Source organism: Beta vulgaris, chromosome 7 (genome assembly GCF_026745355.1).
Source record: "Beta vulgaris subsp. vulgaris cultivar EL10 chromosome 7, EL10.2, whole genome shotgun sequence".
Classification (NCBI taxonomy): domain Eukaryota; kingdom Viridiplantae; phylum Streptophyta; class Magnoliopsida; order Caryophyllales; family Amaranthaceae; genus Beta; species Beta vulgaris.
In genome coordinates this window covers 15,413,065-15,485,153 of record NC_079208.1, presented here as the reverse complement: position 1 = coordinate 15,485,153, position 72,089 = coordinate 15,413,065, and the positions used below count along the sequence as shown (strand labels likewise).

The window sequence follows — 72,089 nt, the reverse complement described above, 5'->3', positions numbered from 1 at the left end:
CTCGTGTTCGAATGAACCGAATTGCAGATAATATAAACTTTTGTTGTAATTTCACGGCAAGTTGTTTGAAACTATTTCCAAATAATGATCTGATTGTGTAAGTTTATGAGTATTTCTACCATGAGCTTGAAACTTATGCTTTAATTTGAAAAATGTTTTTACTAATTATTGAACCAATAAGACCATAAATTATGTTTGATTTATGTAATATGAGCAATTATCTACAATAAGTATATATTGCTTTAGAGTATTAGCTTTATAATGTCTTGCGAATTCCTAAGTATGCTTTTGTTTTATATGTATTTGAGTCTTGTGTACTATACTTAAAACAAGTTTTCTGATCTAAGTACTCTATATAAGAAAATATTGTACTCATATTGTGTAAATCATAACAATTAACGAGTATGAACTGTTACATTTCGACACATGTCGAACCTTATGAATTATGATGACTCAATGCCAATATTGTTGGAACATTTATAGGGTAATGGGTTTGAAACTCATAAGGATATGTACTAGAAGAGGAGGAGGTCTAGTATGCAAAAGGCTAGAGTGCATCAAGTGGCAAAACGCATTGATAAACCAAGGGAGACAGAAGACTGGCCGCGAGTCGCGACAACCGTCGCGAGTCGCGACCAGTGGCCCGTCGCGAGTCGCGACAGGCGTCGCGGGTCGCGACCAGCGCCTCGCGACTCGCGAGCTTCTTCGCGAGTCGCGACGTGTCTTCTGCCTTGGAATGCGTAAAGTTGCCTCGACGGTTTTATATCCGTTGTGATGCTTTGTTGATCATTTTAATGACTTTTAAGGTCCTTTAATCAGTAGATTAAAGACCTTTGAGGAGTGATTAAGATGGGGGTTATGTGATTAACCTCTTTAGTCAATGTGATTAAGATGGGGGTTATGTGAGTAACCTCCCTAGTCAATGAAAGGTTTATTCTTCCTATATAAACCTTGGGATTCCTATGAGTGAAAGGTTAGAAGAAAAATCAGATTTTCTATACTCTCAAAACCTTCTTGCTTTGCTTAAGAGAAACCTTGCAATCTTCTCTTGAGTGTTCTTCACAAACACAAAACACAATTCTTTGTTGATTCACTTAGAAGATCATCTAAGTGGATTGTTTCTCTCCATTGTATCTCATTAGTTATTTCGTGTTAACCCGGTGATCCTAGAGGGGCGAAATTAAACTAATAGGAAAGCGTAGTTTCCGTGCCTTGGAGTGGATATCCGGTTTCTCTCATTGATCAATTCTAACAATCTATTAGTTTAATTTTCTCTTTTTCGGATATGGCTCAATCACTCAAGGACATGACTATGAACTTCCAAAAGTTGGATAAGTTTGAGGGGGTGGGCTATCGGAGGTGGCAAAAGAAGATGCACTTCTTGTTGACCGCCTTGAATGTGGTGTATGTGTTATCAACTCCTATGCCACCACTCCCGGAAGATGGAGAGGAAGAGCCTCTTGAGACTACTAGGAAGAGGATCAAGTGGGAGAATGATGACTACATTTGTCGTGGTCATATTCTCAACTCTCTCACCGACCCGTTGTTTGATCTCTACCAAAATGTGGAGAGTGCAAAGGAACTTTGGGTGCTCTTGAGGCCAAGTACATTTCGGAAGATGCTTCAAGTAAGAAATTCCTTGTTAGTAATTTTAATTCTTTTAAAATGACTAATGATCGGCCTATTATGGAGCAATTCCATGAGGTTCATCATATTTTGAACCAAATAAGATCACATGGTATGGTGATGGATGAGGCAATTGCGGTTGCCTCAATCATTGACAAATTACCAAATTCTTGGAAAGATACAAAACATCTTTTAAAACATAAAAAGGAAGACATGTCCATGGAGCAATTAGGAACTCATCTTCGTATTGAAGAGGGGATCCGGGCTCAAGATGGGGTTAAGGATACTACTCCTAGTATTCCTAAATCTACCGTTAATTTGGTAGAGGTTGGTGGGTCTAGTAAGACCAAGAAATCAACAACAACAACAACAACAACAATAACAAAACCAATGTTGCAAACAAGAAGAGGAAGACCCTCTCTTGTTGGATATGCAATGGTCCTCATCTTAAGAGGGATTGTCCTTCTAACAACAAGAAGAAGACAAAGAACACACAACCTAGTGTTGTTCAAAACCAAGGTAACAATGCACATGTTAATGTAATTGAAGAAATGCATTTTGTTGCTATGATTTCTGAAATTATGTGTGTGCAGGTTGATGATTCTTGGTGGATAGATTCGGGAGCCTCTAGACATGTGTGCAATAACAAGGATTTCTTCAAGTCTTTGAAAGATTTGGATGATGGTCCAATCTTGTATATGGGGAATGATTCTACGGTAAAGGCTAGAGGCATAGGCCAAGTAGAATTGTTGTTAACCTCGGGAAAGACTTTAACTCTCCGGGATGTTGTGTATGTACCGGAAGTTAGGAAGAATCTTGTGTCAGGAGGTCTCTTGAATAAGTATGGTTTTAAAGTTGTTTTTGAGTCGGATAAATTTGTACTTTCCAAGGGTGGTATTTTTGTTGGACAAGGTTTCTTTTGTAATGGAATGTTTAAATTTAGTATTGATAATAAAATTGGTACTAGTTCTATTTACATGCTTGATGTTTCTTCTCTATGGCACAATCGTTTATGTCATGTGAATTATCGTAGATTATATGACATGTCTAAAATGGGGTTATACCTCCTTTCGATTTAAAGTTAGAGAAGTGTCACACTTGCGTGCTAAATAAAATTACAAAAAATCCTTATCCTAGTGTGACTAGACAAACGGTATTGCTTGAATTGGTGCATAGTGACTTGTGTGACTTTCATAGTTCACCTTCTTTAGGAAATAAAAATATTTGTAACTTTTATTGATGATTTTTCAAGGTTTTGTTACATATATTTATTATTTACTAAAGATGAAGCACTAGAAAAGTTTAAGACCTTTAAAATCGAAGTGGAACTCCAACTTAATCAAAAGATTAAAAGACTTCGAACGGATAGGGGTGGTGAATATTATAATCCAAGTTATTTTAGTTCCATTGGTGTAATTCATGAAACAACCGCCCCATACTCACCTCAAAGTAATGGTATAGCGGAAAGGAAAAATAGGGTCCTAAAAGAAATGGTTAATACCATGCTTTCTAATTCGGGTCTTAATGACGGTTTTTGGGGTGATGCAATTTTAACTGCATGTTACATTTTAAATCGAGTTCCTAATAAAAGGAATAAGACTACCCCTTATGAACTTTGGTGTAATAAAAAGCCTAATCTCAATTACCTTAAGGTATGGGGTTGTAGGGCAATTGTCAAATTGACGGAACCTAAAAGGAAAACTTTAGGTGAAAAAGGAATTGATTGCATTTTTATAGGCTATGCGGTACATAGCAAAGCCTATAGGTTTTATGTCATTGAGCCCAATGACTTTGTCTCTATTCACTCCGTAATAGAGTCAAGGGATGCAATATTTGATGAGACTAGATTCTCATCGATTCAAGACCAAAGGACATGATACCTAGTACTAGTTCCAATGTTGTAGATGACATTCAAATGATCATGATACTACAACACCGGAAATTAGGAAAAGTAAACGAATTAGAAAAGAGAAATCTTTTGGACCGGATTTTCAACTATATTTAGTTGAAGGGTCAAGGGAGTCAATTTCGACTCAAATTTCATATTGTTACAATATGGAGGAGGATCCTAGGTCCTTTGATGAGGCTATGAAGTCTCATGATTCTGCTTTCTGGAAAGAGGCAGTGAATGATGAAATGGATTCTATAATGGGTAATCACACTTGGATTTTAGCTAATTTACCTCCCGGTTGCAAACCCCTAGGTTGTAAATGGATTTTTGTAAGGAAAAAGAAAATCGATGGAACCATACTAAAACATAAGGCCCGGTTAGTGGTCCAAGGTTTTAGGCAAAGATATGGTATCGATTACTTTGATACTTATGCTCCAGTAGCTAGAATAGCTACTATTAGACTATTGATAGCATTAGCTGCGATTCATGGTCTAGTAATTCACCAAATGGATGTAAAAACTGCTTTCTTAATGGTGAATTGGAGGAGGAAGTGTACATGAATCAACCTGAAGGGTTTGTGGTTAAAGGTCAAGAAACTAAAGTTTGCAATTAGTTAGATCTTTGTATGGTCTTAAACAAGCACCTAAGCAATGGCATCAAAAATTTGATGAAGTTGTGTTGTCTAGTGGGTTCAAAATAAATCAGTCCGATAAGTGTGTATATAGCAAATTTGATAATAACGGTAAAGGAGTTATAATTTGCTTATATGTTGATGATATGCTTATTTTTGGGACTGATTTGGAACAAGTGGAAAAGACCAAAGTCTTCCTTTCCTCTAGCTTCTCCATGAAAGATTTGGGTGAAGCGGATGTTATTCTAGGTATTAGAATAATAAGAGGGAAAGGGTCGTTTTCTTTATCACAATCTCATTATATTGAGAAAGTGGTCAAGAGGTATAATGAGTCAAATTCGACTCATTTTGCTACTCCTATGGATCCTAGTATTCACTTGGTTCCGAGTAGTGGTACTCCAATTTCACAATTGGAGTATGCAAGCTTAATTGGAAGCTTGATGTATGCTATGACTAGCACTCGGCCGGATATAGCCTTTGCTATTGGCAAGCTCAGTAGGTATACTAGTAATCCTAGTATGTTGCATTGGCAAGCATTGAGAAGAGTGTTAAGGTACTTGAATAAGACCTTGGATTATGTCATAACATATAAAAGAGAACCTTCTATCTTAGAAGGTTACTCGGATGCTAGTTGGATTTCGAATAAGGAAGATTATTCATCCACTAGTGGTTGGGTGTTTTTCTTGGAGGAGGTGCCATTTCATGGGCTTCCAAGAAGCAAACATGTATAACGGATTCCACTATGGCATCGGAATTCATTGCTTTGGCTTCTTGTTGCCAAGAAGCGGAATGGCTAAGGAATGTGTTGAGTGAGGTGGACTTATGGGTGAAACCAATGTCACCTCTTGCTATCCATTGTGATAGTGCATCAACCATAGCTAAAGCATATAGTGAAGTCTACAATGGCAAGTCAAGGCACATTGGAGTTAGACATAGCTATGTGCGGGAAATGATAAGGAATAGTTGTATAACTATTAATTTTGTTCGGTCTAGTTTGAACTTGGCGGATACGTTTACAAAACCGTTGTCAAGGGAACTAGTGAACAAAATGAACAAAGGGATGGGTCTTAAGCCTATTGATCAACCTATGGTGAAGGAAAACTCTATTTGATGTCTAATACAACGTTAGATCTCAAATTCAAGGAGGATAGTACTTCTCTAAGAGGTTGGGAGCACTTGTTTAATACATCCCGAGGTTAGTGCTTGTTGCTACAATGATAAAGAGGTTGAATTTTATTCTTAATAAATCTTTGATAAGGTGCTCAATTGTAGGAGCATGTCCGGAAAGATTTACCTATGTAAGCTAGAAGTTTGGCCGCTTCATCAAGTCTTAGGCTTGACTTGGAATGCTTATGAATGGATATGGACACCAAGGCTTCATAGGTGTCGGAGGTTTTAAGAACCTAGTTTATGTTTGTGTGTATTAGTAACTTCAATAATTTGTAATGGTTATATGATTCAAAGCTTTGTCTATCATTATGATCTAAATTATTGTAAAGATTACTTTTACTAAATGGAAATTCAATCGTTAGATATTTCCATGATGCATGAACATGTGTGTTTGCGATTTATAGCAAGTTGAAAAACTTTTCAACATTACCCTATAAATGGGAGGAGGATTGTTGGAACATTTATAGGGTAATGGGTTTGAAACTCATAAGGTATGTACTAGAAGAGGAGGAGGTCTAGTATGCAAAAGGCTAGAGTGCATCAAGTGGCAAAACGCATTGATAAACCAAGGGAGACAGAAGACTGGCCGCGAGTCGCGACAACCGTCGCGAGTCGCGACCAGTGGCCCGTCGCGAGTCGCGACAGGCTCGCGGGTCGCGACCAGCGCCTCGCGACTCGCGAGCTTCTTCGCGAGTCGCGACGTGTCTTCTGCCTTGGAATGCGAAAGGTTGCCTCGACGGTTTTATATCCGTTGTGATGCTTTGTTGATCATTTTAATGACTTTTAAGGTCCTTTAATCAGTAGATTAAAGACCTTTGAGAGTGATTAAGATGGGGGTTATGTGATTAACCTCTTAGTCAATGATGATTAAGATGGGGGTTATGTGATAACCTCCCTAGTCAATGAAAGGTTTATTCTTCCTATATAAACCTTGGGATTCCTATGAGTGAAGGGTTAGAAGAAAAATCAGATTTTCTATACTCTCAAAACCTTCTTGCTTTGCTTAAGAGAAACCTTGCAATCTTCTCTTGAGTGTTCTTCACAAACACAAAACACAAGTTCTTGTTGATTCACTTAGAAGATCATCTAAGTGGATTGTTTCTCTCCATTGTATCTCATTAGTTATTTCGTGTTAACCCGGTGATCCTAGAGGGGCGAAATTAAACTAATAGGAAAGCGTAGTTTCCGTGCCTTGGAGTGGATATCCGGTTCTCTCATTGATCACAAGTTATAACAAATATTAATAGAAATATATTTAAAAAGTAGAAAAGAAATACAAAAATAGAGAAGAACATAAGAGAATTCCATTAAGACCGAATTTAGAGGAGAGAAAGAATGAGAATCAAGAGAGAGAGCATGAGATTATTTTCATTACGATACAACATTATTTAAGATCAAAGAAGGCAATCTTAGATCGATAAATCACCCTAAGAGAGCTAAATATGTTAACGCAATAAGTACAGAATAAGAATAGAAGATTTTGTATATTAGCTTGTATTTTACAAAGAATGACCTACCCATTATATACTGTGCTAGGAAATAAAATATATGTTTCCTAATAGGACAATGAAAGCTAATAATAAGACGATAACAAAGATATGTTTCAACTAAATCATATCCCACGAAATCAAATCTCTTGTACTCTCCCTCAAGATGGAGCGTGAGGATCACAAACACCCAACTTGAACAAAAGATATAAAATGAAAATGATCAATTCCTAAGGCCTTTGTGAAAATGTCAAGACCTAGAGACCCGTACAAACATGTGAGGTGACAATGACACCAACAAGTAGGAGTTCTCGAACAAAATGATGATCAATATTAATATGCTTGGTACTAGCAATATTAAGTGTCGCTTGGTCATCGTTGTAAGCACGCTGGTTGACAATGAAAAATACTAAAGTGGCAAGAAAATACTGAAGTCATTTAACCTCAGTGTATACTAATGCCATGCATCGATATTCCGCCTCGACGGAAGATCGAGAGACATAGGTTGCTTTCGAGTCTTCCAAACGATAGGTGAAGAACCAAGCATTACAAAGTATCCTATAATAGATGTGCGAGTAATGGGACATGCAAGTTGCCCAAGCGACGTCACAATAAGAATATAGTTGCAAATCATTGTGTGCACGAAGGAATAGGCCTTGACACGGATGAGCTATTAAATACCGCAAAACACGAACATCGGCATCAAAATGAGCTTGATGAGGGGCCTCCATAAACTGAGACAAATCGTGCATAGGATAAGAAATGTCAGAACGAGTAATAGTTAGATAAATTAGTCGTCCAACAATGACTCAGTATTGTGCGGCATCCGAGTAAAGGGGACCATTATCACTGGCAAGCTCGTGATATTGTGGCAAGGGTGTATCAGCAGGCTTAGAAGTACGAAGGTCGACTTTCAAGAGTATATAAAGTGTGCATTTCTGCTAAGATAAAAACATGTTGTCGGGAGAATGGGCGCATTCAATGTGTAATAAATACTTAAGAGGACCCATATTCTTAAGGTGGCTAAAAACATTTGTCCAAGTATTTCTTAAAGGATGCACAATATAATTATTCCGACAACTAGAATGCCATCAACATACAAAAAAATAGTGAAAATAGTACTCCCTTTGCAGAGTGTAAACAATGTATGATCGACGTGTGAGTGAGAAACAAATCTTCAAAGAGAAAAAGATAACTTAGAAAACCTATTGCGAGGAGATTGAAGCAAAACATTAAGAGGCTTGCATACGTAAACAACACACCTAATTGGAAGAAGAAGTAGAAAATTCAAGAGGTGATTTCATGTAGACCTCTTCTTGAAGATCACCATGGAGAAAGGCATTATTGACATTCAATTAATGATTACCCAATTTTAGCCACAACAACAGCTAAGAAAGTGTGGACACTCACCATCAATGCAACAGAAGCATAAGTGTCCGTAAAATCCTCTCCATTGGTCTGGTGATTCCCTAAAACATCAAGGCGAGCTTTGTGACGCTCAATAGTGCCGTCAGACTGATATTTGGTCTTAAAGACCAACTTGTAACCTATGGGTTTCTTTATAGGAGGAAGATTACTTTCAGCACGCATTATTGTACGCCATTGTTTATGTTTCTCTGCTTCTTGATAAGACCTAGGTTCCACATTAGAAGTAATAGCAGCAAGAAGACCTCTATGAACCATTGAAAAACATTTATACTAAAAAGAATTGGCAATATAAAAACACATACCTGAAGAATCCGAAGAAGTAGGTTTGTTTGAAATGGGGGTGAAGATCGGGTTAAGTGACAAATATAATTCGTCAAATTTGCAAGAGGATTACGCACATGGTCACCAAGATCAAACCCTTTAGAATCTTCATTAAAAGTAGGGACACAAGAAACTTCAAGTATATTATGTGTTGTAGTACGAGCCGAAGGCTAAGCTGCTGACACAGAGGGGGGGTACAGGTTGTAAGAGTGGTACATAGTTTGTTGTGGCGAGGCTGCTTGTGTGGGTAACGGGATGTGTATGGTGAAGTAGGGTGGGAATATATGTTGCAATGACCAAAGGGTCCAAGCACCCCTATCAACTATATGTCCAACAACAATGTTTAATTTCCATTCAATAAGGATATCTCCCGAACTTTCAGAATTGGTATGGAAGGAAGCATTTTGTGAAGTAGAAAATGGAAAAATATCCTCATGAAGCCGAACATCTCTAGAGAAAAACACATCATTAGTGGTAATATCAAATACCTTTTAATCCTTTTGTCCAACATAATACCCCAATAATACACACTTTAGACTTCTAGGAACAAACTTATCTTTATGCCTTGGCTTATTACAAACATAACACAAACTACCTAAAACATACAAATGAGTATGAATAGGTGTTACCTCATATGGAGACTTGCCATATAAAAGCATGGTGGGAGTTTGGTTCATGAGAAACACCATGGCTTGTACACAATCACCCCAAAATTCAATTGGAAGGCTAGCCTGAAAACGGAGAGCACAATCTACCTCCAAAATGTGGCGATGTTTTCTCTCCACGCGCCCATTTGTTGAGTACTCTCACAAGGCTGCCTATTGTCCTCTATTTTTGGGCCAGCTTAATGTCAAAATGCGTTATTTGATTGTCAAAACGACGCCATTTTGACATTAAGGTGACCAAGAAGATTTTAACATTGTGGACCTGACCATTAGGCTTCACCTCACGGCTAGTCGAAAAACTAATCGTCCTAACATTTAGTTCTCCCCATTCAACCCACAATCTATGCTTTAGCCACCATTGAGGGTCAAAATTATAAGATTGTGTTAACAATCTTTATTTTTGTTCACCATTAAGCATGCTTTTAGGAGGGCAACTTACAAATTGCCTTTTTTCATTTAATCAAAGAAGACAATTCATATTGCCCTTTTTGACAATTATTCTTGTACTATTGATTTGTTTGATGAATATGACACATTACTACTACAAGTATTTATAGAAGTTAACAAAACTTAGTAAAACAAACTAACAACCTTAACTAACTATTCTAATAAACTTTTTAACCTCCTAAACCTCATGTAACAACTTATATCATGCTTTTAGGAGATGAAATAAATAAAGAGCTTTTATGACTTTTTAAGAGTATAACTTGTTAGTCAGCTCGGGCAATGCCTTGGGTAATTAAATAAGAGAAAATAAAGGATGTATCGTAAAGTGTGCGATTGACATTTTTTCACAAGCATAAGTCATTGTTTCACTAGTAGAAGAAACTTTAAATGACACTACACAACCGGTTCAGTGTGTCCTAATATTGATCAATTAATGTCACCTGATCTATTGGATCACTTGAAGCAGATCAGTAAACTTAAATGATCCAATGAGCTAAGCTGATCCGATTAGTTAAGTCATTGGGCCTTTAAAGCGCAAACTCTTCTCTTTTTCCTCTCTTACATGAGCCCATGCGTTTTTAGGGTTCGTTGATCACCTGGCCCCTCCTCTCATCCTCTATCCGTACCCCTTCTCTTTGCCTCTCATCCTCCTCTGCTCACTCCTTCTCTCATCCTCTTTTCATCTTCTCCTCTTAGAGCATCTACAGTGGGGTGAGTTGGTCTTACTTGGTTTTTATGTTTTGTCATTCTCTCTCCTTCCCTCCTTCTTACACCTCACATCCCACTAAAACTCCCACCAACTCATCTTTTTTTTGTCACAATGGCTTGGTTGGTCTTACTTGGTTTTCTATTTCTCTTTCTTACTTTTACCAAACCCCACCCTATACTCTCTCTCCTACCTTTACCAAACCCACCATATTCAATGTTTAATTTTTTTATATGAAATAGATGATTTAAATTAATAAAAGCTAATTAGATTACATTAAATTAATTACGAGTTAATTAGCTTACGTTAAATTAATTACGATAAATTAAATTTCGTTACAAGCGAATTAGCTAATTAGCTTACGTTAAATTAAATTAGCGTTAATTTGAGATTATAGTAAATATGTGTTAATTAGCTTACATTAAATTAAATTACGTTAACTTGACATTATAAATTAAAAAAAAACGAACACATTACATAATATAGATAATTAAAAAAACACACATACATGAAATTTTGGGAGTAATTAGGATTATTTGAATCCATAATATTGACTTACTCTAAGTAATATTAGGTAGAGAGCTAATTAGATAAAAAATATATATTAGGAAGAGGTGTCGTAAAATATATGAAATTTGGCTCAATTTATAGATAAAAATATTTTATAGCCGTTATTGTAATTTTTTTTTTTAATTTTAACGTCATTTTTTTTTACCGTTACAATATTTGTAACGTTACAAATTAGTGTTTTATGGGCTAAGCAAAAAAGGCTGGCAGAATACGACACTTGGCAGCAACAGATTTGCTGCTCAGTGGCATCTGACGCGCGTCAGAGCCACTGACAGCTCATCTGTTGCTTTGGCCCACACGCAAGATGAAACGCTACACCTATCCTGCTTTCTTCCGCCTTTTTCACCCTAAACCCAGCGTTTAACCCATTTTTTCGCCAGTTTTTTCCGCCACGTGGCTGCTCTTTATTAGGTGTGTGCACGCCATCCGAGGGGCTGTTGGTCTGGAATTCTTGACCAACCAACTCCAAGGACCAAGTGTCCCAATGGTTAGACCAATTAAAACTAGTTTTACTTTTTGTTAGACCAAGTAAAACTACCCCATTGTAGATGCTCTTATCCTCTCCTCACTCCTCTCCACTTACCCCAACCACCATTATAAACCATCAACGACACTAACAAACACCAATTCTCGCATCCTCATCTGCTCACTTCTTTCATCCACATTATCTGGTGGGTCTCGTTGCTCGTTAGTTGGTCTTGTCACTCTCCTTTGTTAGTGCTTGTCGCTCGGTCGTCGTCATTGCTCACCATTGAACTAGGGTTCGAGGTCTTTTTTCTATTTTTGTTTTCATCAATTTCGAAATAAATATTGCGGGTTGCGATTATAGAAGGTTAAATTAGACTGATTTTTTTTCGTTTTTTTTTTTTGTCGTTACAGATTTAGGTGTTTTTTCCATTTTTACATTGAATTGCTGATTTTTGTTTTTGATTAACTGTAAGAATAAAGTATAGCACAACTAACAGATACTGGTCGAACCCACAAGATATTGATATCGAGTTGTATTACCCACTTAATTATATAAACTTAAGCCAATTATAGTCAAAAACTTACTATTTGCAATTTAACAATGAAATAAGAGTGGAAAACGAAATTACGTTGATTTAACTAAAGAAAACTAACTGAACTAAGAACAATTTTACACGAAAACAAAGCTAACTCTATGCCTAAATATACTGCCATCCCAATTATAAAAAAAACGATTAACTAAAATCATTAAAACATAAAACACAAAATCTTTATAACCATCATATAGAACTAGGCAGCAATCATCAAAGAATTGGAAACTAAAAAAGCCCACTACTATATGCGTATAATTGATTAAAATCACTAAGATTCAGAAGTAATAAATTAAGAATACCACTAAACTTATCTGCGAGAATTCTGATATTTCCCTAGGAACACTACAAGAGGGGGGGTGAATTGTAGGTGTAGAAATAAACGTAACTTTTTGCGGAAATTAAAACTTAAACGAATAAACAAGCTAAAGGAACACAAGGGATTTTTACAAGGAAAAACTTCTTGGGCCCAACAAGAAGAAACAACCTCGACCACTAGGGATTTTAAACTCAACACTTTCACTAATTAGGCCAAACAACTCTGTTACAACCTAATTCTAACTCGAGCCCTACCTTGAGTTCCTAAACTCAAGTTCCTGAACCACTGTTCCCTTAACAGCAGTTCCTCTCAACTTCACTCGAAGTTTCTCAACATACAAGCTTCACTCAAAGCCTTTCTCTTACAGAACTTCACTCAAAGTTCCCTTACCCCAAAAACCAAAATACAATTGATCGAAATAAGCTTAGTGGAATTAGAGTAAGAAGGCAAAGAACAAATGGCTATTATGAGAGAATGAAGGCACTGACACTTAATAAGTTAAACTCACTTAATTACTTAGTCAGACACACTTTGGAACTTATCTAGACTTCTATATTTATAGTGGTAATCATGAAGAACGTGGGAGTAATGTTAGAGTACACGTTTTAATCCATTTACCCATGATGTTCCTTCCCCTAAGGAACACGTATTACATCATGTCCCATGATCCCATGAACTATAAATGAACGTGGATAAAATGCAGCCATTACTCCTAAATAATAGGAGTTCCTTCAACATTATCCGAAAATCAGTTTTTATAAACTCTTTTTATCTTTAAATCTGAATTTCATAATCTTTAAGAAAATAATATCTTTGAAATAAAATCTTTCTAACAACCGGATATTTATTTTCTTATTTTCCGAAAAATAATATCTTTTCAAAACAGATTTTCTTTTTATAAAACTGATTTGATCATTTGAAATTAGAAATAACTAATTTCCTATAATCTAGGCATGACTTACTCCATTATCTTTTAACCGTTACACTAAGTACACGCCTAAGTCTAGTTCCTTATATTAGTTCAGTTCCTTTAACATATTTACTAAGTGCCACTGAGTTTGTTCCTTACAGAGGAACAAACGCTTCATTCTCAAATATTCTGCCACAGTTCCTTACCATTCTTTCTTTGTTCCTTTACATTGGAACTAGAAAATAAAACGCCTAGCTTCTATTATTCTTGATCCAATGCTTGCTCCAGTATCAACATAGAAACTTCTTTACTTAGCCTTTGAAATCCTCTCTTGACTTCTTCATTGACTTTGTATTCTCTCAGTTCCTTGCATTGATACCTTAGACACCATACACTTAAATAATTCATTAGTTCACTACTTAGTTTGTTCCTTTGTTTCTTTGTCATTATCAAAACTAGGGTTCAACAAATTCAAAGAGCAGTTCTAACAATATAAAGAGTGAAAATTCATGAAATAAAACACACAATAAGATTATTTAACTACTATTAGATTAGATCAAGCAATGGAAATATGGACTTAGCAGAATAATTGAATATGAAATCAAGGAAAAGGAACGAAAATAACAGAGATCTTGCAATTAAATTGGATAACAAAGAACTACAAAGAACTAGACCAATTATATTTCCACCACTGTCACCGACAAATAGAAAAAAAAAAACCAGACTCATTTAAATTTAAACCTAAATCTACAGGGTCGGCCAATCGCCTGTGCAAACAGACCATTAGCACAGGACCCCAAATATTTGAGGGCCCAATTCTCAAATATTGCAGCCCAGCTTAAAAAAAAAAAAAAAAAAAAAAAAAAAAAAAACTTCCAGTTCTCTGTCTTCCTTCTTCAATCTCGGCGTGTAAACTGCAAACATGAAATAAACCACGTTCTTCTCTAACTTCCCTTAATTTCTCTTTCCAATTTTCAGAGATTGGTTATCTTTTAAAAATCTTCTAAATTCTTAATTTCTCAATTTCTCTTAACAACTTCCCAAAATTCCCTAACTCATTCCTTATTAACCGTTACCTATGAAAATATCAATTCTGATTTATCCATTTAATCTTCAATTAACAACTTTTTTTTTTACTCTTTATATATTTATAACTCATTTATATTTTTTCATTAATTATCAATTAGTTTTGAGACAAAAGAAATTGAAATTCATACCTTCAATATTTTGTTATTTTTTGATTTCTGAAAATTTGGGAGGAAGAAGAAACCAGATTCGTGAAGTCGTAATTCGTGAAGAACTGAATACCTTATGTTTCTAAATATTCGTGAAAGTTGAGGTCGAACTGAAGAACTGAAGATTCGTGAAATTTGCGGTCGACCGTCGAACTTCGAAGAAATTAAAGCAGAGACATAAAAGTATGAGACAGGTAAATCCTAAATTTTAAATATCTACACTAATTATCATTCACTAGGTATTCGATTGTTTTTATCAATAATCAATTTTTTGTGTTTAATTTTTGGTTTGAAATGGTTAGAATTTTCTTACAGTAACTCATGGACATTTGCTTCATATGAACTTGTTGAAGGAAGAAGACGATTAGTACTATTACTACTGTACAGATGTACTAGTCTACTAGATGTGGCTCCCCTCAAAAATAAAAATAAAAAAGTCTACTAGATGTGGCATGCGGCACAGTGGCAGCACCGTAGCAGGTATGACCATATAATTCTATTACTCACATAGTGTCTTAGTGGCTTAGTTTTATATTTTCAGTATATGTTATTTGTACTATAAGAGTACAAGTAGTATTATAATTTGCTTCAAAAAGCATTAGAATAATAGCTTGTTTTCTGTAGGAGGTTAATAATAGCTCTAAGTTGTATTGAGATTTTATTTACCAGTTTAATAAAGTAGTTTAAATTTTCGTGGATTCAATTTTTAAGAATATAATTGTATTTTGATAATTTTTTTAATATAGATTTTTTTATTAAGAAAATGAAAATTTTCTAAATATAAGGTGCCCAATTTTTGAGATTAGAGCAGGGCCTCTAAAATATTTAAGACGGCCCTGTAAATCTATTGCTTGTGTGAATGTGTTTCTCGTTCGATACTCCTTTCTTTAGAGTGGAATTGAGGAGATTTTATCCTAACTAATGATAGGATATCAAAGGAAATAAATTTGAACTCCGAGTATTGCTTTATTTCTCTTATCTTTTAGATGATACTAATTTCAAAAGTTATAACCCTTTAGTGCTATCTTGTAGCTTACTTGGTATATTTGACTTGTGTTATTAAATGGGCTTGAGCTCTTATTTCTTTGTATCTTTGACTTGGGTTGTTTATTTGGGACCATACTTTCTTATTTCATGAACTAATTACCTATTATCATAACATAAAAACTAATACAGCTCAATAGGTGAAAATAATTAATAACTAAAAGAAATAAATACGTAATAATAAAAGTCACCCGAAAAACCCGTATTTAGATAAAAATATATATATTCGGATAACTAACATATAGGGGTAAAATATATGCAATATGATGAGCTAATTAAACTACTCCACATTTAGTGTTTGGCCGACCTCGAGCAAAATAACATTATTAAACCAAGTGTATCATAAAACAAGATATTAGTTACTAACCAAACCTCAAAAGAGATGAAATTAAGAAGCATGATAGTAGACTAAAATATTTTTTTTTTAAAAAAAAAAATATTAACTTGTAAGTCCTGAAAAGCATTATAATGTTAGGTTAGCATGCTAGGAACACAATAGAACATTTATAACAATAGAACATTCATACTCCAACAATCTTGAGAATTAAATAGTTTAATCTCATAAGTAATCTAGGTGCTCAAGTGCAAGTGCATTGACATTTGAATACGAGGTACTTTAGTCCAACTTGATTACTGTTCTAATTGATTCACCCTTTCTTTCCTGTACATTAGCACTTAGACCCGTACAAGGATCGTTCCTTTTCATATGACATAACACTTGCCACTCATTGTTCTCAAAGGAGTAATCGATACTTTGCTTTCAGGCTTTTTAATTTGCTTTTCCAAGATCTTTTATTTGAACAATTGATCAATATCACTCTGTTTTTTACAATGGCTCGACATCTCACCTTTTGGGATTACTAATCCGCTTTTGAATTATTGTTTTTAAACCATTTTTCTCTTATTTCTTTACCAAACCCAAGTAATTCTCCAGTAATCAAGAGCAATGAAAAAGTCATGAAGTGCAAGTGACACTCAAGAGGGGGGGGGGGAACTGAGTGTTTGTCCGAATGTTGTAGATTTTTCGATTATAGTAAGAACAGTAAAGGAACAATTCTCTAGCAGCGGAAATAAAAGCGATGAATAAACAACACCAGGATTTAACGAGGTTCGACTTCTAATAAGTCTACGTCCTCCACTCACTCACTCACTCTTTTATTAATCAACTCAGAATAACAAAAGAATTACACTCAATCACTTATGCACCTATGCACAAGATGATTCCCTAACTTCCACCTATATAAGTTCGACCCAACCACTAACTATGATGGGTCAAATGAAGTTGATCCCCGATCAACTTCCCCAGCAAACTGAACTCACAGAATGCTCAAATACAACCAGTTTTTCTCTCAGAAACAAACAGCCTAAATACGCTTAGAATGAGAGTACTTTAAGATCTATGTAATATTAGGGTTTATGCTAGGTTTGAGAGCTTGAGAGAGAGATAATGCTTTTGCTTAGAGTATTCTGAAAATATACGTGCAAAAGCCCCCCCGTTTGTGTGCTAGCAGAACTCCTTAAATAAGCCTTTGGTAAGTAAATGTTACATGATATTATGAGAGTATATTTTCCTCGGAAGTATGGAAATTATTCCAAGGAAAATATACTCACTGATTTTATTTGATATCAAATAAAATCAGTATAATATCATATAACACACTTACCATACTAAAGAAATATTGCTCACACAACAAACCATGCATCCGTGTATTTTGAAAATCAATTTTGCGCGGAAAGAAAACTTTCCTAAAATACGAATGCATGAAATAAACCCTAGAGGACTGGTTCAGATCTATTCCCAGACTGTTCCAATCAACCAAGTTTACTTGTAGTTGTGTATGACAAGTAACCGAGGTTTCTTGTCATCCACAACTAACTCATCTCTCTAGTTTCAAACCTTCATTGTGCATCAACACCTTTATACCACTTACATTGCATCTAAGACCTAAATGCTACAACATGATCTTGGTCTTCATGCAATTCTTCAAGACTTGGCTTCACAAGCTTCATCTTTCTATCCATTGAACTCGTACTTTGGCACCTACACATGTAAACAGAAACATGCATGCAATATAATAGTTCAATGTGGTTTGTCATCACTCAAAACTCAAAACAGGGAACTCAACAAATTCCCCCTTTTTGATGATGACAAATCCTGAAGTGCCCCCTACAAATAATATCATTAGTTTTGAGAACTTTTTCAAACAATTTGAATTCTTACGATAAGAACTCAAGGCACTGGTCTCGTACTGTTCCTGCAGATTAAGCATCATTTACAAGTACACCAGTTCACAACTAACTAACAGCAGTTTAAGAAAGAGTTTCTAAGTACCATAGGAAAATACTAATTAGACTCAGAGCTCTTAGACTTAAACATGCATTCGCAAGAAGAACATCAGTAGTTGTTCAAACTTATTTCTAAGCCATTAGGGTGAAAAGAAGTAAAGTGCTTTGAATACACTCACTTCCAGACCACTTCTGGTCTGTCACCTCTAACAAGGCACTCAGCCTTGCTCTAGTTGCTGCAACACACACAGGTTGTAACACCAGACCTGCTTCCCCCTAAGATTAGGTGGAAAAGATCACAGAAGTTCACACCTGCTTCCCCCTTTTGGCATCATCAAAATAGATCAAGGAAACAAACAAATTAACAAATAGCAACACACAACCAGTAGTTAAACTAACAATTATATGAAGTTCATGCTAAATAGGCAGCTCAAACAGCATACTAGGGATGCTGATGCTACCATTGTTCCTACAAAGCACCAAAAGCGACAAGTCCTAAATAATAGTTATTACAGACCAGTAGTAGACCAAACAACATAAGAGCAAATATTGTTGTAATTTGGGAAGAGGGGTAACCAGATATAAAGTTCAATAAAAGAGAGGGGTTAGCAGCAAAAAAGAATAAGAAGAAAAAGAGAAGAAATCAATCAGCTCCAGAGTCGTTTTCAGTCCCATCATCTTCTTCCTCCTCAAGATTCTCTGAAACATCTTCTTCATTTTCTTCCTCCTCCTATTCTTCTTTCTCCTCAGAAACCAGTTCATCATCATCTTCATCACCAGCCGCATGGGATGACTCTTCCTTTTCTTCAGAATCCTTTCTTGACTGAATGTCAGCTCTGTCAAGGCGAACCTCAACCCTCTTGTACGATTCCTGCAAAACACAACTCAGTAACAATGTTCATCATGTTCTGCATCATCTGATTCTGCTCGCTCAACTGCTTGACCAAAGCATGAGTGGCCTGAACTGATTTCGTACTGGTCCCTGCACCAGCTGCATCACCCTTTGCTTCATTCTTCATTTTCAGAACACCACCTGCATATGTCATGCCCTTTTAACCTATAAACTGTGGGCCAGTTCTCCCTTGAGGACACATCAAGTCCATTGTTTGGGACTTTGAGAATTTCAGCCAAAATCTTCTCAGATAAATTAATGGGAGTGCCGTTAACAAAAGCAAAGTAGGACCCATCGTCCTTAGTATGCAGGTGTTCATAAAATTCCTCAACAAAGGGCATAAACACATCAAGTTGTTTTGCAAACGAAATAGACCATTTCTGAAATTCTAAAGCTTCCTTAACCTTATGCAAGAATTTCTGATCAACCCAACTCTTTGCAACAGAAAAACCAACCAGAATAGACATATCCCTCAAATTATACAAAGGCTCGGGAGTAGGATTGGCAACAAGTCGGACTTGGACCGGATTATGCATAATCCGACTCCGACCCTACAGAAAGTCGGATTTTAAATCTGAGTCCGACTCCGACTCCGACACCCGACTTTGAAAATCCAAACATCCGACTCCGAGATCCGACCCGACTTAAAATCCGGACATCCGACTTAAAATCCGAACATCCGACTTAAAATCCGAACATCCGACTTAAAATCCGAACATCCGACTCCGAACCTGATCCGACTTATTTTTCTTCCAATTTTTTACAATAGAATAGTCTTCTATAATACAATAATTTGATCATTACAATTTATTCTAATCATCATATGAAAATCTTTATGGTACAAATAATCTAATTATTACTATTATTTTTAACAATTATTTTTTCTATGGGAAAATCCTATATAATACAATTGGCTTAAAAATCGAAGTCAGATTATACATAAATAATACATTACATAAATAAGAAAAAAGGACTGATTGACTCAAAGTCGGAGGATTATTTTATGAGATCCTACTTCGACCCTCCTCCGACTCGGAGTCGGATTTTTTAAACGGCGTCGGAGTCGGATTACTTTTTTTTCAGAGTCAACTCGGATTTTTTCCTTCAGATTGGAGCGGACTAGGGTCGGATTCGGACTGGATTGTCATCCCTACTCGGGAGTGATAAACTTACTTTTCTTGAGTTTAGAACCCTCTGCAGCAACAATAGCAGGCAGCTTCCTCTTTTTGTCAGCTGGGAACTGGTTTGGTTTTGGTTCCTGCTCAATCCCCTGGCCTTTGGAAGTTTCAGCACCCTTCCTAGCAACCATCTTTACCCTTGTGCCCTTGCTAGCAACAGCCTAAACACTCTCCTTCTTAGTAACTTCCCCCTCAACATCAGCACCTTCCTTCTTCTTTAATTTCTCCACTAGTTTAGCCACTTCCTTTGTTTTCTTAGTTTCAATTTCTGGAGATTCTTCAACCTCCTTTTCTACCAACCTAGTACTCCTCCTTTTTGACATGATGTGACTGAATTCACTCTGTTTTGAGCACTTAAGAACAAGAAAAGAAAACTTGAACAATTTGTGTTTCAAGAATTCGAGAAAGAAGGAAGTAGAAAAGGAATTAGGGTTAGATCGAGAGAATATAAGCAAAGAAAGGAAAAGAATATCAGGAAAATATGTGATCAAAGAGAGTAAGAAAGAAATAAGGAAAGTATGATCACATGCAAGAATATATATAAGATGACAAGAAAATAATCAACCCCGCAAACTGCAGTTGCCTTAATTACAACCATCACATCATTTATTTTCCAAATTTGAAATTTGAAAATATTCAGAGAATAACCACCTCAAGAATCTGGTTCACAAGTGGTCTGCAACTGGTCTGTGCCAACTTACCTTTTTTGAGACTTATGCTTAAGTACCCAAGTACTAAGATGATCAATTCAGCATCGCATAAGAACTTTGTAAGCCCTGAAAAGCAAAAGAAAAATGTACAAAAGAAAAAGAGATATATACACAAATTAACATCATTTGACTAGCCAAAGGGACAAGTCAAGACCTAAGAGCTCATTGTCTAATCTTAATCATACCTAACAAGGTACGAAGCCTGATGAACACTTCTTTGCTCAAAGCTTTTGTAAATATGTCAGCTAGTTGATCTTCTGACCTGCAAAACTCCAACTCAACATTACCTTTTTCAACATTGTCCCTTAGAAAATGATGCCTAATCTCACTATGCTTGGTTTTAGAATGCTGAACAGGATTTTTCGAAATATTGATTGCACTTGTGTTATCACATAAAATAGGAACACTTCCGCAACAGACCCCAAAATCCTTTAGTTGTGACTTTATCCACAAGTATTGAGCACAGCACAAAGCAGCAGCAATGTACTCAGACTCAGCTGTGGATAAGGCTACAGAATTTTGTTTCTTAGATCCCCATGAAATGAGACAAGAACCTAAGAAGTGGGCCATTCCAGAAGTACTCCGCCTGTCCACAATAAAACCAACAAAGTCAGCATCTGTGTATCCAATGAGGCTCATGTTGCTGCCCTTTGGATACCACAAACACATATCATCAGTACCATTGAGATATCTCATAATCCTTTTAACAGCCTTTAGGTGAGATTCTTTAGGGTTGCTTTGAAATCTCGCACACAACCCTACTGAAAACACTATATCTGGCCTACTAGCTGTTAAGTGAAGCAATGAGCCAATCATACCTCTGTATAGCTTGCCCTAAACATCCTTTCCCTTCTCATCAAGGCTCAATTTTGTAGAAGTTGGAATAGGTGTTTCATAGGACTTGCTATCTTGCAGACCATACCTCTTCAGCAGCTCCTTGAGGTATTTCTGTTGATAGATCATGATTCCATCTTTGGTTTGCTTGATTTGAAGCCCAAGGAAGAATCCAAGTTCTCCCATCATACTCATCTCAAATTCGCTCTTCATCAAATCTGCAAACTCATTACACAAATCAGGGTTAGTAGCTCCGAACAAAATATCATCAACATATATTTGGACCACTAACAGATCAGTTCCCCTTTCTTTCAAGAATAGTGTCTTGTCAACTAATCCTCTCTTATAGCCATTTTCTAAAAGAAAACTGGAAAGTCTCTCATACTAATGCTCTAGGAGCTTGTTGAGACCATAAAGAGCTTTGTCGAGTTTAAAAACATGATTTGGCAAGTCACTATCCTCAAAACCAGGGGGTTGCTTTACATAAACATCTTCTTTCAAATAACCATTAAGAAAGGTTGTCTTAACGTCCATTTGAAAGAGTTTAAAGTTCATTTGAGCAGCAAATGCAATTAATATCCTGATAGCTTCAAGCCTGGAGGTTTCATCATAATCAATTCCTTCTTGTTGATTAAACCCTTGAACCACTAGCCTAGCTTTGTTTCTGACTATAATTCCTGAATCGTCCAATTTGTTCCTGAACACCCATTTAGTTCCAATAACAGACATGTTCTCCGTCCTGGGTTCAAGATGCCATACTTGATTTCTCTCAAACTGATTGAGTTCATCTTGCATGGCTAGAACCCAATCTGGATATGTTAGAGCAACCTTATAGTCAGTAGGTTCAACATTTGATAAGAAGGAATAGAATGCACAAAAGTTTTGCAAAATAGAGTTCCTTGTCTGCTCCCCCTTGTTAATATCACTAATGATTAGATCAGTGGGGTGAGAGGACTTGTACTTAAAAGATTTGTTCATATCAAAGTTTGCATTTGTGCCTTCTAATGTTGAACCTGTTTCTACTGGTTCCCCCTGTCTCTTGTTGTTTTGAGCAGGTGAACCAGTTTCCATAGTGGTCTCATCTGCATCATCTTCATGTGATTGAGCATCTAAGTATATCTCCTTCCCTTACCTCTTGAGCTACCTGATTCTGTGCTGGACCAGACTCTTCCTCTCTATGAGAGTTGTGTGGTGAGCCTGGTTCAGCATCTTCTTCATCCTTAGCTCCTGTAAAGCTCAGCATACCAATTTCGAATTCATCAGCATCTTCAACCTGCACATGCTTGCTGAACATGTTAGTCTCATCAGACAAGACATGGATACTTTCTTCAATACACAAGGTTCTTTTATCGAAAACTCTGTATGCCTTGCTGTGTGAAGAGTATCCAACGAAAACAGCCTCATCACTCCTAGGATCAAACTTGTCCAAACTTGATTTACCATCATTGTGTATAAAATATTTGCACCCAAAAATTAGAGGTGATCATGGGCCGGGCCGGGCCGGGTTCGGGCCGGGCCGCGGCCAAAAAAATTTGCCCATTGGCCGGGCCGGGCCGGGCCGGGCCTAAATTCGGGCCGAATTTTGTGTCCAAAGCCCGCTATTTCGGGCCGGGCTTAGCGGGCTTTTGCGGGCCAAAACGGGCCGGGCCAAAAAATAGACTAAAAAGTCGTTTTTAGCTTGCCCAAAGCCCGCCCAAAAACAAAAAAAAAATGACCGGGCCGGGCCCGGCCCGGCCCGCGGCCGAAAAATTCTGCCCAAACCCGGCCCAAAAACGGGCCGGGCCGGGCCGGGCCAGCGGGCCGGGCCATGTTTGATCACCTCTACCAAAAATACGTAAATGTACAATGTTTGGTTTTCTTCCCCTAAGGAGCTCATAAGGTGTTTTATTTAGTAACGGTCTCAACATTACCCTATTCAAAATATAACACGCAGTACTCACAGCCTCAGCCCAGAAGTTTCGAGGAAGACCACTCTCTAAAAGCATTGTTCTTGCCATTTCTTCTAGAGTGCGATTTTTCCTTTCAACCACTCCATTTTGTTGTGGAGTTCTAGGAGCTGAAAAATTGTGAGATACAACATGATCATTACAGTAGGTTACGAAGTTGAGATTGTAAAATTCAAAACCATGATCAGACCGGATAGAGACCAGTTGATGACTAATCTTGTTTTGGACCTGTTTTACCAGAATTTCAAATTCTTCAAAGGTTTCATTTTTAAACTTCAAAAAGATTGTCCAATTGAAACGAGAATAATCATCAACTAACACAAACACATAACTATGACCATTTCGACTTTGCACACGCATGGGCCCACACAAGTTCATGTGTACAAGTTCGAAAGGTCTAGTTGTTCTTACAAACTTCTTTGGCTGAAAAGAGGAATTGACATGTTTACATTTAGCACATTCATGACAAATATGATCTGCAGCAAACTTGATGTTAGGTAAACCTGTCACCAAGTCTTGAGATCTCAGTTTATTGAGCAAAGAAAAACTTACATGTCCAAGTCTCTTATCCCTGGCAGACCAGTTCCCTTGTTTCAGTGTTGACTATATGACAAAGATTGGTTTCAAATTCAACATGGTTTCCTTTGTCACATAGTTGAGAAATGCTCAAGAGGTTATGTTTCAAACCTTCTACAAAGTAAACATCATCAATAGCTTGAAAAAGTGTGGTACCAACTTTACCTATACCTTTAATCAAACCTTTGATATTGTCTTCAAAGGTGACACTTCCTCCTTCATAGGCTACGAGTGAGAGAAATTGACTTTTATCTCCTGACATGTGTCTCGAGCAACCACTGTCCAAATACCAGTATGGCTTTGCTCTCACTCTAACCTGCACGAACAAATCAAGGTTTAGTTTTAGGAACCCAGATTTTCTTGGGTTCCTTGTCCTTGTAAACTGGTTTGACTCTGTCCTTTCTAACCTATATTTGTTTTACATTGGTCTTCTTTGTTTTATCATGTTTTCCATTGTTAGACCAATTGTGTGTGACCCTTCTGATAATGGGAATTGTGAACGTGAGACTGGTTTCTTTTATCATGTTTTTGCTTAGTCCAACAAGTATTAATAACATGACCATTCTTACCACAGTAGGTAACTACGTGCATGTCCTTTGCAAACACGTACTTACCTCTCTTGAATTCATAAATCCAAGTCTCATCTCTTCCCAACTTTGGTGGCTGTGGGGAACTGGTTCCAGAATACCCTAATCCAAACCTCTCAGAATTACCAGATTGTGAGGTTAGAATGTTTAAAATACTCTGAGTATCGAGCAACCTGTTCATCTGTCTCAAGCAGTCACTCAAATCATGTTCCTTGGTTTCAAGTTTCTTAAGTTGAGCTTCATTAAATTCTGCAGCAATGGTAAGATCCAACTTTCCCTTATGAAGCTCATCCTTAAGTTTTGAAACCAGTTCTGGATCTGATTCAGAAGTGGTCGCAATGTTCTTGCCTTTTCTTAGTTCGTATATTTCGGATTGAAGATCACATATCTTACCTTCCTATTCCAAACTTAAGTCTTCAACATTAACACTAGGACCACTTGTGCTAGCAAAAGAAGCTTTCAAATCCACATACTCATTGAACAATTCTTCCACATCATCAATCAGATAATTATGAGCCAAAATTAAATCAGAATGTTCTAAAGTAAAGCTTTTCTGTTTGAGTAACTCGAAAATATACCTTCAACTTCACCTCCTTGAGTTTACTAAATCCTCTATCATTGTTTTGATAAAAAGCATTTTTGAAAAACTGATTGAGGTCTTAGCATCTCAAGCTCAATATCTTCTGATCCAAACTTATTTCAAGCTCTGAAATTTTTTCTTTCAGTTCTGTAAATAAGTTCAAGTTCAGCAGAACGACTTTCACTTAGGTCTAAGTTTCGAGTTACCTCTCTCAACTTCTTTTTGTTAGCTTTATAAGAAGCATTACCTTTAACATTTTGTTCAATAGCAGAATCAATAAAACTTAGTAACTCATCTCTATCACAATATCTCATTTGTTCTTGCATATTATAAATAGTTACTGTTCTTCGTCGGAAGAGCTGCTTCCTGCCATGAAACATGTGCCTTTTTTCCTAAACTGGTTGCTTTGGTCTATGTCTCCAATCAGTGCAGTCACACACATTAGGGCTTCATCTTCCGCTTTCACCACCTGAATCAGAATCACCCCAGGCGGCTAGCATAGCCCTCTTAGTCATTTTCTTCTCTCTCTGTCCTCCTTTATCATTCTTCCATGTGGACAATCCTTATCATGTGTCCAGTTTCTCCACATTTGAAGCAACCAGTGCTGAAATGGTCTTCTTCAAGTTGCCCTCGTTCTTCCAAGACTTCCCCTTGAACTGCGTTCTAAGACTCCTCTCAAACCTCTTAGCCATGAGCCAATCTCATCGAGATCTTCATCATTTTCCTCACCTTTCAAAGCTAACCCACGACTTTTGGTTGTCTTTCCTCCTTTGAATCCACCAACATCTCATGAGTCATTAATGACCCAATAAGTTGTTCATGGACAATTCGTTAGATCCTTAGCCTCCTGAATAGCAGTCACCTTGGGCAGCCATTTACCTGTCAAACTTCTCAAGATCTTTCTCACCAAATCTTCATTAGTAAAGTCTTTTCCAAGAGATTTAAGTTCATTGATAATTGTCATGAAACGAGTAAACATATCTCTTATATTTTCATCTCGGTTCATATAAAAGTTTCATATTTAGACATAAGCATATCAACTTTAGATCTCCTGACTTCACTAGTGCCTTCATAGGCTAATTCTAAGGTTTCCCATATTTCCTTAGCAGTAGAGCATGCTAATATACGGCTTACCTCATTATCAGCAATACCTTGTTGAAGTAGTGACATGGCCTTTGCATTCTTCTCGAAGTCTTCAGATCTGTAGTAGTGTACTCACTCTCCTTCTTCTTGTTCCATCTGAATTGTTAGCCACCTTCCTTGGTCCATTCTTGATGATCATCTAGCACTCATAGTCTGTGCCAATGATCAGATTTCTCATGCAATTTTTTCCACCAAGGATAGTTGGTTCCATTGAACTTTGGCAACCTTGATCCTCTGGGTCCACTGGTCATTTCTTGAGTAGTCATTATATCTTCCTTCTCTAGGTGTTACCCTTTCAAGAGGGGGGGGTGAATTGAGTGTTTGTCCGATTGTTGTAGATTTTTCGATTATAGTAAGAACAGTAAAGGAACAGTTCTCTAGCAGCGAAAATAAAAGCGATGAATAAACAACACCAGGATTTAATGAGGTTCGACTTCTAATAAGTCTACGTCCTTCACTCACTCACTCTTTTATTAATCAACTCAGAATAACAAAAGAATTACACTCAATCACTTATGCACCTATGCACAAGATGATTCCCCAACTTCCACCTATGAAGTTCGACCCAACCACCAACTCACAGAATGCTCAAATACAACCAGTTTTTCTCTTAGAAACAAACAGCCTAAATACGCTTAGAATGAGAGTAGTTTAAGATCTATGTGGTATTAAGGTTTATGCTAGGTTTGAGAGCTTGAGAGAGAGAATGCTTTTTCTTAGAGTATTCTGAAACCCCCCCGTTCGTGTGCTAGCAGAACTCCTTAAATAACCCTTTGGTAAGTAAATGCTACATGATATTATGAGAGTATATTTTCCTCGGAAGTATGGAAATTATTCCAAGGAAAATATACTCACTGATTTTATTTGATATCAAATAAAATCAGTATAATATCATATAATAAACCCTAGAGGACTGGTTCAGATCTGTTCCCAGACTGTCCCAATCAACCAAGTTTAGATGTAGTTGTGTATGACAAGTAATCGAGGTTTCTTGTCATCCACAACTAACTCATCTCTCTAGTTTCAAACCTTTATAGTGCATCAAAACCTTTATACCACTTACATTGCATCTAAGACCTAAATGCTACAACATGATCTTGGTCTTCATGCAATTCTTCAAGACTTGGCTTCACAAGCTTCATCTTTCTATCCATTGAACTCGTACTTTGGCACCTACACATGTAAACAGAAACATGCATGCAATATAATAGTTCAATGTGGTTTGTCATCACTCAAAACTCAAAACAGGGAACTCAACAAGTCACCAATGAAAGTAAAGGTATTATTTAAGTAGATTAAATTATAAAAGGCTTTCCTCCATACCCCGCTTCTAAGCCAATAAAGATAGTGTGCTAGTTTATATATAAGCATAACATTAGTAAGGTACGTTTAGGAGTTGCTAGAGATAAAGTCTTCATGTTCATAACTTCAAAAGCATTTTTTTTCTTTAGATTGATATCTTAAGAATACCAAATTTATGAATTTTTTTTGTTAAGTTAGAGTATATCGTCAACTATCTTACTAGTTAGTTCACAAAAATGTGCAAATATTTTCATCTTCAAGCATTTCCAATCATAGCAAGTAAAAATTTCAAATATTGGTAAATAGTAGCCACTCCCCCCCTCCCCCCACTATTTCTTACGTTGGCCTCAGTGTAAGTTAGTGTAAGGATTAAAAAAACAAATAAATGGAAATACAGGAAGTACTCATAGACTTCATTTATTGTAGTATAACGAAATAAATTAAAGAAACTTAAAGCATATAAAGAATTTACCCGGGTTGGATGCTGAGGTACATCCAAGAAGCTTGCATATGCTCAATTAATCATCATACTTAGGTTCATATACTAGCAAACACTCTACGTTTTCTTCCATATTCTCTTCTAGCAACTCACGATATTGTTTAAGCCTCTGTTCGTTCACTCTGAAACGCAACCCTACATTAGGATTCTCGATCTCTACTTCACCCTGAGGAAATACTCAAGTATAATATATGGTCGACTCCAGTGAGATCTTAACTTTGGAAAATATGTAGCTTGGAGCCATAAAGCAAAACCTTCTGATCTACAAAAAAGTTTTTTCGATTAATATGCTTATCATGAATCAATTTCGCTCTTTCCTTGTGTAATCTAGAGTTTTCGTAAGCTTCTCCTCTAATCTCTTCTAACACATTTATTTGTAATTTTCTCACATCACTAGCAGTATTTAAATCAGTGTTAAGCTATTTAATAGCCCATAATGCGCGATATTCTAATTCTGTGGGAAAGTGGTAGGCTTTACCATACACTACTATATAAGGAGACATACCTAATGGGGTCTTGTAAGCTGTCTATACGCCATGATGCATCAATAAGTTTATCAAACCAATCCTTCTGATTTTTATGCACTATTTTCTCTAAAATCTGTTTGATTTGCCTATTTGAAACCTCAACTTGACTGCTAGTTTGAGGGTGATATGTAGTAGCTAGCCTATGAACAATCGAATATTTTTTCAATAATGTCTCAAAATTGCAGTTCGTAAAGTGAGTACCGCGATCACTAATTACAGCTCTAGTCATACCAAATGTAGCAAAAATATTGACCCTAAGGAATCTCACAACCACACTAGTAGAATAAATACTTATTGTCGCGGTCATTAAGTGGCCTATTACGGCGGAAACCGCAACAATATGTTTGGTCAAATAGTAAAAAAAATTCAAAAAAATTCCGTTTTAACCATAATGCTGCGGTTTTCGGCCGATACCGCAGCAATATGGTTATTTTATATTTTTCCTTTTCTTTTTACGTGATACAAAAATAAGCAATTATTCTACTAGTCCCACCTGGCTTCCATTACTCCTAGTATCTATAGGCTTGACCCATTTTGATACATAATCTACAACAAGAAGGATGTATTTATTACTAAATGACGAGGGCAAAGGGCCATAAAGCCTATACCCCAAATATCAAACACTTTGACAACAATGATTGGAGTTAAAGGCATCATATCTCATATAGTTATCTTTTCTTATTGTTGATACCTAAAACACTTTTTGCAATAAACATGAGCATCTTAAAATATAGTATATAGACTCGATTGAAGATCTTTAGTAGTTGTTTTCTTACCACTGAAAGAATCTGTTTATTTGCCGCTTCAGCTAATGCCCCCTACAAGCTTCATCATGCATGGTAAAAAGAAAGAACATTCTTAATTTTAGAATCAGGGAAACATCTCCTAATAATCTGATCAGGGCAATATTTAAGAATCATCCTAAATAAAATACTTCACATATAACAGAACGAAAGATTTATCATGCTTATTCTAATGGGCTTGCAACTCTCTGCTCATGAAATAATTAACTATGTCGGCATAGCATGGTTCAGCTTCCACCATAAATAGTTGCTTGTTAGGAAAATACTCAGAAATAGGAGTCTCACTTTGCTTGACAAGTATCTGAGAGAAATGATCTGCTACACGGTTCTCATAACCTTTTCTATCTCTAATTTCACAATTAAATTCTTTTAAAAGCAATATCCACCTAAGTAGTATAGGTTTAGCATCTTTTTTCCTTAAGAAGATGTCTTATGGCAGCATGATCACTATAAACAATAACATTAGAACCAATCAAATATGATCTTAACTTTTCAAAAGAAAAGACAATAGCAAGAAACTCCCTTTCAGTTACTTTATTAAGTTGTGCCTCATTTAAAGTGTGACTAGCATAATATATTACATGAGGTTTCTTATCAACTCGTTTTCCTAATAACACAACACCTATTGCATAATCATATGCATCGCACATAAGCTCAAAGGGTTCACCCCAACTAGGAGGATGAAGAATAGGAGAAGAAGTTAATGCACTTTTCAGCTTGTTAAAAGCTTCTAAATATTCAGCAAGAAAATTAAAAGGAACATCCTTAGCTAGTAACTGAGACAAGGGTTTAGAAATCTTACTAAAGTCTTGTATAAAATCACCTATAAAACCCTACATGGCCTAAGAATGACGGAACATCTTTAACAGAAGAGGGAGGCAACAAGTTGGAAATCAAATCAATCCTGGCTTTGTCAACTTCTATGCCATCATTTGAAACAATATGACCAAGCACTACACCTTTCTTAACCTTTCTTAACCACAAAGCGGCATTTCTCCCAGTTGAGAACTATATATTTCTCAATACATCTTTCCAAGACCTTAGATAAATTAGCTAAGCGATTTTCAACTAAAATACCAAAAATAGAAAAATCATCCATGAATATTTCAATACATTGCTCAACCTACTAGAAAATACAGAGATCATACATCGCTGAAAAGTTGTAGGCGCATTACATAAACCAAAAGGCATTTTTCTAAACGTATGTGCCAAAAGGACAAGTAAATTAAATGTAGTCTAATCTTGGTCTTCGGGAGCAATAGACACTTGAGTGTAACTAGAATACCCGTCAAGAAAGTAATAGTAGCTATGTCCAACTAGCCTCTCGAGCAAACTCGCCAACCAAATTGGACTCTCATAGGAACTAACTCATTTTTATCATTCTTAACCACAATGATACAAGTCTTTTCAGAGAGGACTTGTATAGGAGTCACCCACTCACTATCAGAAATTGGATATATATTCCGTGATCCAACCACTTAATTACTTCTTTCTTTACTACTTCATGTAATGTAGAATTAAAACGTGTTTGATGGTCTCTATGGACTTTAGCATTTTCCTCAAGATGTATCCTATGCTAAATAAAAGAAGAACTAGTCCCTTTTTATAGCACTAAGACTCCATCCTATATCATTCTTATACTTTTTAAGCATTTTCATTAGTTAAGTCTCGTTCAAAATCATCTAAATCAGACGCAATGATGACTGCATAGGTCTTATCTGGTCCTGGGAATGCATATTTCAAAGACTCGAGAAGGGGTTTAAGCTCTAAGGAAGGGGTAGACTCAGGGACAGCAGGTAGAGAAGACAAAACAGAACTTTCATATTAAGTAGAACCAGCAACCAAACAATTTCAAGGTCTAAATCAGAATACTCAGTGTATGCAGGTTCACCACCATCTATACTACTAGTGGGATATGAATCTAACCAATTAATTGTATCATAATACTCTTCATCTTATGGTTGTTTATAGAGATTAAATATGTTCAGATCTACTGTCATGTTTCCAAAAGAGATTTTCATCATACCATTACAACAACTAATCAATGCATTAGAAGTAGCTAGGAAAGGTCGTCTTAAGATGACTGGAATTTGATTTTCAGATTAGGATGTATTTAGTTTCAAGAACAACCAAATCTACAGGAAAAATAAATTCACCTACCCTAATTAGAATATCTTCCACCACTCCCTTAGGTACCTTAACGGATCTATTAGCTTATTCAAGGATTACCTTAGTGGATTCCACTTCACCTAAGCCAAGTTGCTCGTAAACGGCAAGTGGAAGCAGGTTCACACTAGCGCCCAAGTCTAAGAGTGCTCTATGAATGGTCTTGTCGCCTATAATAATTGAAATAGTAGGGCAACCAAGGTATTTATACTTCACTAGAATTTAATTAGAAATGGTAGAACTCATATTAGAAGCTAAGAATGCTTTCTTAGGTACGTCAGTTGCTCTCTTTGTGGTGCATAATTCTTTTAGGAATTTGGTGAAAGGTGACATTTGATTAATGGCATCAAGAAGAGGGATATTAATTTTAAATTGTGAAAATGTTTCCCATATATTTTCAAATTGACCTTCATCTTTCTTTGTAGTGAACCTATAAGAAAAAGGTGCTTCATGCTTGTAATTCTGGTCATTAACAGTAGGTACAAACTTGTTTTTATCAGTTTCATTAGCCTCTTTTTCACTAGATTCTTGTGAATTATCACTGGCAGGTTCATTGTTACTCTTTTTTCTCACTAGTTATGGATGACGAACTAGTTATAGAAGTATAAGAAAGAGGATTAAGAATATCATCATATATGTCACATATGTGATTATCAACTTGTTTATATGACTATGAAGAAAGCATAACATTGACTCCTTTCAAATTAACATTTGAACTTGTGCATTAGAGTTCACATTCCTAGTATTAATTTCAGGTTGACTAGGGAATGTTCATTTCTCTATGTTCTGATAAACCAACTGAGCAACAATGTCAGTCAATATTTTAAGAGTCCTTTCTAAGCTACTTATCTTTTTATCAGTTTCTCAATATCCAGGAGGAGATTGTGTTTGAGAAATTGGTGGCCTTGGACTACCTTGAAAATCCTGATTTGGAAACATAAAAGTTGAGGTATTGAATTGTTAGTAAAATTTCCAACTTGACTACTAGAACCTCCCAAGTGTTGACCTTGACTCCAAGAGAAGTTAGAGTGATTACGCCAACTTGAATTATAGGTATTATAGTATGGGTCATTCCTAGGTCGGTTGAAGGCAATATTAGCTTAATCTACATTAGTATGACTTTTTATGGAGCAATTTATAGAAAAGCATTATAAATATGATCTAAGAAATGGCAATGAATGCAGGAAAAATATGTAATTTAATGAGCTTGGGATTGTGGGATTGATAAGCCTTTTAACTTATTTTCTAACAAAGTTAGCCTAGACTCAAGATATCTGAAACATTGAACGAGCCACTTTTAGCACTAGAAATCTTAGCAAGAAGGCTACTACTATCTAGTGGTCTCCCATTACAATGTCTTATCAACTAAATCTTCTAAAAATTCCCAATAGTTTTACCTAAGAAGTTACCCTGCTGACACATAGATTCAAGCATAGTTATAGATTTTGATGTTTGACCGGATCAGTAAACCCCTCTCAGATTATTATTAAAAAAAATCCCCCATTAGAGGCGGGAAGTGAGGACTAAGGAGAGGCGAAAATAAGACACAATTAAAACATAATCTACGAATATATAAAACCCACCATTATAGTTTATACTTGTATATATATATATATATATATATATATTATATATATATATATATATATATATATGAATTACATAGAAATAAAAATGAAATATGCAAATTCTGATAAAATAAATATACAATAAAATACACATGCGTATAAAAAATTAAATTACAACCACACACTAAAACTAGATAATTGATATTCTAAAAACAAAAACAAAAACAAAAACAAAACGACATTCCAAAAAAAAAAAATCAATGTTCTCAAAAAAATCAAAAACAAAAATGAGATCCAAAATTCATGACAAAAATTAGGAACATTCGAACAAAAACAAAAATGAGATCCAAGATTAGGATCGAGGAATGCGAAAAACGAAAAATCGTGTACACACGGTAGCTTCCGATTGATTGAGTGATGAAGTTGCAGAGCGACAATTCAGGGTTACAAATAAAACATGGTTCTAACTATGTCTGTAAATTTGAGAAACATCACAAAGCCTAACATTAACCTTTCTTGTTCATTCAACTTTGGTTAAATTCATCAGTAGAATCTACCTTTTGAACCCCAAAAATTTAGTTACAAACAGGCACTTAACCATCAACTGAAGATAAGGCCCTTAATTCAAACTCCAATAGCGTGTTTGAGGGAACAATTTAACAACCATGCCATTTAGTTCCATTTTTTTGAAATCGGCTTTGTCATATTCAGAGAAGGGTTTTAGAATTACCTCATTTTTGTCATTAGTAGTTGTGACCTCGAAATCACCAACTTCAACGACTCTCCATGCCTGGTAGATTTCAGCTTTGATGAATATCTGCATTCGATTCTTCCAGTAGGAATAGAACTTCCCATTGAACATGGGAGGCCTTTGCGTGGAGTAACCTTCCTCAAGTTTCTCGGTGGTATTCATTGCTCCTTGGATCTTTTTCTCAATAGGGTTTCCTATCTTTTGTGAGTTCTAGCTCTGATACCAATTGTTATTTCACTAGGAACAATACAATTGGGGGGGTGAATTGTATGTGTAGAAATAAACGTAATTTTTTGCGGAATTTTAAACATAAACAAATAAACAAGCTAAAGGAACACAAGAGATTTTTAAGAGGAAAAACTTCTTGGACCCAACAAGACGAAACAACCTCGACCACTAGGGATTTCAAACTCAACTCTTTCACTAATTAGGCAAACAACTTTGTTACAACCTAATTCTACTCACGAGCCACACATTCACTAGTAGAATAAATGCTTGTTGCTACGGTCAAAAAGTGGCCTATTGCTGCGGTTTTGACCGCGCAGCAATAGGCAATAATTAAATTGCTGCGGTTTAAAACTGCAGCAATAGGTCCATATATTGCTGTGGTTTCTAGCCAAAACCGCAGCAATATGTGTTTTTTTTAATTGAAAAAATTCAACGTATTGCTGCGGTCTTCACCAAAAACCGTAGCAATAGATACCAGTATAGGTAAAAAAAAAAATCATTTTGCCTTCAAATTTTAAAGATAAAAATATAGAATGAAATAATACAACATAAATGTAAAAGAATTGCTTATTCGAACAAAAAAACAAAATTTAACATATATAAAAAAACAAAAACGGATTCATCTCCAAAAAATGAAAAAAAAATTCAACAAATAAAATTCAACATATTGGACCGAATTCGTCAGATCTGGGTTCGACTAAAAAAATTCAACATATTCGACTGAAAAATGAAAAAAAAAAAAAAATTCACACCATCCAAACATCATACATGATAATTACAATTACAAAAGCAGAAACAAAATTAATCGGATGCTTCCCTGTCGTTTGATTTCTTCGACTGGGTTCGTCAAATTACTGTCAATGAATTCGTTGGAGATGGCGACTGGAGATGGCGAATGGATTCATGGATTCATCGATGAATTCGTTGTTAAACGACGGTAATTTGTCGAGATTTGACGAGATGGCGAATTAGATGGCTACCCTCTTCGTGGTTCTTGCTGCGACCCTCTTTGTGGGTTCCGACAAAGCTATGACAGAGGCGAAAAAGGAGATGAGAGATAGGAGATGAGGAGGCGATCGAAACCGGACGAGAGACAAGATGAGGGAGGCGAGACCGGAGGAGAGAGGATCAAGATGAGAGACGACCGGAGGAGAGCGGATTGAGATGAGAGACGACTGGAGGAGAGAGGATCGAGATGAGAGACGACCGGAGAAAAGAGAATGACGGTGAGAGAGGCGTGCTTGAGGAGAGAGAAAGAAAGGAATGAAAAGGATGAGACTTGAGAGAGGCGGGATTGAGATTTGAGAGGCGTACAAGCCTTAAGTGAGTGAAACCTTAATTTTTCTTAATACTTTTTAATAATATTGCTGCGGTTGTTGGTATAAACCGCAGCAATATATTAAAAAATTAATTTTTTAATATATTGTTGCGGTTTTGGCCAAAAACCGCAGCAATATATCTAGTCAAATAGTCAACTTTTTTTAAAAAATTTTGCTATTGATATCATATTTCTGCGGTTTTTGGCCAAAACCGCAGCAATATCTTTATTTTATATTTTATCTTTTCTTTTTACGTGATTTATTGCTGCATATAGGTAACACCGCAGCAATAAGCAATTATTCTACTAGTGCTTGAGTTCCTAAACTTAAGTTCCTGAACAACTGTTCCCTTAACAGTTGTTCCTCTCAACTTCACTTGGAGTTCTCTCACTTTATCTTGCTTTACTCAAACCTTTTCTCTTACAAAACTTCACTCAATGTCCCCTTACCCCAAAAACCAAAAATACAATTAATCAAATACACTTAGTGGAATTAGAGTAAGAAGGCAAAGAACAAATGGCTTTTGTGAGAGAATGAAGGCACTGACACTTTACTTTTTTTTTTTTTGAATAGTAAAATTAATTCATTAATAAAAAGTCATACGACATCTACATAAGCAATCGAATCAAACAAATACATAAGTTGAATCAAACAAAAATTTCCTTCATAAAAACTACGATCGTCAAACAAATCTTGCAATGTGGAACATCTCCCGCTTATATCGCTGGAAAATACAGCCTTGTTGGAGAGACAATCTAACGATCCCTTGTAGTCGTGAGGATGATTTCCGTCGGATTCATCTGACCATATTCGAAAAATTGATAACCTTTGTGATCCCGCATATATTCTCACCCAAAATAATTTCACGGCAATCTATTAGATCTAGTATCCCGGATTGTAACCTGTAGAAATTCCCCCTCTAAAAGAGGAGAAAAACCCTGTCTTTCGAAGGAGGTCGAAAAACCTTGTCTTTCGAAGGAGATCAAAAAACCTTTTCTTACGAAGGAGATCGAAAACCCTGTCTTTCGAGGGAGAAATCGTTATTGGAAACCTAAAAACAAGTAAAAAAGCAAAGGTGGGGGCTTTCCAACGGTAAAAACCGATGGAAGCCCCTTAAAAATCAACAATGGAGGCTAGGGTTTTTGAAAGTAGAGAGGAGAGAGGGGAGAGAGAAAAAAAGATAGTGAGATTATGTAATACTTCATCACTGACACTTTACTTAGTTAAACTCACTAAATCACTTAGTCAGACACACTTAATGGAACTTCATTATACATTAGTATTTATAGTGGTAATAACTTAGAACGTGGGATTAAAACATGTATTAGTGGTTTGAACCATTATCCCATGATGTTCTTTACCCGGAAGAACACGTTCCTCAATCATCCCATGATCTCCATGATCATTGTTTAATTTGGGAGAGAATTAAGTTATTTCTCCTTAATTTTAGCAATCACTTTGAGCATTAATTCAAAAATATGATTTAATTAAGAACATTTTAATTAATAAAACCGAAATAAATCTTTTTACTAAAAATATTATCTTTAAAATATTTCCATAAAAACTGAAAAGAATTTTTATTATCTTTGGAAAAATAATATCTTTTCTTTAAAATCAGATTTTTCCTTAAATAAAACGGTTCTAGGCATAATTTACTCAACTGACATAAATGTACCGTTGTAATGCTTCATCCTAAGTCTAGTTCCTTTTAATTCTTAGTTCTTTTAACGTTATAAGTTCAGCGCGAGTTCGTCTATTCCTTGCAAAGGAACAAACGATCATTCTCATTCTAAATTGACATAGTTCCTTACCATTCTCACTCGTTCCTTTACAATGGAACTAGAAACAAAAAGCCCCGCTTTAGTCTTCTTGCTCCAATGCTGCTCCAGTACCAAATATAGAAACATCTTCACTTAGTCTTCAAAATTCAAACTTGATTTGTTCCTTGACTTAGCATTCTCTTTGTTCCTTTCATTGATACCATGAAATTCACTCACTTAAACAACTTGTTAGTCCGCCAATACTTAGTTTGCATCTTTGTTCCTTTGTCATCATCAAAACTAGGGTTCAACACATAAGATTAATGGCCTATGACTAATAGAATGAAGTTTTGAATTAAAGGTTACCAAAATTATAACGTTTTGAAATTATAAAATACGAAATCGTTATAGTAAGATGTCGTCTATATAAAACTCCTACACACCTCCTAAAATGGATACATGATGGAAATGGATCAGCAAACTCATAATTTCGAATAAAATATTAATAAGTCTTTTATTAATCCCTGATTTGATTAGATTAAAAAGGAAGATAAAGCCTCTCCCTATGATCAAGATTGTTAAGCATGATTTCAGATAACGTCTACTGCTAACAACCGCACTCCCCTTCCAACTACGTTTTATGGTGCTTTTATATAATGTTTATGCTATGTTTTATATGGTGTGCGGGATATGAAATGTTTGGCTACATAAATGATTTGATGACGTTATGAAATGACTTTATTATGATTTCTGAAAATTACGCAAAAGAAACGAAACATGATAAATGAAAGTGAAAGATGGTGAATGGCAGTACTATGTTCTCTGGGCCGTGCACGTGTCGTTCTGTTATCTACCGACAACGCCACCTTCTGATGGAGGACAACATCCTCGGTGGTACCCGCATTATGACATTATATGTCACCTTCTGATGGGGGACCACCTCCTCAGTGGCTTTGTCTGGCATTATATGCCATCTTCTGATGGGGGATGAATATTCTCGGTGGCTTTGCCTTCTGTTATGATTATGGCATCATATGTCACCTTCTGATGGGGGAGAACGTCCTCGGTGGTACCTGCATTATGACATTATATGTCACCTTCTGATTGGGGACAATGTCCTTGGTGGCTTTGTCTGGCATTATATGCCACCTTATGATGCGGGATGAATATCCTTGGTGACTTTGCCTTCTGTTATGATTATGACATTATATACCACCTTCTGATGGGGGGACAATGTCCTCGGTGGCTTTGCCTAGCATTATATGCCACCTTCTAATGGGGGATGCATATCCTCGCTGGATTTGCCTTATGCGACTACTGCATTATATGCCACCTTCTGATGGGAGATGAATATCCTCGGTGGCTTTGCCTTATGTTATGATCTATGACATTATATGTCACCTTCTGATGGGGGACTTATGTCCTCGGTGGATATGCCTTCTGTTGTACTTGCTAAGTAACCATAGAAAGTTTTCTGATAATGAAATGTGATAATGGAGATTATATTAATGAAAATGACTTTTAAATTCCTGATTCAAAGTGTATGTTTATGAAATGGTTTTACTATATTCACTTCTCCCTGTTTGCAAATAAAATGAATTGAAATGAATTTACGTTGTTAGAGTAGTATGTTATTGAGCCTCGGCTCATGACGTTTTATTTTTCTGTTTTAGGTATGCATACGAAGATGGTATGACGTAGCAGTGAGAATTAAATTGCTTTAATTCATGCGACTATGACGGTTATGTAATCCAAGTTTATGATCACTAAATTACGTAACATTAGCTATGCTTAAGCTATCTTTATATATTTCTAGAATTACTATAACTGTTATAGAGGTTTAGTTATATGAAAGAATGATGCCTTGTACCTTCCTGGGTGGAGGGTACGGCAGTGACGCACCGACTAAGATAGGAAGGTCTTCCGCTGCTAATCTTTGTAATTAATTAACCTAATATTGATGCTTAGAAGTCGGGGCGTTACACAAGGCCCTCCGGATAACTATAGACAAAGACCCCTAGTGTGCACACCCTACATACGGCCAAACCGCAGCAGAAGAACTAAGTCCGAGGTACTAATCAACGTACCTCCCAACCTATTATGTATCTGTGAAGTCGAGACGAACCCGACGAAATTCCAATTCCTTGAGATACCACTTAGGTAATCCCGTCAACTTTCAAAACATAAAACTATTTGAAATATCTTTCCATAATCATTCCTTTTATTGCGGTTTGAAAACCAAACTTTCTATATTTGGAGGAACATCCTCCCATTCAATCCATTCTCAACAAAATCGAGATTTTTTAAATATACTTCTTGTAAACTATAAAAGTTTCTTTGAAAACTAAACTTTCGATCTTTGGAGGAATATCCTCCCTTTCAAACCAAAATCACAATTTTGAATACTTTGCTTGTAAACTATAAAATATTTGAGTAAGAAACCTTACCTCTTACTAATCACAGCAAAACAAACCTCCAAAACGACTCAGTGAACTCGAAAGCTACATAATAACATATATGTATTCAATAAATAATAATAGACTTGGCTAACTAGTAATGAGCATTAATTAACTAACTCTAGTTTTATAGAATATGAGCTCTTACTTCAAATGACATAACTAACTAATACTAACAATACTAAAAATTTCTCTTAGTTTATATAAAACCACCACTTAAGTTTCATAAATATATTTAAGTACTCCAAAATTCATTAGGAAACATACACATGAAAACATTCAAACTTAAAATACTCGAAACTAATATACAATTTATTAATTTCAGCAGAAACTTAAAATGGGTATAACTTCCTCATTCGAACTCCAAATCAAGCGTTTCTTGAGCCTATCTTGAGTAAAATTTTGATACAAACAACTTTTGTGAAATAGTATTTTTGCTAACAATGCCCGAAAACTGTTGAAATACGTAATTTACAAAACTGACCTGTTCAGCTAACGAATTACAACACTTTATTGTTCTACATAGCATTAAAATACAAACCTTCCATTCAATCAAACCTCAAGCCATCCCAACTCACACTAAAAAGTTTAATCATTATTTTTATCAATCCAAACTAACTATTCTACTCAATCAATTCATACTCACAACCTTCAAATCAAAAACCCCCAATTTAATTTCAATCACAAACCCTAACTTCTTTAACTTGGAAAAAAACTGAAATTAAATTAAGAACTTAACTTACCCACTACTATGTAAGATTAAGGATGAAGTAAGTCTGGAGATTTGACCATAAAACACGCACTAAACGCCCCCAAACGAACAAAAACGTGCTCTTACTCCCTCCTCTTCGTGTGCCTTCTTTCTCTCTTCCTTCTTGTGCATACGTGCATCTGCTTCGACACTATCGACACCGTGAATGGCTCGCCGGAGCCCGCCATCTTCCACTTTTTCTTCTCTCTCATTCGAACTCCCTCTTCCCCATTTGCTCCTTTCATTTCTCTTTCTCTGTTTTCCCTTTTCTAAAGAAAACAACATCACGCTTTATTTTTCCCTTTTGTTTTCTTTTTTTTGTTTTCTCTTTTTTTTTTCCCACTTAATGACTCACCACTACCTACTTTCCTTCCACATATTTCTTCCCATCTATTTTTCTTTTTCCCTTTTTTTGTGTAGTTTAATATAATACAACCTTTCCCATTTAACTATTTGGTGCAATTACATTTAAATCCCTCTCCTTTTATATAAATCTAAGTACATCTATTTACCTTTTGAAATGTGATAAAAAAGACTAATACAACTTCATATAAAACAATAACTCGTATTCGTTAAAAAAAATAAACGCAATATTTCACAAATTAATTCCATTACAAAAAAGTTCAATAATTAAATATAATTATCTTTTCAATAAGTCTATAACCAAATTTTAAATTATTTTTTTATAAACTCGAGGAGATTAATATATAGTCACGCTAATGATCATACTTAGCTATTAATAAAATTCTCTTTAAAAATAGAGGGATTACAATATACAAGCCTAACAAAAAGTTCCGTCCTCGAAACTTATAAACAAAGAGATTGAATATTAAACAATTTGTTAAATATCAAAATCCATAGATTTAAAACCAAGAACTCTACTCTTCACATTTAAGAGTCAAGCCTCCATTTCGTCATTATCTTTGTGTCTCGCTTCAACTCAATGCCTAGGTTCATCGAGGAGCAAAAATTACAAAGGGGAAACCTTGTTGGCATTAAACTTTAATCATTCTATTTCGAGCAATCAAGTTCCTAAAATATATTAATTCATTTTGTAGCTAAACCAATTTTTCAATAATCTACTTCTAAGCAAATACTTCCAATTTCAAGCCTTTTCGAAACTATTTCAAAATGCTTCGAAGGTAAATCGAACTTTCAATCTTAATCAAATGAATACTCTTTTCTTTTAAATAAAACAAACATTAATTATAATTATATAATTGAAAGATAGGATTCAGGGTAACTATAACCTACTACCAATTACAAGATATGAAACTATCCCCTCCTCAAAATGAATTTTGTCCCCAAAACTCTAAAACCTGCTTACATTGCACACATTAACTAACTAATCGTTAAAGATATCAATGCATATGCATTCACATAAATACACATTGTCACATGAGTGCACACAAGACCATATAATATCACACATAGCTAAAAACATAACAAAAGATACTTAAGAAGCTTAACTATCCTCGAAACATTTCAAAGTTGTTTCATTAAAACAAAAATTATCACTCTATTAAATAGATCATATTAATTTCGAATCAGCTCAAAACTCTTTCAAATACTTTCGATGATACGAGAGACTTTCCGTAACTTACCCAAACGAAATTCTTTTTTTATATGAAATCTAACAAGCGATAATATAATATTAACAAAATATTCAAGATATAAACGTTAATTACTATAATCTAATAATAGTTGCAACTTCATTATCAAACCAAAGCTTTTATACTCTTCCCCCTTGAATACATTTCTCCTTAAAACTTAATCTTGCTTCATTCTAATAAGGACCAATAATTTACCAATTTCCCATAAACTAGTTTCCATTCTCCACGTTGGTCAATCAATTCACATAATTAAGAAAATAATATGGGTTGTAGACCCACAAGCACGCTTCTCGTGTGCACTCTTTCATATAGTTACCTAAGCATATGGTTCAAACTATATATATAACCATGTATATACACATATTCTAGTACACAACAATATAAAACTCACATTGAACAACAAACATCAAATGACTCACATAACATTCACACACAACAGTAAGGCAAGTGCGAACTCTCGACGGCTTTGGTTTATTTTACACCTAACTTTTACTCGACTCATTTCTGAATTTATTTTACTCCTACGCTTGGATATGGAGATCCATGCGTACCTAAAAACAAATCTTGTTCTGATACCATTTGTAACAACCTGGATCTATGACCAACCTAATTAAGACTTAAATGCAGCGGAAAACCTAATCCGAGCTATTACCATCACACTCATCACGATTGGGGAGTTCAAAAACCTTGACTTATTAAAACTTTCAGACAGTAATGACTATATTAAAACCTCTAAACTCTAATAAACTATATTAAGTGAATGATCCGAAACTTTTAAAGAACTAGATTTGTTTTTAAAATCCTAAAGAAAATTCGGCAGAGTTCCTTTTGTAATACAGAACGCGTAAAACTTAATTGAGGACTCGCATCCAATTCATAAACATGTATCCTCAAAACCCAACAACCAAAACCAGTTTAGACTTTACAAACTCAAACCTTTTAAATTTAATTACAATTTAACTATTAACTATGATATTACAAAGTTGATCGTCCTCGCCGCGATACAAATAGTATAAAGCATACAATAAACTTCCAACATCAAACCTTCTTCATTATACATTACCTTCATGTACCTGCATATATCGGCCATGTAGTATTAGCCAAACTGGCTGACTAAGATTTCGTACCATAAAGCCAAATATATATGCAGGTAGGATACATTAAACATATCCTACAAATCATTTTCTTTTGCAACCACAATGCTAAATAAAAACATTATAAACATTTTTATATGCAGGTAGGATACATTAAACATATTCTACAAATCATTTTCTTTTGCAACCACAATGCTAAATAAAAACATTATAAACATTTTTCTTCATTTCTTTTCCAAACCAAATATTCTACTATTTTCTTTGGTAAAATAATTTCTTCCAGAATCTTAGAATCATAAATCTATGGAATGGAACGGATTCTCTTTCCCATTGGGCAAGCTAGGTCCTCCGGATAACTATAGACAACGTCCCCTAGTATGCACACTCTACATACGGCCAAACCGCAGCAGAAGATCTAAGTTCGAGGTACTAATCAACGTACCTTCCAACCTATTCTGTATCTGTAAAGTCGCGACGAACACGACGAACTTTCGATTCCTTGAGATACCACTTAGGTAATCCCGTCAACTTTCAAAACATAAAACTATTCGAAATATCTTTGCATAATCTTTCTTTTAATTGCGGTTCGAAAACCGAACTTTCTATATTTGGAGGAACATCCTCCCATTCAATCCATTCTGAACGAAATCGAGATTCTTTAAAAACACTTCTTGTAAACTATAAAAGTTTCTTTGAAAATTAAACTTTCGATCTTTAGAGGAATATCCTCGCTTTCAAACCAAAATCACAATTTTCAATACTTTGCTTGTAAACTATAAAATATTTGAGTAAGAAATCTTACCTCTTACTAATCACAGCAAAACAACCACCTCCAAAACGACTCTTTAGTGAACTCGAAAGCTACATAATAACATATATGTATTCAATAAATAATAATAGACTTGGCTAACTAGTAATGAGCTTTAACTAACTCTATTTTTATCGAATATGATCCTCTTACTTCAAATGACATAACTAACTAATACTAACAATACTAAAAATCTCTCATATTTGATATAAAACCAACACTTAAGTTTCATAATATATAATTAAGTACTCCAAAATCCATTAGGAAATATTCACAAGAAAACATTCAAACTTAAAACACTGGAAACTAGTATACAATTTACTAATTTCAGCAGAAACTTAAAATGGGCATAACTTCCTCATTTGAACTCCAAATCAAGCGTTTCTTGAGCCTATCGTGAGTAAAATTTTGATACAAACAACTTTTCCGAAAAGGTATTTTTGCTAAAAATGCCCGAAAACTGTTGAAACACGTAATTTACAAAACTGACCTGTTTTGCTTACAAATTACAACACTTTATTGTTCTACATAGCATTAAAATACAAACCTTCCATTTAATCAAACCTCAAGCCATCCTAACTCACACTAACACGTTTAATCATCATTTTACCAATCCAAACTAACTATTCTACTCAAGCAATTCATACTCATAACCTTTAAATCAGAAACCCCAATTCATTTTTAATCACAAACCCTAACTTCTTTAACTTGGAAAAAAACTAAAATTAAATTAAGAACTTGATTTACCCACTACTATGGAAGATTAAGGATGAACAAAGCTTGGAGATTTGATCATAAAACACGCACTAAACACCCCCTAACGAACAAAAACGTGCGCTTACCCCTCCTCTTCGTGTGCCTTATTTCTCTCTTCCTTCTTGTGCATACGTGCATCTGCTTCGACGCCATTGACGTCGTTAATGGCTCGCCGGAGCTAGCCATCCTCCACTTTCTCTTCTCTCTTCTTCGAACTCCCTCTTCTCCCTTTCCTGCTTTCATTTCTCTTTCTCTGTTTTCCCTTTTCTGAAGAAAATAATATCACGCTTTATTTTTCCCTTTTGTTTTCTTTCTTTTTGTTTTCTCTTTTTTTGTCCCACTTAAATGACTCACGCCTACCTCCTTTCCTTCCACTTATTTATTTCCATCTATTTCCTTTTCCCCTTTTTTCTCTAGTTTAGTATAAGTCAACCTTCCCCATTTAACTATTTGGTCCAATTACCTTTAAATCCCTCTCCTTTTATATAAATCTAAGTACATCTATTTACCTTTTGAACTATGGTAACAATACTAATACAACTTCATATAAAACAATAATAACTCGTACTCGTTAAAAAATAAACTCAATATTTCTCAAGTTAATTCCATTACAACAAAGTTCAATAATTAAATATAATTATATTTTCGATAAGTGTATAACCAAATTCAAATTATTTATTTAATAAACTTGGGGAGTATTAATATATAATCATGCTAATGATCATACTTAGCTATTAATAAAATCCTCTTCAAAAATAGGGGGATTACAAGTACTTTGTCGCTGTATTTAGTTGAATTTATCATTGCAAAGTGTTGATGTTAAGTGCTCAAGATGCTCGATTATACGTCACAAAACTTGATACCAGCTGGATCATTGCGTCACACATGCAGTTGTCGTCTTTATCGTAATAGGACACCTCTCTTCAACCTTTTATTTATTGTCATGATTGTCATCACGCATGTTGTCACCATCCATGGCTTGGACGTTAGTACTAGTGTCACTTCTTCTGACATCGGCAAGATTGGTATTGCTGCTCCAGATGTCAGCTACGTCGTGACGTGTCGTTACTACGTCCAGTTGTCTTCAATCCATACTTTATAGAAAAATTTATCTACCATTGACATTAGTTTATGCAAAGTAACACTAATCGGTTGATTATTCATTAATATTGAAGAGTCGACAACTAAACATGTTGTCATCTGGGTGCAATGGAAGATTTTCATCATATGTACTCTTAGAACAATATTTAGGCTACGATGACAATAGAAGAAGTAACATGTATAAAGAACAATAAAACATACCTAGGTGTCATTGTCAATGATAATAATTTGTAAATTAGTAATTGTCATTTATGGTCGAGGGCAGTTCATTGTATAAATCTTGTCGAGCTGGTGTCATCCCCCAATGTTGCCTCCATTCTTGTCCTTTTGGATTCTTCTTTATGTTGTGCTTAACATCAGACATCTTCTGGTCACTTGATGAAAGTCATGACTTCCGGGTGTGATGTCGATTGGGTTAGATCTAGTTTTGTGTGTCATCTTGCCAACCTTTTTTCTTTAGGTATTCTGTTCTTGATATTTTTGACACCTCTTGTAGGATCCTGCAGAAGTCGTAACAAAGCAAGTTGTCATTAAGTAAGTATATCTGAAAACTTCGTACCTTACCATTCAATTCTTTTTGCTCGATGTCTTGAGACTTTCTGGCATCACCATGATAACATCTAAAATTTCAAACGTCATTATTAATCGAGATGTTAAACTTCTTTTGGTGACAATGGGTAATTTCTCTTTACGTCAACCCCCATGAAACCTACATCTATGGCTGGCATTGTATCTGTATTTAAACTCTATACTCATAATCATTAGTTAGTCTAGAGTCATGACGATAAAGTTATGGTATCACATCATAAATTTAAATTTTAAAGTTGCAATAGATGTATATACTATCATGTCCCCCTTGTGGCGACATCAAGACAAAGTAAATGTCTTCAACTGTTACACTTCAAGTTTCATCTTCATGTGGTGTCTGCACTTCTTTGTTGACAACATCATATCCTAGGATGGTAGCTTCTTGAGGTTTGGAATGAAGTCAGCCACAAAATTTGATGAAGTTTGCGACTGTGATGGAAATTGATAATGTGATGAAATAGATTCATTGTTCTTAACAACTTAAGGTATCTCAAAACAAACTTGAATGTATGGTTAGTCATTATTGAATTGGTGAGATTTGTAGTAGTACCATTATGTTAAATTACAATTACCCAAAGCTAGCTAATACATGCGATCTTAAAGAGGCGGACCTAATTTTCATATTAAGTAGAAGACTTACTTATATTTAAAGACTGTCACTAAGCCACCTTCATTAATTGGATAATGATCGACATGTGTATCAAGTCACTAGCTCGCGACCGACACTAGGATGGTGTTGTTGTTGCCGACCAACATTACTTACTGATGACGGACACTAAAGTGACGTCATTGTTGGCGACCAACATTACTTGTTGACGCCAGATGCTAAGGTGATGTCGTTGCTGGCAATAGACACTAAGGTGACGTCGTTGCTCACGACCAACACTTAAGAGTCGTCATCGTTGACCAACACTTCGACGAAGTCACTACTTAAATACCTCCAACCGACGTTAGTATTGAGTTGATGTCGGATTGCATATGACGGCTGGTTTTTATTTAGATAACTCATTCACTTTGTCATTAAAAGCATTAACTTCTTGAATAGGTCGTCGTCGTACATTTAAAGAATGTCCCCCATTTAGTGTCTGAACTCTTTGTGAGACTGTTCGTTTGTTGTTTTGAACCTATTCTCTGAAATCAAAGAACCGTTAATTGCAATAATAGATATACACATACCTTAATTCGATATAATGTGTTTCCTCCTTTTGGATCTTCAAATATGACATTTGGTAGATTGTTTCGGAGTAAATATATATGAGTATTAGTGACGTGTATTACGTCGCCTTTTCATTTGTTGCGTTTTGGATGCCATCAAGTGTGGCGTCATTTTGATAACCTAATCTGATAAGTCATACGTTTGAATTAAATTATTGAAGGTGTCAAGCCCCCAACTTCTGGGACATAGAAAAATCATACCTCTGATCGAAGTCTCAGATACAACCTTAATGTCAATTGCTTTTAAAATAATAAAAATTCAGATTTATGCAAAAAAAATTGTAATCATCAAAGTATACTATACTTTCCCCATGTGGTGACTTAAGGTCAATTGCAAACTTTGGCACTTGATACGTGGACTTAAGTAAGCCACAAAATTTGGTGTCATCACACCAATAACTTATCGTCTTCCTTTGGTGGATTCTGACGTCACAACTATCATATGTTATGACTGATAGATTGTCAGGCATCTCGTCATGATTTGGGTGGCGAGTTTGCAACCGGTGTCACGTCATGATCCTGTATCGCGTCATAATCCGGTGTCGCGTATGGAATCGGCATGGTGTCATCGCAGGTCTGGTGTTACATCGGCATACAAGTGACGTTACACCATAATTGTTAATGATGTGCTTCGACAATGAATATAAAATAAGCTATCTTTTTCCATTAAGGACAATCACTGGAAGTAACCTTGTTACAGCTTCATAACACCAAGGAAAACAGTTAGTTACATTAAATCATAATTAAAATTATTATACAATTTCGATGTCATAAAGGGATGATGTTGACGTCTTATGTTAGCTTAGATAAATACAATATTCACTCTTGTTGAGTCCATCTAGTGTCCCTCGACATTTTGATGTCGATAAACGACTTTGTTTCATTGTGCATTTCGATGGTCGTTGTTTGTACTATGACGTCATATGGTGGCGCCAACCATAACATCCTTGTAATATAATTGATGTTCTCTCCATATAGGTGGATTATCGGTATTGACACCTGGTATTCTATCATAGACCAAGTAAAGTAGTATAAAATATAAGAAATCATAATACTTATCTCTTGACATCATTTTGGCTAAATTGGACGTCGTTTTGCTCTTCCCGGCAAACGTCAAGTATGTCGGATGTCACACATGTTAGTTGACGCTGATTCGTACTCTGACTCGTTATCAATTGTGAACCTGATGTCAATGCACGCTCTAGTGTCATCTAGTGCTAGTTTTAACGCCATCATGTACATTGACGTGTAGGCATTCTTGCTGGCATCAATCCCCTGTTGACGTCATTGCACATCTAATATCGAGGGAATGATTCCGGAATGAAGGTAATTCCTTGTACATGTGTGGTGACCTCCAAATTCCAAGGTAATATGATAGGCTAACTTTTGTGTTTGGAGATGATTTATGTCAAAAATCGCTTAAGTGACAATCTTTGGTTGTTACATCGATTACTAGACTAAAACGAGAAAATATAGGGACATAAAATAAAAGGAGAAGAGACACAACAGATGGTGACGCGGAAAATCCATGGAAAAGGAGTAAAAACCGCGGATGGCTATGAATACATACACCAATCCACTATAACATGATATTTCGTAATTAAAAAAAAAAAACAATAGTGTAACAACGTAGATAAATGTATACGCTAACAAGGGAAGATAGTGAAAGATAATTGCCCAAATAGACAAGTGATGACGTTGCGACATACCCGAGTGATATTGGTAACATATATGGCAGTAGGATTTGATGGTGTTTATAGGTAAATAGGGTATAATAGTTGGTTTCCTAAAAATAGAGAGTTTAGGTGAAGGAACAAGGCGAGAATTACAATAGTAGTTTTCTTTAGCCTTTTAGTGGAATATCTAGATAGAGGTTTATGGTAGAAATGAGACATAGGGATTTGATGGCTATGTTTGATGCCTCTCATAGGTTGGGTGAAATAATATATAGTGGAGGATGAGACTGAAACTCACCATATCTAGGAATATCGTGAAGTGCCCCTCCTTTTATGGAGCTTCAAGTAACTCCCAAAATCACTTAACAAAAAGGTGTGCACTACAAGGAGTCACCCCTAAAATGTGGGAAGCTTTTGCAACTTTCGCGACTTGGTCTTGCATGAAACTGGACTGATTTGATATATATATATATATATATATATTATATATATAATATTATATATAATAATAATATATATATATATATATATATATATATATATATATATATAAGCCAAGGGGTGGGTTACGGTGTCCTCATGTAAGATTACTTTTAAACCCTTTACTTATCAAAAAATGCTAATTATAAAATATTCAGTTCCTTCTTGATCTATATTTATGTGTAATAACTAATAAGAAAACTTAAAATTGCGTAACTTATAATAAGATGTAATGTAGACATAATATATTTCCCAAAAAAATATGCTTAAAAAAGAGATATTTTTGATTGAAAATTAAACTAATCTAACTAAAGCAATTCCAAACAATTTTAAAAAGTAAGAACTTACAAAGCTTCTTTCTAACTAAACTTCCAATTGCAATCAGAATTTCAAAGAACATACATTTACATAAACATACCAAAAAAAAAAAGGGAAAATCTCATCTTTTTATTTTTTTTGCCTTTTATAATTGGCTCATAATGGTCGTTTGTGCTAGTTGGGATAATAAGACACTAATTTAAATTAACGCACGCATTGCGTGCATACAAGGCTAATATATATATATATTCAAACTACTTCTCTATGTTGTTAGACACTATCCACTCAATTTTAGGAGACACTAGTAACATCTTGCTTGACTATAGGGATGGTTACAACAACCTTGACCTGGTCTACTGCCACTGGCATCATCATATCAGTTCACTTGCGTCGGGTGTCGCTTGTAAGGCTTGTAGCGTCCTATAAAATACAGTCATAACAAATACGATGCAAATAGGGGATCAATATTTAGGGATTTAAAAATTAAAAGCAAAAACCTAAAAACTTCAACACTATGATACTCTTGTTAAGCTTCGGAACATAAATCTATCCAAGTCTCAAGCAATTTAGTTCTTGTGACACTGATTATATTTTATACACCATCCGCAATTAACCCACAATTAGATGCAGAATAAAACCAAGGGGGAAACACAAAAATAAAAAAAAAGGCACACACAAGCAATATTACATTGGCAGGCTGAAACCTTTGACAATCATTGGACTCACTTTTTCCCCTACTAGCCACAACCCTCTTTGCTCTTGCATCGCTATATAACTAATTTGAAAGCATCCGGAACCTTTCATAGCATCCAGCGACTTTGACAACTAAAATATTAGGGATGCACACTTTTTAAGGTAACTACATGATCTGCAGTGCCATTGTTCTCTAACTTGTTTGAACTCAGGACAGTCCATTATCAGCCAGCTGTTGTTTCACCCATTTGCCAAAAACACATCCATTAATCTTTACTAACAAGATTCCTAGATGAGCCACCCCTTGGCCTACCGCTGCGACCCTTAGATTTTCCCCCATTTGTTGTCTCTGCAACCACATTTGCCTCAATTGCAGGTTCTGATTTCTGGCTTTTGCGAATGATCTTCAATGCTAGAGATTTCAGAGGCATTGTTATATCTAATGGCTGAAGCACATCCTGCAACTCATGCCATTCCAGATCCTCAAAATCACCATCCTCGTAGACAACTCTGTACCAGCCACTTTCTTTGTCAAATTCAGTCACAGTACCAGTATAATATCTCTGACCAAACAACTTCCGTACTAATCTTCCTTCCAGCCATACACCAAAGCCTGTATTTCTAGGTTTTCCTGTATCAGATGTAGAATTATAGAAGTTTTCGGTCCTTGATATTCCATCTGCTAGAGAGATGCCTTGGATTATATTCACATGATCTACATCAACATCAGGGACACCATTAATCACCACAGCTGGTTCTCCAGGCAGCTCAAAAATGGTAGCTGAGAGAGACTCCAAGTTACTTTCACATGCTCCTTCCATTGCCAGAAATGGCTCAAACGGAAATATGAGTAAGATACATAATTACCATAGTAACCAGTGGAGCAACCCAGGTTTCTCGGAGGGGGTTTAAGATCAATATATTTGGTTCATCGTATGCTCAACCATTTAGCAACATCTATAGAAACAATGACAAGTCGACAGAAATTGAGTCAGTGGAATGTGGAAGGACAACAAGAAGAACACGGTAGGAATGTACAGATAGTACATTGTAAGTATTCAATTTAATACAGCATAAGATTGACTGAAAAAACAGCAACAGAAGCCTTGAAATTGAGTAGTGAAAAATATGTAAAAGCAAATTAATTTGCAATTCAGTCAAACATTGCTATATTTTTGCGACTTTAAAGTGAGTGATATTGCAAAGTTAAACCAACTTTAAATTACTACCATCCAAAATAAGCTCAAACGCTCTATGCTTCAAGATGTACCTCATGATTACATAAAAGGAACATGAATGTAGCAATGCAACTGCTGTCCACAGTGATCAATTTCATCTGTAAATAGGAGACTCAAAGAACAATTTCAAGCATTACATTGTGATTTGGGGATCACAGGTATGAATCACAGAAGCACTGTCTCCAATCTCCACAAAACAGAGCAAAGGTTGGATCAGTTCCATGTATTTCCTAAGCATTACCTCAATGGCAAAGATCACATTTCAGAATTGGTTAGTTGATGAAAAAAGAGGCTGATTTCTTAGAGAAGGAAGAGAGACAAACATTTAAGTGAGCTAGGAAAAAAGCAATCATAGTGACAGAGAGGTAGAAACGACCAGTGAGAGGAAGAAAGAAGTAAGCGTGTAAGAAAATCTAAAGACAACAACCAAAACAGAAACGGGGAAAACAAAATAAAAAAGGAATGCGTGAAGCAAATAGGACAAAGGTTAGACAGAAAAGGTAGCTCCATCGTAAGGTAGCTGGGTGAGGAAGAAGAAGATCAAACCAGATGAATGAGGCTATATACAACTCAACTCTTTGGAATGAAGAGATAATAAGAAGCAACCATATTTCTTCTTTATATTACAGTATTACGACCAGCTGAAGTACAGGCAAAGCCATAAATAATAGTGAAAGTATTGGGTCAGACCGTCTGACCAAATACTTTCTGTCAGACGGGCTGACCCAGTGACCTCAAAACACCCTCTCCTTTGGCCCTTCACAAAGCTCAATCATCACCATTTTCCCAACACTTTTCACCTCCCCAAAACCCCTAACTTTCCCACATTCCCTCTCCTTGAATGATAAGGAGGCGAGTGGTGTTCAGTAATGAGATTCCTCCAAATTGTGTTTTCATTTCAGTTGGTGTGGTTATATTACGCTAAAATGACAAAATGCGATAACTTCTTCATTTGATTCAGAGCTATGATACCCTGGATACTCTTGCAGAAAACTTTAGTTTATTGAGGCAACTCCACTGATTTTTGGCTTTGAATAACTATAATACATGCACCAAATACACAAAAGAACTCCCAGGTGCGTCCAAGGTATAACGCAGATACAGTAATCAAGGACTTTATGGCAGAAGAGGAATGAAGAAGAAGGAGAAAGTGAGAGAAAGCAGAGGTTAGTGTTTTATTTTCTTTTCAGTTGGACTTTCTTTTCTTTCAGTTGGACTTTGTTTTCTTTCAGTTGGACTTTGTTTTCTTTCAGTTGGACTACCTGAAAAAAAATGAAGGCTACCTGAAAAAAAATGAAGACTACCTGAAAAAGAATAAAGACCAACTGAAACCCAAAGTAAGTCTAACTGAAGTACAAAAACCAACTGAAAAAAAAAAGAAGACTAACTGAAAACAAAATGAAGACTACCTGAAAAAAAAATAAAGACTACCTGAAAAAAAAAATGAAGACTACCTGAAAAAAAATTAAGACTAACTGAAAAAAAATTGGAACCACCTGAAAGTCGTCCGACCAAAGATTATGGTCGGACGAGTCCGACACAATACGTTCTCTAAATAAAATACAGTGATGTTATTAGGGTCTTCAAAGAATTTCCTTCTGTTTTTCAAGTGGGTTAAAACCAAGTCAAACAATAATCCGAACAGCTATGAGAGGTGCCAGTGCAACTAAGGGTATGTTTAGTTTACCAAGTTAAACACTTAAACTGGTCGCATGTTTCGTAATATGGTTCAAGTAACAAGGTACCTAGAGTCACGTTTCATTTTCTAAACTAAGATGATTTGATTTACTCTTATTTGGTCCAGTATGAAATAAGTTAGATTTGTAAAATAAGTTTTGCTTACAGTAGGAAATCAGATTTAATCTGGTCTGAACAGAAATAAGGTAGCAGTATCAAACAAGTATGTCCATTCCAATTCTATCCCTGAATTTGTGGTTTCATATAATCCCCTCATTTTTATTTTTATTTCAAAGTCCACTTCACTTTATAGGATAACCGGAGCAAATGGAAAAAGTATGTGAGAGGAATTGGGAAAACAAGACAAATAATGTAAAATTCAGGTGAGAGAGTGCTAAAAGCAAGAGAGAAAATGTAAAAATAGTGGGCTATACTACCTAAATATAAAAAATTACTAAGAGTAACTATTAAAACAGATTCAAAAAGGAAAAAATAAGAATGCTAATTGTACGGCTCAATAAGATCAGAGGGAGTATATCTCCCTTTGTCTACCATCTGCCTTCTACCTTAAACATGTTTCGACATCATCACACAAGGGTGGCTTTGGTCAAATTGTTCAAAATTTCTGATGGTATGTATGTATATGCTGAGTAGCGAATAGTTTACTCCTAGACATAGAGGGGGGATCATATGTGTACGGTGTACCTATCAGAACTAATAACAGTCCAAGCAGGAAATGCATTAAACATTTCATATAAAAATAATTTTTTATCTGTTTTCTCACATATAGACCATGACAAACGAACATAAAACCGTTCATTAACTAATTGCTTATATTGTCAAAATCTACATGCAGCCAGAAATTTTTTACATTCCTTAAGAGTTCTGCTACCATTGTTGGCTTGTTGACACTGCTCCATCTCTTATACTAACTAAACTAGTGTTTCACCTGAGCTTAGCTCGAAATATATTATACATACGAATATGTCTTCTTTTTATTTTGGGGGGTTGAATTTGAATATAAAACTTAGTGATCTTCACAAAATTCAAAATTTAAACAAAATTAGCCTAAGAAAATACAGCAAACCCTTAGTCCCGAAACCTTCATAAGCAATCTTAACATTAGTAGGTCAAAACGATGTAAGAAAATTATCAAGATTTTCTTTTAAGAGAAAACATTTTTCATAGAATATTATTTCCCTTAAATAAAATATTTCACAAATGATGAGTGGAAAATATTGGAGAGAATTAATATGTGTAATAAATGATTATTATATTACTGGTAAGAAAATTATTGGCGGTGTTTGCGTGAGAGAGTGCGAATCTGAGGAAGAGTTTGTTGAATTGGAACTGATCTCGAGTGATTTATATGAGTGTCTTGGGGTTTTGTTTGACTGGTCAGCGAGAATTGGAAGGGCCTGATTTACGATTTTGCCCACACCTAATTCTCATAGTTCATTCACGTCTGCCTATTCAGACTTCCCACTTGAAGAGTGGGATTTTGTCATCAAAGACATGGATCTGAACACTCCCATCCCAGCCCCGGACATTACTTCATCGTCAAAGCTAAAACCATCTTCCCAGACAAGAATCATTAAAAGAAGAAGAAAAAGGACTTGGAGATCGACGGGTTTTTTAAGCTCAGCACATTCGAAAATTTGAAGAGGAAGCTAAGACTTTAAGTGCCCAACAAATATTCGACATGAACCTCCCTCCGAAAGAAGATCCGAGCTTAGCAGAAGAAGGAAAAACAAAAAGAAAGAAACTGCAAAGGAACACAAAGGGTAAAGGAATACTCAAATTTGGACTAAGCGAGGAAGACATTTCAGAAGAGGCTGAAAGCTTTCAATCTTCAAACCACAAAGGCTCCGGGGACAAAGGAAAAGAGATGAAATTGAAGAAACCCAAAGGTGCGGGTTCGTAAATGAGTATTCTGAGCTGGAATTGACGAGGGCTTAAAAACCTTAGCTCTCAATCTCTAGGTTTTATTAGTAGCATAGCTAGCTCAAATAATCTAGATTTCATCTTTATTTCTAAAACCAAGAGTCAAATCTGTAGTCTAGAACCAAGTCGGGTAGTTTCTCGGCAAAAACAGGTTATTGCTTCCTCCTGAACAAAACAAACAAACAGGTTGAGAGTTCAAATTTCTGGAAGCAATTCTGGAAAACAGACATTTTCCCGAAGTGGAAGCTCTTCTTATGGAAAATTTTGAATAATGCATTACCAACAGCAGATAATTTAATCAAGAGGAAAATAAAAGAGATTAATCCTATCTGCTGTTTGTGCAACACGCAGAGAGAGTCCCTAGCCCACCTCCTTCGAGACTGTCAAATGTCCCAGAGAATTTGGAGCTCTTCAATGGGAATTGTAGCATCTCAAGGTGCCCATCTCAGGATTCAAGAGTGGATTAAGAATTTCCTTAACCTTTTCAAGAAGAGGAGGAAAGAGGAGGGAAGTGATATGGAAATCGAATTTATATCCACCTTATGGGGCCTATGGCTTCATCGGAACGAAATCGTTTTTAGAAACTCCAAATTAAATCCAGGAAGGATCATGGAGATAATCAAAGAGAATATCAGTAGGGCAAGGTCTAGAAGGCCACAAAGAGAAAATCCACCCGATAAGGATTTAGAGGAGAATACCAAAGATCTCAAATGGACATTGGGTCATAGTGAGTCAAACATAGTGCAAACTTTAGTTGTAGATGGTGCATGGAAGAAGAACGTTCAAACAAACCAATGGCAAGCGGCTATAGCCTGGAAAAACCTCAATAATGACCCTAAAGAGGAATTCGCGGGGAAAATCTTCGCAAACTCGGCAGAACAAGCGGAAGCCTGTGCAGTTATGAAAGCACTAACTGACATGGAGTGGAGGTGTACGGAGTTGATTATTAAAACGGACAATCAAGAGATCATTCGCGCACTAAACAACCCCGAAAAGATCAATAAAGATATAGATCACATAATCAAGGATATAAGGAGGATAGCAAATAGTTTTGTGTTTGTTTGTTGTAAGAAAGTTAAAAGGGAGGAAGTCATCTTAGCTCACAGACTAGCTATGGAGGCTAGGAAAAACTAAGTGTCTTCCTTCTTGTATTTCTGCTTTTACCCATTGTCAAAAAAAAAAAAAAAAAAAAAAAAAAAAAAATTATTGGCAGAAGTTATTTCCCTTTACCATGCCTTTTGCAAGTCAGGGGTTGAACAAACCTTTAGAAGATTGGATTGTAAATGCTAATTCGACGAACTTGAAGATAGTGTTCTCTTACATGAACCAAAAGTACAGCAAAAACAGCAACAGCAAGATGATAAACATCCTCTATTACTTGACAACAATATGAAAACCATTTCGATTGATGTCATTTATCACAGAAGAAACAAACTTTTATAAACAGAAAATAATTCTTCAACCTGATTGTTTTCTGAATATCACCTATGACTTCAAACTACGGGAAACTCGCACTGAGTGAAAGCCTAACTTTAAGCAGTGAATTCTAACTAAAATGGTTCCGGTATTTTATCAAACACGTAAAAGGCATACCAAATTAACTAAAGAACAGAAAATTCAAAACCCGCACAACTAAATTTAAAAAAAAAAAAATACAAAAAAAAAAAAAACAACTAGAAACCCCAATTAACAATGCACCGCATCAAGAAAGATGAGAAAAAACTAGTATTATTTACTAAATAGTATTTAGGCTTACCAATGCAATTAAGCGATTGCACAATGGCCACCTAGATGGAAATCCTTTTAGTAGTGCTAAAAAATGGTCGAATTTACCCAAACGGCAAGCGGGCAGTGCTGTAAATGGCTAATCTGATTCCATTAATGATGTAGAAGGCCGCGACGAGAGCTACAGAGGACCGAAATCTATTGAATTTGATCTCCCTTGATACTAGCACGGAAACAGGACATGGGGAAATGCAAATTCTATAAGTGAAGAAACCTTCGAGAAATGTTAGGAACCATAATATTTAAAAGTTTTGAAAGTAGATCAGGTTATATATGAGAGATTAACATTGAAAATTTTCTTCCGGTAACAAAAAACTATGTATGTCACCTTTCAATTCACGGTGTATTTTCAAAAGAAAAATCAAAGTTTCCAAAAGTGTCAGAAACGTGATTGAAAGTTAAAACGGGAAATGTTGATGCAAAGTGAGTCTTTGCATAACATTAGTATGAGGTTTTGAAAATTCTAAGGTAGGCCCTCTTCTCCTAAACACTTAACCCCTAATATTAAAATCATACCTTTAACTTAGAAAGTTACCCTAACTAGAAGTCACCTTTTTTTTAAGTAAAAAGTAAAGTGATTTTACACTAATATCATTATAAGGCGGACTTACACCAGACTTCCTACTTTGATCATAAAGTGCAAAATATTATAAGGTTGCCCTGCTTACAAGAATATTTTCCACTGGTGGAAACTAAAACCCCAACCCATAGTTTTTCATGATAATAAAAGTGGAAACTAAAACCTCAAACCCCAACCCATATTCTTACTTGTGTCTTTTCCAACATAAACCTTATTCGTTAATTACCTTACCACTTCTCATACCTTTAGCTACAACAACTTCAGACAAAGCCATGGCTGATTAATTTGGAGTCCAGCTTCGTGTCTTCATCGTTGCATAAATATCAACTTCCACAACATGAAAAAATCCGATATTGTTCATCAGCAGCAAAAAAAAATCAACTTCATCACCTTCAATTAATCAGATACAAAGCAACTGCATTAAGGAAAATTATACCTAATTTTAATGTTTTTTTCCTTTTACGAATGTCAATTAAAATTTTTAGTATTTTGTGTGCACCTAGGCAGCATAATGTCAAGAAATAGTTATGGTTCCATGCCCCCACTTCCTAAAAGATGTCATTGTGGGTTTATTATAACCAAAATCAGAGCCTGTACAAGGGACAACCCTGGTAAAAGGTTTGTAGCATGCCCTGACTATGATGCTGAGACTGATGCAAGGGGGTGCAAGTTATTCAAATGGTGTGATGTTGAAAAGCTTATAGAGTGGCAGAAAAATGTGATTTTGGGGTTGATGGAGAAGAAACAGGAGCTCAGAAGTGAAGTGATGTTGCTGAGGCACAATCTGAAGACAACAAATGAAAAGGCAAGCAAAAATGAATCAAAATATATGATGCTTAAAATGAAAAAGGGTGGATTTATGAGTGTTAGGGCTTGGATTTTTGTACTCATTTTGGTCCCTGTTTGTTTATGGTATCATATAACTATGTAAAGGGTATATTTAGGACTCTTATTGACATATGAAGCTATGTACTAGCATATTATTAACAAAATGTAAGTTACCTTTGAACTATTGTTGCCTTTGCATCCTTTGAGCCATTACTGGGTCCTGAATATAAAGAAACTAATTCAGAATACATGGACAGATTATAAGGTAAGAAAATGTTAGCTAATTCAATCAAATCACATACCTGTAAGGCTTGGCTAGTTATTGTTTGTGAAACTTGTGAACCCTTCTCTTGTTGTGACTGAATGAGTAGTCTTGTTGAATGAATATATAGTCTTTCTCACCCTCATAATCTGAATAATATGCTACTCTTCTTTGGATAGGTGGGTTGTGTGGATGTTGTGTTCTTTGTGGGGTTGTGTGATTGATTGGTTTGGTGTTGGTTGATTGATTGGTTGACTTGGTGGTTACTATGGTGGTTGGGGTTGGAGAGTAGCAACTCTTTCGTAGCCACTTGGGTAGCTATATGCACCTACACCTCTATGGTGCATGGGTACATTAGTTCTCCCACACTGGCGGCTACTACTTGATTCACTTGCACCTATGTGCACAGACTCTGTAGGTACATTCTTACAACCTCTCTTGTTATGCCCTTGAAGACCACATGGGCCGCATGTCATTAATGAGCCTGTTCTTTTCAATTTTCCCGAAGTTGTAACTTCTCCAACTGCCTTCCTTCTCTTTACTTGGCGCATGTTGTTCACTTTCTTCAGTTTTGGTGCAATGACAAAATTTCTGAACTAGGCCACTCTTCTGCTCCATTTAGAGGCTCCAACAAGTAGTCATATGCCTTCAAATACCCTTGTTTTGTGAAGAATTGGTTAACATAATGTTCTGGTTGGTCAACTTTGTTCCAAATTGCAACTACTCCATGTTTGCTAACCCACTCGGTTGCCATCCATTACAGCTGCAAGTTATGGCATCCAAATTGACAACATATTTTGTTTGTGTTGCCCCTTCCCTCACCCCATAACAGAACCCCCCCATCCCAGAATGCATTCCATCCCCTAGCAAAAATCTTGTGCTTCTCAACTTGCTGTTGTATTCTTGGACATAACAACATCTCTTTCTTATCTATTTCATCCTTCTTCTTGTGAAGCCTCTCCATTAACCCCTCCCTGATGTCCTCCAACATAGTTATGATAGGTTTATGCCTTGAGTTCAAAATGTAGGCATTGAAAACCTCACTCATGTTGTTATCCACACTATCACCACACGACAAAGGAGTGTAGAAGGCTCTACACCATTTCTTGTAGCTCCTATTTAGAAGATCATCAGCAGCTGCAGTAGATATTTTCCTCATCTCTTCTATGTTACATAGAAATTCATTTTCTATGGTGCTCATCTTCATCTTCACTAGGACTATCAAGATCACTATCCCCTTCAAAGTCATCTCCAAACAAACTCTCAGTCAAGCCCTTACTTGCAGATACTCTCTTTAATATCTCTATTTCTTCCTCATAAGACTGTTGCTTTTTCTTGTCATCACTCACTTTGGTTCTAGCAGTAACAAATTCATCATCATTCTCGTCTATACCTTATGTATCATAGTCCATATCTACATGGTTATCATTTCTAGTATGGCCAGTGTTTTCAGGGACCAATGACTCATCTCCATCACACAACAATTGCACTAATGACCCTTCACCACACTGACTTGACCCAACTCCACTCCTTCCATAACCCATCTCAAATGGCCTAACTATTACATGTTTTGTGTGCACATGTACAAGCTTGTACTGTAAAAGCAGTGCTAAAAATGGATCAGATATTTGCTTAGCATAGCCCAAAAACCTAATACCAGTACTAAAATCTTTCCTAGGATAAAAAATATAAAGCTTAATGATGTTATTGTAACCCAAGTTCTCTATGATTTGTTTTACGTATGAAGCATCATATTCGGTAAGTTTCCATACAAACTTACTTGACCACCATCGTATCTAATGTCACCATTAACAAACCATTCTCCACCATGGTGCACAATAATGCAATGTTTTAGTTCCATAGAATCTGTCATACAAACATTTATATACTAAATTAAGTGCACGGAATGGTGAAACAATAATATTATAGAGAATCTTCAAATACTTTCATATATAAATAACCCATATATAGCATTCATACAAAATTTGGCAGACTCCAACTAATTACATAACCAACATACTTAAATTTTTTGGAGCCTGCATGCATATCAATAACAAAAATAAATTTGTCATAGCAGTGACAACCACCCTAAATAAAGCCAGTGGCTGTCACATTCTCCCCTAAGTACAGCTATAATAGAGGCAAAAAATCTACCCACCCAAAAAAAAAGCAAAAAATCCAAATATCTTCCTCTTCAATCCTCCTTGAATAACCATGGGAACCCATCAAAGTACACCGTCATGTCCTTGTTGATCCAAGCATGAAGGTCCCTCCCATTGTTGTAGATTATATCATTCAATATCCACTTCTCAGTTTGCCTACGCTCGCTAAGCCACACAGGACCACCATAAGATCGGAGTCTCCACCACAACTTCCATTTTTTACAGGTTTGCTCAACCTGCTCCTCCCACCTTAGCCTAGTGAATATGTGGGTCACTAGGACTTCTTGGTTCGAACATAAGGGGTGTGCATGGCGTAACGCTTCCATATCTAGTAATTTACAAAAAAAATTAAAATTAAATTTCACTATAACCCTAATTTTTAAAAATTATACTTTCACCTTAACAAACCAACTCCAACCACAATTAATACCCACAAAATGTTACTTCCGCAAAACCCAAACCCCAATTAGGAAAAAAATTAATTTACTAACTTTACCCTAATTATCAAACCCTAAGCGTTATTAATATTAAACAAACAAATCCAACAAAAAACAACTTAAAATAGTTCCAAAAATCGCCTTTTTAAACAAGAAAGGAAAAATAAACCATTACTTTTTACTCCAGTTACGCACAACAACCAAAAAGGTAACCAAAAAGTACAAAAAAGGAAAACAAAAGACGTAAATGAAGATCTGTTAAAAAGATGGAGTAAATGAAGAAGAATATACCTTCTGCAGAAGTCTCAGTTACTCTTGGCAATTTTGTTGGTGGTGATACTGGCCACATGTTATGTTTAAAAATGGAGTAAATGAAGATAAAATGATAAATGAAGAGGACAAAGGTAGCAGTGATTTAAATAAAGAGTGAGTGGGAAGGAAATAAGGACAATGAAAGAAGACAAAGAAGGCAGAGAGTTGATAAAACTCGCCAAATAAACCGCCTAAATAAAGTTAATCATTAGGTGGCATTTTGTGTGGCACACGCGCCTAGGAATACGCACCAAACATCACATTTCACAGAAATTCCCCAAAAAGTAATGGCCCTCCATTTTGAGTACCCTAACTACAACTTTTTAAAGTTCAGTACCCTAACTGGAACAAAGGTGAAAGTTCAGTACCCTCTTGTATCCTTAACTCCCTAAATGTCCACCTAAACTTTACAAAACCTTTATAAACTCCCACCACTTAACGGATTTTGCCAAACTCCGTTAGTGGTGGGACCCACATCAGTTATTTCTTTTGTTTTTCCCTCCAAACGACTCACTGATGTAAATCTGGGTAAATCTGGGTAAACCTGAATTTGCAGAAGAAATTGAAGCTTTATAAGCTTTGCTCCTCCTAATATGGTGTCTGAGAGATGGAAAAAATGAGGGGGAAGATAATTGATGACTTGGAGGGAAATTCTCTTATATAAGAAGGGGGAAGTGAGTTATTTGGAGGGAAAAACAAAAGAAATAACTGATGTGGGTCCCACCACTAACGGAGTTAGGTAAAATCCGTTAAGTGGTGGGAGTTTATAAAGGTTTTGTAAATTTAGGTAAAAATTTAGGGGAAAAAACATAAAGGTGGGAGTTTCTAAATAAGTGAAAACTTAAGGTGGTTTTGTGCAAATTTTCCAAAGTAGTATTTACATAAACATAAGTGTTATATACAGTAAAAAAAAAAGGCTAAATACAGCAAAAAGAAATAAAAGACTGACTTAAAAGGTCATGATCATACTAAACACGATAGGGGGTCATTCATGACAAATAATTTGTTGGTAATCTTATATAGTACTGTTATACTATAATGCACTACTACAAAAAAGGGCAAAGATAACTGTTAAATAAGGCTTTACATAACAATTTTGAGGTGTTATCCAAGTCAATGTAATGTAAAGTAAACATAACATCTGACGAAAGTGTTATGTTTGCCAGAGAAAACATAACAGTCATTTATAATACACGTCATGCCACTAGATAACACATTTTGTAAATAAGTGTTATGTTTGCTATTTATATGACAAATTGAAAGAAGGAAAATTTAAGACTTATCTTGGATAACTGTTATGTTTTCCTATAATATATATAACATATATTACCTATAACAGTTATCTATGATATTTTTTTAAAAAAAATAATCAAATTATCATTTCACGCATATATTATTGGTCGTAGGCGTTGCAACACGCAGCACAACAATATCGTACAGTACAATTGCTTTTTTTTTACAGGACAGTACAATACTTGTATCTGTTGTATAATTAATACTCAACACATAAGATCTTACAACCAATAAATTGAATATGATATTCCAAACTTCCAAAATTCTTTATATCAAAAAATAATTCAACTAATATCATAAGTCTAAACTTCTAAAAAAAACTACTATATATACATATCAATATTAATCTAAATCATAAACAAGATCAAATCTATCCTATAGCCACATCCACATGATATCAATATGCAAATCCAAAAAAAAAAATGTATGTCCAAAAGTGGATTAAGGTCAAAAATTAGGCGGAAAGTTAAAACTCGTTCATCATTTGTGCTTCGTGTTGATCTCCGACATATGTAATCCACAACTCTCTGAGTTCATCAATTTTCTCCTGAGAATAGATTGGACCAATGCCTTTATAGTACTACAATAAAGGTAATTACAAAATAATTATTAATATATAAAAACTTGAAAAATAATTAAACTTTATAATTAATCATGCACAAAATAATTTATCATAGTTGTAGCAAGATCATTCAAATATAAAATAATAATCAAGTGTTTTCAACTAACATTAAGCACTTTCAGGCTTCAGCCAGTTTGCTATTGTCCTTATTTCAAAAATGTTAAGAACTTTCAGGCTTCAGCCAGTTTGCTATTGTCCTTATTTCCCTTCTACTCTCACTTGCCTAATTAAAAGAATATTATTCAAGGCACCTAAATAGTGATCTACCTTGTACTTATAGCACTATACCCACCTAAGGTAGATTAGATGAAGATACCACCTCATTTCATTTACCCTTAATAATACTTCTAAGTTCTAAACACAATCACAATCTGTAACATCCCGTCCGATACAAATAAGGAGAGAGACAAAAGTAATTGAAATAATGCAACTAGTGACAGCGGAAATACCATTAAGACGGAGATGCTACTCTAAGGAGTATAATTTAAATTATAAACAAGAAATAATCCTTCAAAGATAATATTCAACTCCGAAATCATATATAAATAGGGAAATGAGATCCCATACCCTCATTCCCACAAAGTTCCAAAAAAAAAAACAACTATGGAGAACTCCAAAGAAAACCTCAAAGTGGAGAAATCCAAATCCAAAGAACAAACTAAAATCCGTAGTTCAACATACGACAAGACATAAAGGAGAGCTACTTGAGTCCTACTAAGTAACTAGTCCTAATCCCTGTCTCAAAATGCTCGTCAACTATGACTAGCACCACTTCCTTGGTCACAAGGTCAAACCGCAAAATCCCGGTCCAAACCGTAACGATCCTACACAGCATCAACATCTGCATAATAAATCAACAACTTCCACAATCAGTGGGGAGTAACTAGGAGTTCTCCCAGCCCAAATAGGAACAAATAATAAACTTAAAGAAATTAGAAGCAACGCCAAGAAATACATCACCAAGATATCATACTCACAACGAGATACAACAAATCATAAGCAACAAATAAGAAAGCTCAACGTTAAACAAATCCCAGTCAAACCATGCAACAAATGCGGTCAAACAAGTTCAAACACAACAGACCATATGCCATCTGTGAGTAGACTCATTGGGCCATGCCGCCAAAGGCCTACGTTGCATATTCGAGGACCATGCCGCCTTTTCCGAATAGCAAAACTCAACAAATCATACCACCCGTGAGTGAACCAATGGACCATACCGCCCAAGGTTAAGTAACCAATTCCTAGGACCATACCGCCCTTAGGATAATCAAACACAAATTCCTAGGACCATGCCGCCCTTAGGATCATCAAACCCAAATTCCTAGGACCATATCGTCCATATGATCAATCAAACTCAACAAAGTACAAAGTATACACGACAAGGTATACACAAAATCCATCTAATCCAACATTCAAAGGTATACACAGCAAGGTATACAAGCAAATCGAATCCAACTAACCAACAAGGTTCAAATGTGAGTATATGCGACAAGGTATAGGTCCTCAACATACTCTAACTAAACAACCATAGGCTAGCCAACAACATAGGGCACATACCCTTAATATAATAACTCAAACCAACCCAAACTTACTCAAACATGCTTAACATACATGTCTAAGACCATCCATCAACAAATAACCATGCTGTAAACCAATTTGGAATTTAATCAAAACACCTAACTGAGGAAAAACAGACCCTCGTCGCGAGGTGCGACGATTGTCGCGAGTCGCGACCCTCTGGCCGTCGCAAGTTGCGAGCCGCTGTAGCTCGTGGCTTGCGGGCTGTACTCGCACGCCCTTGCCTCGTCCAAAATACTTAGGTCTGGTCTCAAACATCCAAATCAACCCAAATTCATACCAATCACAACACTAACCACCCTAACATGAGACTAAACATCATCAACAACGTCCAACTACTCAAAAATCCAATATTATCCCAAGTGACTCCAAATCAATACAACAACAAATCATCAAATTGACAAACTAATCAACGAGACTAACAAGATGATCAAAACAGCAGTCCAACATATGAAAAGTAATACTAACAACCATGATACTACTCTTAACTACAAACATACAATCCTCTAAGTTCCCCCTAGCATGATTCTAAGTTCTCTAACGCGATTCTAACAACCTAAGTTCACAATCTATTCTCTATCAAAGTAGAATATCGCCAGTTACCTTTTTCTTTGAGAGGAATGTAGTAGAACGCTTCGATCGTAGTCTAAATGCCTTGTGAATAATCACCACCTTCGTCTCCTACGAACACAATCACAACGAACTCAACACGTGCTTGAAAACCAGTGCAAAATAGCTTGAAAATGAGTAATAGGGACTGATTTTTGTGTGAGAAATGTGAAGGAGGAACAAGAGAAATTTTTCCTCTTCCTTTTTTTCTTGGAAATGACGAGTGAAATGGAAGGATGGAAGGGAGAAGTTTTCTGATTTTTATTTTCAACAAAAGGAGATGAAGAGAAGGTGATTAAAGGGGGTATTAAGAGAGGGTAAGTGAAGAGATGACTCTTGGTTAACTTAACGTTACAAGGGATTATGGTGGCTGTCAAAACTCTTCATAAACCAGGACAAAAATTAGAATTTCAGACCCTCTAAAACAAATAACACAATGTACGTAAATGCTAGTACAATGTATGTTTCAGGAACAAAGTAAATCGTTCAAAATAAAATATACATAAGTAAATATTTTTATAATAAAAAAAATTATAATTATCAACGTAATACAAGTACGTACTCACAAAACCATCACATTTTACAATTTGCACGAACACGAGCGCCACATTGCCCGTTTAACATAGTTGACGCAAGTACGAGCATTGTACGTTTACTAAACAATGCTACACATAAAACACATTATAAATACATTAATATATGTAAAAAAATATATATCCATATTTATCGGAAAATATATTAGTTAAATATAATTTAACACTCAATAGTAATAAGTAACGCCCGAAAATTTCAGAGAAATTTTAGGGTGTTTGTTGGTTATGAACAAATGGGCTGAGATTATATGTCCCATTTAATGTCTTATCTCGTGTCCCACTTCATTCTAATTTTGACACCTCATCAATGTAAGATAAACTACCTTATATGATTAATAAGAGTGGGTAAGGTGTCAAGATGAGAACCACTTGGAACACAAGATGAGACACCAAATGGAATAGAAGATCCCTACTGAAAACAGATGTGTATCTGCTATATACTTATTAATGGCTATCCAGAAAAATGAATAAATTTCCTTTGCATCAAAATCCTAATCATTACATTCCTCTGTAACCAGCTCGATTTAAAAAAAAATAGTTGGAAAAAAATTATCACAAATCAGGAAAACTAGGACCTCGGAGCAAGTTATAAACATGTATAATTAATACAACATCTAATTGTGGTACCTCTGAAACCTCATATCCGTTACTGCACCCATGATGATTTATATGAGATCCAAAAATATGAATTGACTAGCAAAACAGTATCTTTAAATCGACAACTAGGACATAGGGAGCAAGTAAATACATGTATGATAAATAGGACATCCAAAAATGTGCTATGCTTGTGACTCAACAACCATTACTGCACCCAAAATGGGCCAAGGAACATCCCGTCCAAAACCGAAATGAAATTTTGACATCCATGAAAAGCTAGTTGACAAGGACACTTCAAACCTGAAAATTGAAATTGATCGACCCAAAGCCAAACTAACCTGATAAAGATAACATAAAACCGAATGTAACCCAAGAAACTGGTTGGTTGGAGTTTGGACTTTGGAACGAATAACATTTCAAGAACCAGGAACTACATTAGTTCAAAACGGTTAAGGTGTCGTGTACGAACAGGTTTCCTAGCTACCAACTAACATAATGGGTTGAAAACTTCTTAATAAATTGAGTCCAGTTCATCTTCTTCTTCACACAACAATACTGATTAGCCCTTCAACACATTGCCATCCTTGTATAATTCTCTACTTGCAAAACATACAAAACCAAAACCCAAAAAACATAAAAACATGATAAGACAACTCTAAAATCATTTCAACCGTCCAGTCAAACCATTTCAATAGGCTAACCAAACAATCATGCAAAAACAGATAAAGCTGCAAGGCAAACATACCTCACTTGCTTTCCTAGAAGCAGTTGCAACGATCTTTTCCGAGTCTGAAGGAAGTATAATTGACCACAGATCCCTCGAGCTGAAGCAAAATTGAGTAAACTCAGAAAAGATGAGTAAACTCAACCGCATAAACAGTGATTAACCAAGTCGAAAGTTGAGTGAAAACTTGAATTGATTACCATGTTCTCCCGATCATTGTTTCCTCGTATTTTCTAGGTCCCTTTATAGCCAAAATTTGCATATTCTCACAACATGAAGCATCTGAATATACAATTGTTCAAAAGATAGTTGGCCAACAATCGATTCAGATGGTGGTCATGGGGACCTTGCATTCCATGACGGTACCAGATCATATACATTGTAAATTGTAATCACCGAATTCTGGTCGATATCAAGCACATGTAAAGCCATACATGTATGACCTACAACATTCAAGTGAAAACCCAAAAACACAAGCATATGGATAACCAAATATAGCTAAGTTACAGTTCTACATAAGAAACCACTATTATTCTGATACAACAGCCCTAGAAAAGTAGTCAAAATAGCACTCTTCTTTGCAGCAAGGACCTCTGCAACTAATTACTAACGTAATAATAATTTCTTAAACTGTCTTAGATGAGTGACCGAATGACAAAAGATCAAATACCATCATAATTTACATTAGCTTGAGCAGAATCCTCGTAGAATGCATTTGTCAAAGCTGAAACATAGATTTCCATCTTTCTCATCCTTCCACAGAAAGCAGACACATCCAATTTTAGCAAAAAAAAAATCAAAGAAATTAAATGAAAAGAAAAATGTGATTTGCGATCAGCATCTCCATTTGATTTTTTTACAGAAAAGGAACATTTCACCTTGAAATTGAATGATTCATTGTCTGTAACAACCCTGAATTTCCAATACTTCTAAAATCAACTTAATAAAAATAAATTCGGAAATCCAAAGATGCTACGCCGCGATAATTATTAATAATAACCGCAAGGCTAATGGTTCTAACTAAAAAAAATAAACAATAAGTTTTAACTAATTATTACAGACCAACTAAATAGAATGTAAATTAATTATTACAAATCAGAACATAAATCTTATAAATGAATAACAGCGGAAGTCTTTTTAAAAGTCCTATTAAATCAAAAGGATCCAACGCACTCTTTAACCCAACTGGAGCTAACTATCTTCAAGTCCCTGCACATTAAACACTGTAATATCAGCCAAAGGCTGAGCAAGATTTAATACTGTAATAAAACAAAACCATTCAATGTGCAGGTAAGATATATAGGAATATCTTACAAATTCAATTAAAAGTCGTACAGATTATATATATAATTAACTTTCTAATAACCTCAAATACGATCTTTCTTTCTTTCTGAACTATTCTGTAAAACTTTCAAATATCACCTTTCGTAATCTGTGAGTAGGAAGTAATAAAAATCCAATGAGCTAGCTAGGCTCACTAGACAAGGTAAACACCAAAGTCCTAAGTATGCATACCCCTTACTTGATAACGTACCAAGAAGGAAGACAAATGGCAAGAGTATTGATCAACATACTCCCAACTACTAAAATATATTGTTGAGACACTGTTAACTCAACATACTTCCAAACTCGGAGAACACCGCTTACCGACAACTCCACAATAAAACTCTATAAACCCTCGTAAGAGTGAGGAACTTCCTCCTTTCAAAATCTCAAACTTTAATCAAACTAGAAACCCTCGTAAGGGCGAGGAACTTCCTTTGCTCAAAATCTAAAACTTTCATATCAAACTTGTTACATAGGAGAACTTCTTCTTTTCAATATAAATTCCAATAAACTCTTTCAATTCAAATATGAGCATAAATAAACGATTTAAACCTCAATACCAAACTTTTGTAAAAAAAATGATTTTCCTTTCATAATAAAAATTCCACAACAATATCAAACAAATACAAACCTTAACTGTACAGGTTTAGTAAGAAATCTTACCTTATCAGCAATCAAAGTTAGCAAATCTCAATATCAAGTCAAAAAGGTTCCTCTACGAACCCGCAATCTACAATATAATAATAACATAGTATAAACCACTTACGACATAGCTAAAGTTGACTCGCAAAATCATTCATATCATTATATAAACACTATATTTTATAAGGATTACTATACATCTAATTATCAGAATAATATGGAGTGTATAGCCGTATAGTGTAGTAAAGTAGCGACGACACTTCTATGTTCTAAAGAAAATATCAGACACCTACTATGTCTATCTACATATATGTACTCCATAAATGGTAGAAATATCAATTGTCATAATGTTATTTACATCACAGCACCACCATTGCAAATTCCATAGATACAAAACTTTGTGCACAAGACTACACTTGGCATTGACAATAAACAAAGAGCATAGTTATTATTATATTGTAGATTGAAGATGAATTTCAAATTAATTGAACGAAGAGTAACGATGATCAAAATTCGTGATTCAATTCTTCAGTGAATACTTTATGTATTAGGAATACACAAGGACTTGAAAATTAATAATTACCTGTAAATTGTCGGTAACAATGGTGAGTATGGTTGTCGATTTGTCCCAAAATGATTTGCTGGGTAGAATGAAGTTTCAAATTGAGAGCAAGAGGGACGAAACGTCGTAGGAGATGATGATCGGAGATGGAAACTGGAGGTGGAATTAGGAGGTGATGCGAGTGAGGCGTTGGAGGTGGTGCGAGAGAGGTGTTACAATTCAGTTTCAGCAATAACAAATTGAAGAAAAAGGGTTTACGGTTTTTTTTGTTTTAAGGGTTTAAAGTGTTTCTAATTTCTAGTCAAATAAACCGTTTTTTTATATAATTATTTTGACAGTTTTTTTTACTATTAATAATAAAGCACCACATTCTTGTAAAAAAATTAATAATAAAACACCACACACTAATTTTATAGCAAAGATAACACACATTAAGATAATTGTTAAGTTATATATTATCAATACATGCAAGCTAAGATAATAGTTCTTCTATTAAAACGTTAAATTTAGATTTTACATAACAGTTGCTAAAATAAGAGTTAATTTAGGGGTGTTATCTTTGCTCTTTTTTGTAGTACTGATGGGTAGTTAAGTACAACAAATAAATAAGAAATTATAAAAACATCTTATGTTTCTTTTAACTATAAAAAAAAAGAACCATGATTAAATTCTATAAAATATTAAATGTTGTATTTAGCATTTTTTATGTTGTATCTAGCATATCCAAAACACAATTATATTTTTTAAAAATAGTGGTTGAACCATTGTTAAAACGTGGCTCCAGCCTCCATCACTATGGGTAGAGTAATAAATGAAAAGTAAATTGATAATAATGATTTTTTTTAAAAAAAATCTTAATTATAACTCATTTGAAAATTAATGGAATGTTCGTACAACCCTCCATTGTCAGGCATATAGAGGTGATGATGAGTCTGGCATGTTCGCGAATAGCTCGGAATTGACTCGGTCAAAGCTTAGTCAAAGCTCGGTTCGTGGTGGCTCGGCTCAGATTTATACTCGGGTCGAGACTTTAACGAGCCGAGCTAAGTTACGCAAAGCTCGACTTGGAAGCTCGTGAACACGCTCGGTTATACTTTTATATAGATTAAAACATAGTTATAAGTATACATAAATATATTAACCTAGATTTCAAACAATAATAAGTTAATAGTTTCATTGTCTAAAAGAAAACCTATAAATCTTAAATGTTAGAAAATAAAAAACTAAAGAAAACATGTAAAAAGTAGGGGTAATAAAGAGTCGAGCTTGTTCGAGCTCGACTCATTTGACTTTGGTCCATGCTCGTTAAGCTTCAAGCTCACTCGAGCTCGAGTAAACTTAAACGAGCACAAGCCGAGCAGACCACAGTTCGGGGTCAGTTTGAAAGATAAGCAGCCCTACCCGGCAAGCCTGTCACCTCTAGGTACCTTGTCACTAGCACAACCAGTTTATAGATGTAGTGACTAGTTTAATCTATTTAGTAACCAATTTAATCTATTTAGTAACCAATTTAATCTATTTAGTGACCAGTTTTATTCATTTAGTAATCACATTCTTTAATCCATTTGGTGACTAGTTTAATTAATCCATTCAATGACTAGTT

General features: G+C 35.5%; 1 protein-coding gene and 1 long non-coding RNA gene across 5 annotated transcripts; one reads left to right on the top strand and one right to left on the bottom strand.

Annotated features, from left to right (window-relative positions):
- The first annotated feature begins 13,943 nt into the window (after positions 1 to 13,943).
- On the top strand, positions 13,944 to 38,962 carry LOC125499653 (uncharacterized). Of its 2 annotated transcripts, XR_007276641.2 has the most exons (3): positions 13,944 to 14,658; positions 14,780 to 14,944; positions 38,837 to 38,962. It is a non-coding gene; the product is annotated as an uncharacterized LOC125499653 (long non-coding RNA). The 2 variants fall into 2 exon arrangements; XR_007276640.2 differs by lacking the exon at positions 38,837 to 38,962 and having other exon boundaries at positions 14,780 to 15,167.
- An 11,555-nt stretch (positions 38,963 to 50,517) lies between these two features.
- On the bottom strand, positions 50,518 to 57,674 carry LOC104898760 (dirigent protein 17). Of its 3 annotated transcripts, none has more exons than XM_010685863.4 (2): positions 57,328 to 57,674; positions 50,518 to 51,669 (listed from the first exon to the last, which is right to left on the bottom strand). In XM_010685863.4, exon 2 carries the CDS (start codon positions 51,531 to 51,533, stop codon positions 50,979 to 50,981), a length of 555 nt encoding a protein of 184 aa, XP_010684165.2. In that variant the 5' UTR covers positions 51,534 to 51,669; positions 57,328 to 57,674; the 3' UTR covers positions 50,518 to 50,978. The 3 variants fall into 3 exon arrangements, with proteins under 3 accessions (XP_010684165.2, XP_048504120.1, XP_048504119.1); XM_048648163.2 differs by lacking the exon at positions 57,328 to 57,674 and adding an exon at positions 57,035 to 57,225; XM_048648162.2 differs by lacking the exon at positions 57,328 to 57,674 and adding an exon at positions 51,983 to 54,472.
- Positions 57,675 to 72,089: the final 14,415 nt, after the last annotated feature.

What these genes read in the sequence shown, in the direction of transcription:
- LOC104898760 (XM_010685863.4), bottom strand. Translation starts at nt 51,533, where the DNA reads ATGGAAGGAGCATGTGAAAGTAACTTGGAGTCTCTCTCAGCTACCATT.